Source organism: Manis javanica, chromosome 10, assembly GCF_040802235.1.
Source record: "Manis javanica isolate MJ-LG chromosome 10, MJ_LKY, whole genome shotgun sequence".
Classification (NCBI taxonomy): Eukaryota; Metazoa; Chordata; class Mammalia; order Pholidota; family Manidae; genus Manis; species Manis javanica.
In genome coordinates, this window is record NC_133165.1 from 21,476,077 (window position 1) to 21,537,024 (window position 60,948).

The 60,948-nt window shown below is 42.4% G+C and overlaps 1 protein-coding gene and 1 pseudogene across 1 annotated transcript; both read left to right on the plus strand.

Annotated features, from left to right (window-relative positions):
• The first annotated feature begins 43,511 nt into the window (after positions 1–43,511).
• On the plus strand, positions 43,512–60,113 carry LOC108385064 (nuclear envelope pore membrane protein POM 121-like). Its single transcript, XM_073214248.1, has 10 exons — positions 43,512–45,924; positions 47,315–47,524; positions 47,846–47,986; positions 49,626–49,706; positions 51,270–51,441; positions 54,426–54,511; positions 55,112–55,182; positions 55,667–55,782; positions 55,910–56,012; positions 59,758–60,113. The coding sequence occupies exons 1-10, from the start codon at positions 45,728–45,730 to the stop codon at positions 60,111–60,113; spliced, it is 1,533 nt and encodes a 510-aa protein (XP_073070349.1). The 5' UTR covers positions 43,512–45,727.
• LOC140843680 (putative nuclear envelope pore membrane protein POM 121B) lies at positions 56,447–58,333 on the plus strand (annotated as a pseudogene).
• Positions 60,114–60,948: the final 835 nt, after the last annotated feature.

A 60,948-nucleotide genomic window follows, 5' to 3' on the forward strand; every position in this document is an offset into this window, starting at 1 on the left:
TATCCATAATAACTGAATAGCCTTCATAATCAGTTGAATAAGAATGAAAACAAGAAAAGAAAAAAAAAAGGTTTCCCTGAAGAATAAACACCCCCCTGTGGACTGGAGCATCTCTTCCTGCCTGAGAATTTCCTGCATGTCATCCTGTCCTACAAAATTAAAACTTACCTACTTAGCCTCCACAATGGCATAAACCAATTTCATGACATAAATTCCTATCCCTGTCTGTATGTGTATCTGCTTATGTATACACACACATACATACCACATACACCACATACACATACATATATATATATATGTATAAATTGTTTCTTTCATAGAAACCTGGCACACATTTTCCTTCTAAGAGCATCTCTAAAGGAACAGAATCTTAAGGATGTTTTCTGAATTGGTTCTGGGTTTATTTTTTTATTTTACTTCTATTTTTTATTTTCATATTGTTAATGTACAATTACTTGAACAACATTATGGTCACTATACTCCCCCCATTATCAAGTACCCACCACATACCTAATTACAGTGACTGTCCATCAGCGTAGTAAGATGCAACAGAATCATTATTTGTCTTCTCTGTGTATACTGCCTTTCCCGTTTCCCCCCACCTCTGCATTATGTGTGCTAATCATAATGCCCCGTTTTCTCCCTTATCCCTCCCTTCCCACCCATCCTCCCCAGTCCCTTTCCCTTTGGTAACTTTTAGTCCATTCTTTGGTTCTGTAAGTCTGCTGCTGTTCTGTTCCTTCAGTTTTTTCTTTGTTATTATATGCCACAGATGAGTGAAATCATTTGATACTTGTCTTTCTCCGCCTGGCTTATTTCACTGAGCATAATACCCTCTAGTTCCGTCCATGTTGTTGCAAATGGTAGGATCTGTTATCTTCTTATGGCTGAATAATATTACATTGTGCATATGTAGCACATCTTCTTTATCCTTCTTTAAGTGATGGACACTTAGGTTGCTTCCATTTCTTGGCTCTTGTTAAGTAGGGCTGTGATAAACATAGGGGTGCATATGTCTTTTTCAAACTGGGCTGCTGCATTCTTAGGGTAAATTCCTAGGAGGGGAATTCCTGGGTCAAATGGTATTTCCATTTTGAGTTTTTTGAGGAACTTCCATTCTGCTTTCCACATGGTTGAACTAGTTTACATTCCCACCAGCAGTGTAGGAGGGTTCCCCTTTCTCCACATCCTTGCCAACATTTGTTGTTTGTCTTTTGGATGGTGGCCATCCTAACTGGTGTGAAGTGATATCTCATTGTGCTTTTAATTTGCATTTCTCTGATGATTAGTGATGTGGATCATCTTTTCATATGTCTGTTGGCCATCTGAATTTCTTCTTTGGAGAAATGTCTGTCTGTTCAGCTCCCCTGCCCAGGTTGGCTTATTTGCTTTTTATTTGTGGAGGTGCATGAACTCTTTATATAATTTGGATGTTAACCCCTTTTCAGATATGTCATTTATGAATATATTCTCCCATACTGTAGGGTGTTTTTGTTCTACTGATGGTATCCTTTGCTGTACAGAAGCTTTTTATTTTGATATAGTCCCACTTGTTCATTTTTCTTTTGTTTCTCTTGCCTGGGGAGATATATTCATGAAGAAGTTGCTCAAGTTTATGTCCAAGAGATTTTTGCCTATGTTTTTTTTCTAAGAGTTTTATGTTTCATGACTTACACTCAGGTCTTTGATCCATTTTGAGTTTACTTTTGTGTATGGGGTTAGACAATGATCCAGTTTCATTCTCTTACATGTAGCTGTCCAGTTTTGCCACCAGTTGTTGAAGAGGCTGGCATTTCCCCATTGTGTATCCATGGCTTCTTTATTGTATATTAATGACCATATATGGTTGGGTTTATATCTGGTCTCACTAGTCGGTTCCATTGGTCTGTGGGTCTGTTCTTGTGCCAGTACCAAACTGTCTTGGTTACTGTGGCTTTGTAGTAGAGCGTGAAGTCAGGGAGCATAATTCCCCCTGCTTTATTGTTCCTTCTCAGGATTGCTTTGGCTATTTGGGGTCTTTTGTTGTTCCATATGAATTTTTAGAACTATTTGCTCTCATTCATTAAAGAATGCTGTAGGTATTTTGATAGGGATTGCATTGAATCTGTATATTGCTTTGGGCAGGATGGACATTTTGACAATATTAATTCTTCCTAGCCAAGAGCATGGGATGAATTTCCATTTATTAGTGTCCTCTTTAGTTTTTCTTAAGAGTGTCCCATAGTTTTCAGAGTATCACTCTTTCACTTCCTTAGTTAGGTTTATTCCTAGGTATTTTACTCTTTTTGATGCAATTGTCAATGGAATTGTTTTCCTGATTTCTATTTCTGCTAGCTCATCGTTAGTATGTAGGAATGCTACAGATTTCTGTGTATTAATTTTGTATCCCACAAATTTGCTGAATTCAGATATTAGATCTAGTAGATTTGGAGTGGATTCTTTAGGGATTTTTATGTACAATATCATGTCATCTGCAAACAGGGACAGTTTGACTGCTTTCTTGCCAATCTGGGTGCCTTTTATTTTTTTGTGTTGTCTGTTTGCCATGGCTTGGACCTCCAGAACTATGTTGAATAAAAGTGGGGAGAGTGGGCATCCTTGTCTTGTTCCTGATCTTAAAGGAAAATCTTTCAGTTTCCTGCTGTTAAGTATAATGTTAGCTGTGGGTTTGTCATATATGGCCTTTATTATGTTGAGGTACTTGCCCTCTATACCCATTTGTTGAGTTTTTATCATGAATGAATGTTGAATTTTGTCGAATGCGTTTTCAGCACCTATGTATATGATCATGTAGTTTTTGTCCCTCTTTTTGCCGATGTAGTGGTTGATGGTAATGGATTTTCGAATGTTGTGCCATCCTTGCATCAGTGGGATGAATCCCAATTGATCATGATGGATGATCTTTTTGATGTATTTTTGAATTTGGTTTGCTAATATTTTGTTGAGTATTTTTGTATCTATGTTCATCAGGGATACTGATCTGTAATTTTCTTTTTTTGTGGTATCTTTGCCTGGTTTTGGTATTAGGGTGATGTTGGCCTCATAGAATGAGTTTGGGAGTATTCCCTTCTCTTCTACTTCTTGGAAAACTTTAAGGAGGATGGGTATTAGGTCTTCACTAATTATTTGTTAAAAGCAGCAGTAAAATCATCTGGTCCAGGCGTTTTGTTCTTAGGGAGTTTTTTGATTGCCAAATCAATTTCTTTGCTGGTAATTGGTCTATTCAGATTTTCTTTTTCTTTCTGGGTCACCCTTGGGAGGTTGTATTTTTCTGGAAAGTTGTCCATTTCCTCTAGGTTATCCAAATTACTACGATATAATTTTTCATAGTATTCTCTCATAATTCTTTGTATTTCTGTGGTGTCCATACTGATTTTTCTTTCTCAGTTCTGATTCTTTTCATGTGTGTAGACTGTCTTTTTTTCTTGATAATTCTGGCTAGGGGTTCATCTATTTTGTTTATTTTCTCAAAGAACCAGCTCTTGGTTTCATTGCTCTTTTTCTATAGCTTCATTCTTCTCAATTTTATTTATTTCTTCTCTGCTCTTTATGTCCCTCCTTCTGCTGACTTTGGCCTCATTTGTTCTTCTTTTTCCAGTTTCAATAATTGTGAATTTAGTCTGTTCATTTGGGATTGTTCTTCTTTCCTGAGGTAGGCCTGTACTGCAGTATATTTCCCTCTTAGCATGGCCTTGGATGCATCCCACAGATTTTGCAGTGTTGAATTATTGTTGTCACTTGTCTCCATATATTGCTTGATCTCTGTTTTTATTTGGTCATTGATACATTGATTATTTAGGAGCATGTTAGTTAACCTCGTGTTCATAGGCTTTTCCATTTTCTTTGTGTAATTTACTTCTAGTTTCATTCCTTTGTTATCTGAGAAGCAGGTTGGTACAATTTCAGTCTTTTTGAATTTACTGTGGCTCTTTTTGTGACCTAGTGTATGATCTATTCTTGAAAATGCTCCATGTGCACTTGAGAAGAATGTGTATCCTGTTCCTTTTGGATGGAGTGTTTTGTAGATGTAGATTAGGTCCATCTGTTCTAATAGGATGTTCAGTGCCTGTCTCTCTTCACTTATTTTCTGTTTGGTTGATCTGTCCTTTGGAGAGAGTGGTGTGTTGAAGTCTCCTAAAATGAACTCATTGTATTCTATTTCCCCCTTTAATTCTGTTAGTATTTGTTTCACGTATGTAGTTGATCCTGTGTTGGGTGCACAGGTATTTATAATAGTTATATCCTCTTGTTGGACTAACCCATTTATCATTATGTAATGTCTTTTCTCTCTTGCTACTCTCTTGGTTTTGAAGTCTATTTTGTCTGATACAAGCACTGCAACTCCTGCTTTTTTCTCACTATTAGTTGCATGAAATATTTTTTTTCCATCCCTTTACTTTCAGTCTGTGTATGTCTTTTGTTTTGAAGTGAGTTTCTTGTAGGCAGCATATAGACTGGTCTTGTTTTTTTTATCCATTCAGTGACTCTATGTCTTTTGATTGGTGCATTCAGACCATTCACATTTAGTGTGATTATCAATAGGTATGTACTTGTTGCCATTGCAAGCTTTAGATTCTTGGTTACCAAAGGTTCAAGGGTAATTCCCTTACTATCTAATAGTCTAATTATACTCACTTCATGTGCTATTACAAACAGAACCTATAGGTTTTTTTTCCCTCCTTTCTCTTCCTCCTCCACTCTTTGTGTGTTATGAATCATATTCGTTACTCTGTCTATTCCTTGGGTGACATCTATTTAGCTTTAAGAATACTTCCATCTATAGGAGTCCCTCCAAAGTGCATTGTAGAGGTGGTTTGTGGGGGGTAAATACTCTCAGCTTTTTCTTATCTAAAAATTGTGTAATCCTTCCTTCAAGTGATAACCTTGCCGTGTATAGTATACTTGGTTCAAGGCCCTTCCTTCTGCTTCATTGCTTTAAATATATCATGCCACTGCCTTCTGGCCTGTAAGGTTTCTGTTCAGAAGTCTGATGATAGCCTGATGAGTTTTCCTTTGTATCTGATCTTTTTTCTCTCTCTAGCTGTTTTTAAAAGTCTGTCTTTATCCTTGATCTTTGCCATTTTAATTATTGTATGTCTTGATGTTGTCTTCCTTGGGTCCCTTGTGTTGGGAGATCTCTCCACCTCCATGGCTTGAGAGACTATCTCCTTCCCCACATTGGGGAAGTTTTCAGCAATTACCTCTTCAATGATGCTTGCTATCCCTTTTTCTCTCACTTCTTCTTCTGGTACCCTTATAATATGAATATTATTCTGTTTGGATTGCTCACACAGTTCTCTCAATTCTCAGAGATTCTTTTTTTTCTCTGTGCCTCAGCTTCTTTGTATTCCTCTTCTCTAATTTCTATTCCATTTACCGTCTCTTCTGCTACATCTTGTCTGCTTTTTAAATCCCTCCATTGTATGTTTCATTTCAAATATGGAATTTCTTAATGATTGAATCTCTGACTTAAAGTCATTCCTGAGTTCTTCAATATTTTTCTGTACCTCCATAAGCATGTTTATGATTTTTATTTTGAACTCTCTTTCAGACAGATTGGTGAGTTTAGTTTCATTTGACCCTTTTTCTGGGGTTTGTGAGATTTTGGTCTGAACCATGTTCTTTTGACATTTCATATTTCTGTGTAGTGCCCACTAGTGCCCAGAAGCTCCAGTCTCTGGAGCTGCTCAGCCCCTAGAGTGAGGTTGATGGTCATAGGGGAGTGGAGCTGGTGCCTGGGGGGAGGAGAGATCTGTTTCCTGATTCCTGTCTGCAGTGCCTGTCTCCAGTGTCAGAGCCAGTGGGCCAAGCACACAGGTGTAAGCCTCTGTACTTTGCATCTCTAGCTGTTGTAGGCAGGGCCTCACTGTGGTGGCCTGATGCTAGCACAGTGACTGCAGCTTTGGGAACTGGTGCCTGTAGGCTAGGAGGAAGGTGCAGGAGGCAGCGTGTCACAGTGGGTGGGGGCCTCGGAGCTGAGTAAGCAGCCAGGGGTTGGGGCACCTGAAGCTCCTCAAAGTTCCCAATCTGCTGGGCAGAGGGTGCCCAGATGACCTTGTCCAGCTCTCCCCTCACCTGCGCAGTAAGCTCCATGCAACCCCCACCCATTCAGCAGCCCTCTTGCTGCTAGGAAGCCTCTCAGACCGCCTGCCTTTCCTCTAACACAGAGCGGCTGGCTGTGGATCCCCATCCTCCACAAGCGGCTGGATTCTCAGTCTCTCAAGCACTCCACCTGTCTGAGCTCCCCAACGTCCAGACCACAGGGTGTAGGTTTCTGCTCCCAAAGCAGCCCTCCAGTTCCAGGTTTTCAACAGTTCTAGGCTTCCACCCCCTCCCTGCCTCCGTTTCTCTTCTTCCTGCCAGTGAGCTGGGGTGGGGGAAGGGCTCGGGGCCCGCTGGATTAAGGCTTTCGTTAGTTACCTGGTTTCTGCTCTGTTCATGAGGTCTGTGTGCAGTCTGGTTCAGCCTTTTTTCTTGTTGCTGTTTTAGGGTTAGTTGTATCGACTAACTACATGTTTATACTGTTTGTAGTTTTGGGAGGAGTTCTCCGTCTTACCTCTCGCTGCCATCTTGAATCTCCATTGGTTCTGGGTTTTTTAATTTGGTTATCTAATACAATTAGATTCAAAGGCACTAAAGACTGTTTCCAGTGGTAAAGAAGACACTGGTAATCTAGGATATGATGTGACAATAGGTGAGTAAAATATCATCATTGGGGACTACTAATTAGACACTGTATGGACTGAATATTTGTGTCCTCCAAAAATTCATATGTTGAAACCTAATCCCAGCTGTGATGGTATTTGGAGGGTGGGGACTTTGGGAAGAAATTAGGTCATGAGGGTGGAGCCCTCATGAATGGGATTACTGCCCCTAGAAGAAGGTGCCAGACCATTGGCTTACTCTCCTCATCCCAGACTTTTAGCCTCCAGAACTGTGAGAAATAAAGTTCTGTTGTTTATAAGCCACTTCATCTGTTTCTTTGTTATAACAGCCCAACAAAGAATAATGTGCATAGAAGACAAGTTGGCCATGTGTTCAAAGTTAAAAGCAGCATTTATATATTTAAACTCTTTATGTGAAAGTGATAGCATTTAATACATATAAGGTCAGTGTCTGAGAATAATAGGTCAGTTATGCTAAACATAAAATATTGAAAAGTGGAAGTTAAGTATATTAGTTCATGTTAGTTATATTATTTTCATTATTTCTATTTTATTAATTTACCTTTTCTTGTATTTATTCTTCTTATTTATATTCAGCCTGCTGCTTCTGCTATGTATAATACATTTTTCAAGCTGAATTTGCAATTTCTTCATGGTGTTTAATTACAAGTTTTACCGCAACTTCTCCTCCAGGTTGAAATACCCTCAAGGCATATTCTCAAAACGAGTGACAAATAATGTGTTGATATGTAGCATGTGATGTTTCAGTGTGTATATAATATGTTACCGCAGGTTTTAAAGGTAAAGTTTGGATAAACATGTGCAGAATGATCCAACCATCTTCTCTGGTTCCCATGAGCTCTGTGACATATCTTTTGGTGAAATAATCTCTTAGGACCCTCTCTTCCAATTATAAAATATATTTATTCTAAATTTTCATATTTTAAGAGAAGTCTAAATGGCAAAAATAAATATAGCATGGCTGGTAACTATTCATTGATCTGCTTTATTTACCACAATTCCAGCTTCATGTATAATATGTAGTTTTTATATTGAAGCTTTACACTAAGATTAGTCTCTACATTTTCTGAACAGTGGAAATAGAAGAGGGGTTTAATATGACAGCTGTTGATTTAGTATGCTCTAACGGGGTGTGAATTTTCTTCTTGACTGTGTGCTTCATACTTTGGAAAGCACTGAGCATTTGCCTGAGGCCTGTAAGGATCACACTTTTGGTTCAAAATGCCAGAATATGTATTGTGCAATTCTTTGTGCTTGATTTAAAATAAAAGAAAATCCTGTGGAAGTTTCCCTCATTAATCTACCCACTTTGATTCAACAGATTTCTCAGAGCTATGAAATGATTTGGTGACATAAGTAAGCCTAATGGCCATCAATACTTGAAACCGGAGGGTAATTTATTTTGACTGATCTCGTTATTCTAAAGCATGAATAACCAAGGACAGAACTTCTCAAAATTAAACTTCCTTGTTAGTCCCACTTATAACATTTCTCTGTTTCTTATTCCAGTATTACCATGAAGAATTCACCATTATCTTTATAGTTTTAATAAGGAAGAAATGTTTATTTAGGATTAATGTGACATTTTAAAAATCAGCAAAGCTATCTGCTGTTTCTTTCACAAAGTTTTCACCTAGTAACGATTCACCATCTCTTCTGCAATGTAGGATTTTCATCTCGTGCATGTGAAGCAAATCTGTATCTCTAAATCTCAGATTTTCATCTTTCTTTCATAAATCATATCTAATTTTCCTTTGTCTTCTGGACATAGATTCCTTATTGGGCACACACCTCAAAACTACTTCTTTCTCCTTAATTTGTGTCTATAAGCTCAATATTTTCCCAATCATCAAGACTTTAAAACTGAGTTAATTCTTCCTTCTCACCTTCCTCTTGCTGGTTTCACTGTCCTGTGCATTCTGATTGCTTCTTAAATCTAAGCTGTGACGTTTGATGTCTCCTGCTGACTTTCATTACTTTATACTTGGTCTATTTAAATAATGTATTTTTTCCTTGTGATCCAACTTTAATATTACTGCTTAATTGTTTTCAGCAATGTTCAGTTTGTTACCATGCTCCTGCTTGAAAAGTGTCCATTCCTTCCCACTGCCTCCTAAGGTGCATCAGGTCAGGCAGGATCCTTGGGACTCTTTCTGCTTCCCGGGTTAGTCTTTTGTAGAAGTTTCAGAGAGGGGACGCCTATGCGGCTCCTGTTAGTTAACCTTGTCTTCTCACCACCCAAAGTTATGTCTGGAGACTGTTTGCATAAATCTGGGCTCTGAAGATAACAGGGCTAACACAACACAGAAGAAACAATACAGGGAGTGGCAATGGCTGATTGCCCACATCTCTGAAGTGAGGCGGTCATGCAGATGGCCGAGATGCCTCATTGGAACATGGGATTTTACCCAGAGAGTAATCACAATGATTTTTAAAAACCGAATTAGAGATAAGGAATAACTGCTTAGCTAGTCACTAAAACAAGCATTCTCTTTATGCAAGAGTGATATCAAAAATCTTTTACTGCTGAGGAATCTCATTTATCCCAACTGGGCTCCTTAGGACTTGAGTGTCTGAACACAGGAAGGGAAAGATAACTTGTGGTGGTGGCAGCTCTCTAACCTTTGAACAGAATCATAACTGGTAAGAAAAAGCCAATTTAATGCATTACTATTCTGAAATTATCTTGTGAACTGAGATAAAGATCTAATACAATACAACTTTAAGATTTATATAGGGTTCTCCATAATATAGCCTACTCATTTTCCAGGGTCACTGCCCATAATTTCTTTACAAATGCACTACATTCCAGCTTTGCTTAATCATGTGCCCAAACTCTACTTACTGCCTGGCCAGGTTGTCCTCGGCGGTCGGTAGGCTATTTAATAGGGGAAGGACAACCTCTCCATCAGATACCAGTTTAACAATGCATTTCAAGTTCACAAAATCAACAAAACATGTTTTGGGAAGATAAGATGGGACTATTTGTGTCCGTTCTCAGAAGACACTATGGAACTTAATGCCCTCCTTTCATTGCCCATTGGCTATAATCAGTATCCTTCCAACTCCACTCATCTGGTTCCAATGTAACTTATAAGATTAGGTCCAAATCTAGTTTTTTAATCTTCACCATAATTTAGAGATTTCTAAACTATTTTAATCATGTTCTGTAGCATTTGAATCTATCAGGGCTTTCTTCCAGCTCTTTTCATATGATACAACATAGCTCCTTAAAACAAGAGCTGTTTGATTCTAATTTATATTTCTTCCAGGGCATCTTGCCCATAGTAGGTTTTCAATAAGCATTTACTGAGTTGAATGTTGCACAGATTTGTAACTATATCTAGTACATTACATTTTTAGTAAGCAAAAAAAGGGAAAAATAAGGAGGTTCTTTATAAGATAAAAACATGATAAAATTCAAGATATATGTAATTTGGACTAGGATTTATGAAAATGACTTTGTAAAACTTTTCTCTACATTTTTAAAAAAAGAGATAATAGTCATTATATTAAATATGACAGCTGCAAAAACATATCTTAATGAAAAATTAGGTGTGTTTTCTGTCTAAGGGCAAAAATAGAATACCAGAATATATTTATAAGCAATTTATTGAAAAAAAAATAAGTGATTTATATTCTTATGTAAATATTACGAATCACTATTATATTTTCACTAAGATTTATAGGTGAAATTTTTGAAGAACTTTAGTTTTAAAAATACTAAAGTACAAGTAAGTTTCCCTCTGGAAAATACAATGAATATTTTGTGAAAAAGACAATTACATTGAAAAATTGAAATGTGCAGAATGCAAACATGTTACTTTGGTACCCAAATGATGATATAAGATAAATGTTGAAAATGCTGAAAGTAGTCAATTGATTTGGATAAATGAAACTCACAAAGCATTATAATTATATGTTAATAGTGTTGAAGAAAACTTCAGGAAAATCTGTATAAACTTATGAAATATGTTCATTTCAATACTCATGATATCTGACAAACCAAATTGGCAATCTACCTGTTGCTAAAATCAAGATGATTTTCTTTGCTATAACATTGAAATACAATCAAACTTGATAATTTACTCTGACCCACAGTTTACTGCATAATAGAAATAAAAATTCCAGCTTGTGGAATTGGACAGAAGGGATTTATGCCTCCCTCAGTGCCAACCCAGTTACTCAGAGATGCAGGATCTATGAGATCTACTGAACAATGCCATACAAGATAGGATGTAGCTTTCACTGTCTCCTCACATTCATCCTGTAGGATTATAAAGGCGGAATTTAATAATGTGAACCAAGATGGGGGAAGAAAAAGGTCCCTTTTTCGCATAATAACTAATTGGACATATTTTATTAGAAGCTCATTCTTGCCATCTGTGCGTCTTCTGCTCTCTGCATGACTTCCCCACTCTTCTGCCCACAGCCCACTCCTCCAAGAATGGGTCTTAAAGCAGCTGAGTAACTGAAAACCTGTGCTAGAGTCTAAGATGAAAAAGAGGCAGAAGCAGTAGAAGAAAAACTAGAAACTACCCTTAAGGGAAGTGTGGATTTCCTAGTGACAGGAATTGAAAATGTCCTCTAGCTGACATCAAAGGACATGTTAAAGAAAGGCATGGCAGAAGGGGAATCTAATAGGGTAGAGGAGCCACACATAAAGTCTCATCCTCCTATAGAGTCCATATGATCTACTTCTAAATCTCCAAAAATGCCACCAAATAAACTGTCAGTGACCTATCCTTTGATCTAAGCCAAGCTTATCTTACTGCAATACAGGAGACTTAAACTTGCCACCTTGGTATGTTTCTTGGTAGTGCTTCTGAAGAATATGTGTGTGGATGGTGTTGGATTGTCAAGGCTATAGATTTATAAGGTTTTGGTATCTGGTATTAGACAAGTGCAAGTTCATTCATATAGCAACTTCATTATATTGTGTGAAGTTTACAGCAGAATTGTTTAGGATTGGTGGACACAGTGAAGTAAGTGTTTGATGAGTATTTTGATAGGCAGGAGTTTTGCCCAGTTGAGATATATTGCCCTAGTAAAGGGGGCTGTTTACCCTAAGGAGAAATCTGTCGTTCTGAGGGAGAGCTTTCTGAGCAGTATGTTGTTCAGAAAAATCTTTTTTTAGGAAGTTCCTGAATTAAACAATCAAGTTAATCACAGATTTATCTGCTTGTTTTAGAATGTCTTTGAGTAGTAAGGTCTTATTAATACCAGTTTCTGAAATAGTTCTTGATTCTATTAAGCTGTGTGAGTACAGGCAAGGTATTTTAAACATGAATTTGAAAATTCCTCTCAAACCTTAAGTTAAGGCCTATGTTAGACATTATTTTCTACTCTCTCTGTATGTGTAGACATGTATAAGAATTTTTTAACAATAAATAAATCACGAGATACTAATATAATTTCTCAAAGAAGCATATTTTCAATATATAATTTTACATTTTGTATCTTGAAATGAGAATTTTATATAATGGTATGTATGTATGTGTGTGTGTGCATGTATATATATATACATGTATATAAAAAATGAGAATTAGACAAATTTCAAACTAGAAAAGTATTCTCATCTTCATCTTTAATGCAAATAGGTAAAAAATTTAAATATGTAACTACTTCAGTTATTAGGGAAATACAATGAACTAAATAGAGGAAAAAGTTGACATAAAAAACTAAAAGCAAAAAATTATAAAAGGCATCATAATGAGTAAAATTTAGCCCAATCAGAAAATACAAAAAGTACATATTCAAATTCAGTGAGATGCCTTTGTTTAAAAATTACCAAAGATTCAAACATAAGAGTGTCCAGTGATATTTACAAATTTTGAATTGAGACATTTATCCATTGTTTGTGTGACTGTATTTTGTTGCAACTGTTCTAGAGTGCTATTTGGCTATTTTGACCAAATGCATTAAGCATATATTCCATTTCTAGGAATACTCCCCTACAAAACAATCAGAGATGTATATCAGATTTGTGTTGAACAAAGGTCATTATAGAAGTGTCTGTGTATGAGTAGGGTTCCAGCCATCATAGCACATTCTAAGAAGCAGAATAGAGGAGTGAATGAAGAGGAAGGGTAAGGAATATGCACCAGTTTTCCCTTGCAGTTGCAGGAAGAGTTCTCTTACATCTTACTGTGTAGCCCTTTGTCACGTTACATGAGAGGCTGGGAAATGTTTTCGTTTTAGTCAGCTGTGTGTCCTGCTGAAAATCAGCAATTCTATTGTAATGTGAGAAGGGGAGTCTCTTTTGCATTGTTTTACTGAGCAAATTAACTCCCAATTTGTCTCAGTCTCTCCAATCTACTCTATTCTCTCCTTAGAATAACTAAAAGGCTCATTAAAATTTCTTCCAAACAAAGTTACTATTTTCTTTAAAAATAACAAGCTACTATCCTACAATTTAGATGACTATAGTCAACTTGTTAAAAATAACATTCTTTTTTATTTAAAGATACATGTTAAAAACTTGAATTATACAATATTCTGTTTTATATTAAATTGTAAACACATGTGGATATAATTCAGGAAATAAAACAAAAGGCTAACAATCATTTTTTGTATAGTAGGATAAAATGATTTTTGCATAGTATGTACATATTAATTGTTTATATAGTAGGATAACTGGCCTTATACTTAATACATTTTTTACATGTTTTTAAAATAGACACAGTAAAAAACCAGGAGAGAAATATCAATTTCCACATATAATGCCAAGAAATAAACTTATTAATTTGTCATTTATCTTACAAAATGTATTTAGTTATTTTATATTCCCTGTACCAAACTTTGTATACAAACAACCATGGTCTCTCCCTACAAGGTACTTAAACTCCACTGGGAAATGCAGAAACACCCAGGTAAAATTCCACTAGAATGGCTGGGATACACTGGGTAGACATATGCATAGATTGGTATTAATTACAGTTCTAAGCGGATTCATTCTCCCCAAACTGTGGGGATCAGAAAAATATTTGCTCTGAGTCTAAATGTTGAAAAGAAGGGTAGGAGACAAGAAGGTGCCTGTGTGAAGTTGTAAAGGTATAGTTTAAAAAGTTATCCTATTGCAAGAGCTGCATATATACTTACATAACTATTGGAGTGCATGTGTGGGTGCATGAATGTGTATGTGTGCATACACACAAGAGCAAGCATGTATGTGTGAAATAGAGTAAGACTTGGGAGGCTTTCAGAGGGCCAGGAGAGCATGATAGATCATCTCAAGAAGTCTGAATTTGTTGTGAAAGGTTTGTGTAGAGAGTGAAAGATTCCAAGCAGGTAAGTGCTGCCATAAGATTTGCATTTTAGCAAGTGTCTCATCTGATGCCCCTTTGATATGCAGTCCATCTATGGATAACATTAAAACTATACAGGAAAAAAAGCCACACTCAGAGGGGGGGGCATGCCCAAAACATTCCATTAAATTCACTCTATTATTTAACAGAAAATACTTACATTATTCGTCCTCCAATGGTTGACTTGCCAGCATCTAAAAGTAATCAACAATGTGTAAACCAGGTGTAAAAGACAAAAACCCCAAATAGCAACAATTAAATACACCAAATCATTTAGCTGATATAATTACATCTTGCAACAGCCACTGAAATGATAGGAATTTGGGGCACACGCTCTGGCTAGTTACCTTCTTCTTCGTAAAATGAAGCTGCTAAGATCCCCTGCAGTTCAACAATGACTGAGAACTGCTTTACTGATAAAGAAATGAATTTTTGGACAGATTCCTCCCTGACCGTTAGCTTAGAGCACATCAACCACAGAATATAAATCACCCCAGCAGAGCCTCAGTGGACAGCAAGAGCAGAGCAGGACTGAGAGCTCCATTTAGGTGGCCAGCCTGCCTTTCACTCTTAGCAGATACAGGTGTGCTTTTACAAATTTCAAAAGGGTCCTGGCTACTGAAAAAGAAGAGGGGAAGCCAGAGATCAAGAGAAGAAAAAAGGACACATAATCCTGTATTTTCCTTTCACAATTTTGGGAGTAAGTCAGACAGAGAACACCTGAATAAATAAAGTAGGGTGTTTTGTGCTAAACCAGCAACCTGACTAGCATGCAGAACTCACTCCAATTAATTTCTTACATTACGCAAAATCAAACTACTTAGTAAAGTCAATCCTATAAAGTTAACAGAGTAACTGAAGCTCACACACAAAAAATAGGCACATTTTCTAGAATGTTAATAAATGTCATAATATGCTGAGCCATCATCAGTGGTCTAGAGACCAATTATGCATCATACAAATATACTGTAGCTTATTTTCTTCCAGCTTCTATTCCATTATATAACTGTTAATTGGCCCAACCTTCAAGAACAAAGTGCTGGCAATTTTTTGCCAGCTAAAAAATCAAGTTAAAAGTCAAGACATTTAGATCAATTCCAGTTTCACTAAACATCTCCAAGCAGCCAAGTAAGATGTTCTGTTTGTTGTACACAGTAACTCTGGTCATTTCTTATTGCTGTGAACGCAACTTACCTACATGCCTAATGAATGCTACATTTACAAGTTCCTTCTTAGGAGCACCTGGTGGTGCAACCACAGATTTGGGTTTTGGTATCTCCTCTTCCTCCTCCATCATCTCCTGGGCACTTTCCTCTGGGGCCTGCCACCTCCCAAGCAGCCACCCACTGGCTCTGCTTCACTGATTCCTTCTTTGTGCTCCCATGATTCTTCTGGAGACATTTCTGTCTCCCCATTTTCTACAGAAATAAGGTATTTTAACTCAGTATTCTGGTAAAAAATTTAGAGTCTATACTTTAAAACACAGATGCTTTTAAACAACAAATAGGACTTTGCATATTTAGTTCCAGTTTCCAATGTCTAGTGACACATAGGAAAGTATCTTTCACAACAGAAATGGATAATAGCTTTCAAGCTGGCCTCACTGCTGACACCAGAGCTGACTCAGAGACTACGAGAGATTTCTATTTTTATAAAGCTTCATTTCATAAGGACAAACAAAATGTGAACAGCGGATGTATCGTTTGTAACAACCCAGTAACTCCATCATCAAAATGCCCTGACAGTGGAAAAAAAGGGAAAGTTTAAAACCAGAACACAGGATTTAGGGGCTCTTTTCTTTTCCCTCTACAAGTAATATCTTTGGTATCAAATTTTTGTAAATATAAAACCCTTAAAAATAAGAAAGTTACACAAAGGAAGGATTTCTCACAAAGTAAATGGAACAAGTATAACTATTTAAACTGACTAGCATTCTTCCACCCAATTCCTCTATATTGACAACTACTAAATTTATCATGGCATGGTTAATCCAAACACAAAGATTCAATGTCAGTGTTAAATGTAGGCATTACAATAATCATAACACTTACATGTGCACCTTAAATCTTGAGTGAAAGAGTTTCATAATATTATATTAATATGGTCAGAAATTTTCTTACCAACAGGTTCTGAAACTTCCATGCTAACAACTGAATTTGAACCTAGACAAGAAATTGAGATATAATATATATTTACAAAACAATATTTAGCTTTATACACTACAGGCAACTTAAATGTTTTCTCAATTAGATATTCAAAGAGTCATATTATAGATGCTTACCTTCACATGATTGTTCCTCTTGAGAAGGTTCCACAGGTGCTATTTAATAGAAATAAGTTCTATTAAAAATTGAAGCTATACATCTATTTTATTTATGTTCTAAAATACACTAAAAACCTAAGTTCAATAACCCAACAAAATCTCAATAATCCAGAACTAACTAATGGCAACTAACTCAGGTTTTCAAACTATAAGTCTGTTTAACCTACGTGTAAAAATCTACCAATCACAGCCAACTTTGAATCCTTTTAGTAACTGAAATGTACTTATAAAAGTATGCTTATTCTCATATTTTGCTTCAAAAACTTTTCTGTCATATATTTAAAGAGTATTCAGCAGCATACACAGATTAGATTAATGATTTTGCTCAACAAAGACACATTACTTCTCTAGTTTCTCTTGGTAGCTGTAGTCAAAGAAGGCTATGATTAGCCCTTTTAAAATTCTATAATCATACATGTTTTACCATCAAGATCCTTGAATAAATTCTATTTGATACCAATAAAGTAAAAAGGACATTCGTATAAAGTCCCTGAAATATGAATGGGCCCTTGCAACATCTCAGAAAAGATGATTAAAATGACACTGGCTTTGTCTCTCTACTAGAATTCTAAGATCAAGCAACAATCCAGTTTCCACAATTGTCACACTGAAATCTATTTGATATCACTGAAAGAGATGTATGAGAAATATATACTGACACTTAAAGGTTTAAATTTCTTTTTATATCTGAAAGCCTAATGATACTCTGGTATGAAAGTGCCCTTGCTTTAAAGAATCTCCAAGATGCAGAAAAGACACTGAACAATTTGAAGTCACATAAATCCTGCACGCCAATAAACACTGAATTCATAATCTGCGAAAGTTATATTTAAAATCACTCCCCTGGAGTGTTAAGACCTGTAAGTCAAGAAAAGTTTTCAGCCCAATCTTCTATAACATGCAGTAGTGAAGAAAGGAGTATCTTGCCCCTGAAAGGTAAAGGGCAACCAACATCTCTTGAGAAGTGACATACTTAGTGTCACTGCTGCAGATGATCCCATACAGTGGTATTTGGATGACCTTAAAATGGAAAGACACCTCAGCCAGCAACACCAGCATGGCTCCCACCGCGGCACAGTGCAGCTGGAGAGGCAAAGCACAGAGGTAACAGGGGCAACACCGGACAGGTGCAGGAAGGTAGAGTGAATGGTCTAAGACACCCCAACCTATGCGATTAGCAGGATGTTAACAGAAATGGAAAAAGCATTTGAACTAGGTTTGGAAGGAACAGTAATTCTACTTCACAAAAGATTTTTTTTTCACTTCCTATTTCAAAGAAAAGTTTAAAGGTATAGTAAGGAAAAATTACTCAACTTCCAGAGAAAGTCAGGCAGTGCTCGGAGATCAGGCTGACGTGCCAACCTCAGGATGGAGGAGGCGCAGACACTGGTGCTGAGAGGCCAGCACTGGGCTGACTCCTGGCTTTAAAGCCTAGAGTGCCACGTACAAGTGGTGAGAGGCAATTATTTCACTGAATCATGGAAATGACATGCCAGCTGCCTGACAGGATTGCTCAGAGCACTGAATGAGAGTATGCATTTGTTTAGTTGCAATTAAAGAACTCCTCGCACCTAGGAGATATTCAGCAAGTGACTCCCCACTCCCTAATATGTAATGAGCCGTCAGTTCAATTCTATCAACTAACATATACTGCACATCTATTATGGGCCAGACAGGGATAGAAACACTCACAAATCCACACAGTGCTGGAGGCAGGGTTGGAGGTTGTGGCAAGTTACCCTAAATCCACTTAAATTTTTATTGCGCCCTCCTGTGCTGATTGCTATCTTATTTAACCACCCCTCCAACCCTATGAAGTAAGCGGTAACTTAGCTAACATTCTGACGTATTAGAATGGGCTTCTCCAAGTTACACAAACGCCACCTTGCCCTTCCTCACACAGCCCCTGCTGAAAATCCCTTAGTAAAAGTAAACCAAGTAAGTGATGACACCGGATGGTCAAGCATTGTAAGGCAAGGAAGACTGAGACAATCAGTATGGGGGGCTCTCCATCACTTATAAGACATGCCAAACTGCAAATGGGCTTTATAAGACCCAACAGTACACACACCTCAACACCTGGTTCTACAACCAACTCTTAGATTTACAAATACACAATACATGCCTCAGGCTGTAAGGCACCTCTCAGGACAGTGACATCAGTCATAAGACTATCTCTATGGCTGCATAATGCAGCATAATAAAAATCTATTCATGGTTTTATTTTTCAAAACACCCTACATTTGTAACACATTTGTCTTCAGTTTGTACAGCTTACAGAGGCAGAGACAGGGTCAAGTACAAACAGCAATTAAGTTATTAATATACACATAATGATGACATTAAAGGGCCTCAAAATCAGAAGCTGACAATAGTTACCCCAGGATGGAAGAAAAAAAGCTTATCTTTGCATTCAGACCATGGATCACATTACAATTCAAATAGCAATGGTGGCAACATCTGCGAACTGATGACTTTGGAACAATGAACCAGAAAAATCACAGCTACAGCAACATGTTCTTTACACTGAAACTTGTCAGTGTATTTGTACCCAGTCTCTTCTCTCACACACATACGCATTCACACACATCTCCAACCCTTTCTCATTCTACTCCTATTATTCATAATATACATCACATCCAGATTTACTGGCTACTAATGCGCATAGGCTTGTAATTCTACCAGGTCCAAAGTCACTTTTTCATGGCTGGCAAATATACCCATTGGGGCTTGATTACCAAGTCCTGCACGCTTCGTATCTGCTAGTCAAGGAGAAGTTAGTAAACCTCCCAAGGAGTGAAAGCAGTTTCATACTTTCTAATGGCATCTCCATGTGCAGAAGATACATCCTCATCAGGAGCACACCCTCATCAAGTATTCAAAAAAGAGCAATTCTAATTAGGTGGGAAAGTTTATCAGAAGTGTTCTAGTTAATAAAACTGCCATACCTCAAACTAAAAGAAACTAATGCTATTGTTTATGATAAAGGAAGATTAATGAACTGGCTATGATACAAGGTATATTACCAAAAATTTTAAAACAAGTGAAAGATTTTACCAAAAGACAGTCAGGCAACAGAACTGCCTATGGTTTAACACAAATGATAATGTGAATCCTAAAACTGTTACTTAAAATTTGATAATGGTGCAATAAGCCAGACACAAAAGATCACGTGTACAATTCCATTCACATGAAATATTCACAATAGGTAAATTTATACACTCAGAAAGTAAATAGTTGATTGCCAAAAGCTGGGAAAAGGGGAGTGTTAAATGACTGCTTAAAGAGGATGATTTCCTTTGGAGGCGATGAGAATGTAGTAAGCTGCACAACGCTGTGAATGTACCAAATGCCACTGAACTGTCCACTTTCAAATGGCTAATTTCATGTCATATGGATTTCACCTCAATTTTTAAAAACAATTTTTTTTTAAAGATTTGATTATGGATCAAAGGACTTTAACACAGAGACTCTTACTTGGCCAGTTCATGGGTACAGTGAAGGCCACACTAGTGGTGGGCTGTGAAAGCCAGGTTTCAATTCAAGTTATATTTTAAATATAACGTCTGGCCAACTCTTAAGGTGCTTAATCCACATAGTCCATAAATCAGCAATTTAAGTGTGTACTGCTTTAGATATATAAAACTAATCTTTCATCTCTTTACACACAAAACAACAATATGTAAAAGTCATCCTACTTAAATTTCTTAGTCCTGGCAGCTAAATGGTGTTCACTATTAATAAATAAAAACTTCAGTGCTGTTGCAAACGTCACAGTGTCTTACACTACACTGAAGTAAGAAACTGTGTGACAAAATTCTGTCCAATACAAGCTTCTGCAATCATGGAAAAGTTCTGTTTCTGTGCAGTGATATGACCGTCACTTAGCCACATGTGGCTATTAAGCACTTGAAAGGAGGCTGTGACCAAGGAACTGACTTTTAAATTGAAACATTTAGTTTTAATTTAAAGAGCCGTTATGTGCAAGTTCTAGATCCTCTTAATGATTATACTCAGTTGTACAAAACCTTCCACTTTTATCCCACCCCCCACACACCCCATTACCCAGCTTAGGATAGTTCTTCTGAGATACTCTAGGGTGGGATCCTTCTTGCAGCTGTAAGCACACCTACACACAGATCTCAGTTCTGGTTCCCTAAGACATTAGAAACTTCCAGAATGACTGTGGTTTTCTGAAACACAGAGCCTTTTCCAACCTCCTGTAAAGTCTCCACAGGCTGAAACGGTGTACATACCGAGTAAGTATGTAATTCATTGGGCCTGGACTGCAGCCGTTTCTTTTGGTTTTCATAGGTCACTAGTTCCTTATAGTCTTATCACTTCAGTATTCTCACCATCTGTAGCAGTCCACCTATATATTTACTGCATTTCCATCAGGGTTCAATAGACTAAAAACAACTTTGTATGTGTCAGCTTTCCAAGAAGGGGTTAGAGAAACAATACTGAAGAGATGCTCAAGTACAATTTGCGTAAGGAACTAAAAATTCTCTAGCAGCCAGATGACCATACGCTCCCAAACAAATCCGCCTGCCTGAGGTATTTCTCTCCCACAGACAATACTGAGAACCAGTAAAGGCAGACATCACAGCCAAATGCCCACACAACACATGAAATGTCCATGGTTTTGCCTTAACTACCTATACTCTCAAAATAAAAAGGTACAATGCTATAGCGGTGAACAGAGCTGTTTCAAATTATCTCACATTATTTCCTAAAATGTAGGAAGAAGTAATTTCAAAGTAGAGCATTGCCTACTTATCACAATGTCACCCTGCTACTACTGAGACAGAACAGGGAGGCGGTGCCATAGGCCACAATCTCATGGACTCAGTTTCTGAAAAAGTGTCTCAGCCAAAAAGACCTTTTCATAGCAAATAAGAGGGAGAAGACTACCTGTGTTATTACTACTAGAATAAGCTTTGAAATCAGATGTAGAGTCTATCCCTGGCTCCTCCACTTACTAGGAGATGTCAGCTCATTTATTTAGCTTTTCTGAGCCTTATTTTCTTATCTACAAAAGGACTCAACATAACCTCAAGAGATTGTTGTGAAGATAAAAGCATATGAAGCAGGTAACTGCTCAATAAGTTTATTATTACAAGCTTTTCAAAGCCCCATATTAACAAAACTTTTGAAGAATAAACACAAGAAAGGCAAATTCTAGGGCCTCTCTCAGGAAATCCATGCTGGTTGGTGGTCAAGATGTTAGCCCCAGGGATGCCCTTCTCCCCTGTCAACAGCACAGTGTAATGGAAAGGGCAATAAGCTAGCAGTTGGCAAACAAATTCCAGACTCCACTGTCACTGAATCAGTCACTGAGTAACTGTACGCTTCAGTTTCTTTCTCTGACAAACCTGTACTACACTGCCAGGGTCACTTTCAGCCCTAACATTCTACGAACTATTCATTCACTAAAAGCAATGACACACATCCACCTGAGTGGGCTTTCTGCAGAGTAACTAAGATCCACTATGTTTTTCAAACAGCCCTAAAACATAGGTTTATTTATAATTTATACCCCATTTACTTCAAAAATACTGTAGGTGAACTTAAAATACTTTGCAGACAACCAACCATCCAAAGGAGCTGGACACACCACTGAGTACTACAATGGCCCACTGTGCTTCTATAGAAACGGTCAACCCAGAAGCTGCCCCAACGACATTCTAAGGCATGCACTTTCTGCTTGTTTCAAGGCGAGTGGCTTACAATTACCGGGATGGAATGTGGTTTGGATTGGGTGTAACCACTCTTTGGTTAGGCTGGTGAAAGATGCTCAAGAAATCCTTACTGTTTCTCTCACCTAGAAAGCAGAATTATGATGGGGAACTGGCTCCACCTGGAGTACTGTGACAACTACATTTCCTAAAACAAAGTCACTTAGGAAAAAATACACCTACAGCATAGCCTGCTTTGTTATAAACTACTGAAAACAAGGACACCACTTTTAAGAAGCTTTGGTATGAATCCACAAATGACAGCTTAAAAAGAAGCCTAAGGATGTCAGAATAATCAAGAACTTTCACCTAGTGGCCATATTCTTGCTTCCCAATAATTTAAGAACTGTGAATTTAATGATGAAATTCTTAATTAACATGCCCAATAGACATACCAGTAAAGAAAAGCTGCTCCAAAGAGCGTCTATTCTCAATCAAAATTTCATAATGGCAGTAACTCACTGTTAGGTATGAGCACCAAGCAGTGTAAAAAGGTAACTGATGCTCTACTCCAGCAATTTCCTAGCAAGCTGAAATAAAATACCGAAACACAAGAAACGTAAATTTTATGTGAATTATATCTGAACTTAAAAAACACTTATGGTGCAAGATGGCGGCGTGAGTAGAGCAGTGGAAATCTCCTCCCAAAAACACATAGAGCTATGAAAATATAACAAAGAAAAATCTTCCTAAAATAGAGACCACAGGACACAGGACAACATCCAGACCACATCCACACCTGCAAGAACCCAGCGCCTTGTGAAGGGGGTAAGATACAAGCCCCAGCCTGGCGGGACCCGAGCGCCCCTCCCCCCGGCTCCCGGCGGGTGGAGAGAAACCGGAGCGGTTTTTTTTTTTTTTTTTTTTTTTGGCGAGCGCTTTTTGGAAGCCTTAGAGGGACGGGCCCCCGTTGCTGGGGAGGCAGGGTGGCGGGACCGGTGAGGAGGTGCCTGGGAACGGCGCCGGAGGACAAAGAATATCCCGCGTTTCTCCCTGCGAGACCTGGGGGCGGGTGCCTGAGACCAGTGCCTGAGGACGGAGGAGGTCGCGCGTTTTTCCCCTTTTTTTTTTCTCTTTTTGGCAAGCGCTTTTTGGAAGCCTTGAAGGGACGGGGACCCCAGTGCTAGGGAGGCACGGTGGCGGGACTGGTGAGCGGGTGGCTGGGACCGGCGCCTGAGGAGAAAGAATATCCCCCGTTTTTCCCTGCGGGACCGGTGGGCGGGTGCCTGAGACCGACACTTGAGGACAGAGGAAATCGCGCGTTTTTCCCCTTTTTTTTTTCTCTTTTCTGCGAGTGCTTTTTGGAAGCCTAAAAGGGACAGAGACCCTGGTGCTAGGGAGGCAGGGCGGCGGGACTGGTGAGCGGGTGCCTGGGACTGGCACCTGAGGACAAAGAATATCCCGCATTTTTCCCTGTGGGACCGGTGGGTGGGTGCCTGAGACCAGCACCTGAGGACGGAAGAAATCGCGCATTTTTCCCCTTTTTTTTCTCTCTTTTTGCCGAGTGCTTTTTGGAAGCCTTGAAGGGACAGGGACCCCGGTGCTAGGGAGGCAGGGCGGCGGGACTGGTGAGCGGGTGCGTGGGACCAGTGCCTGAGGACAAAGAATATTCAGCGTTCCTTCCCTGCGGGACCGGTGGTGGGTGCTTTTTGGAAGCCTTGAAAGGACAGGGACCCTGGTGCTAGGGAGACAGGGCAGCAGGACCAGTGAGCGGGTGCCTGGAACCGGCACCTGAGGACAAAAAAAAAAAAAAAAAAAAAATCGCTTGTTTTTTCCTTTTTTTTCCTTTTTTTTTTCTCTTTCTTTCTGTTCCATCTCTCATTGTTGCTGTTGTTGTTTTGGTTTGGAGAGTGCTTTTTGGAAATCTTAAAGGGGCAGGACAGGTCACTTAGACCAGAAGCAGGGAATCTGGGGATCTCTGGGCACTCTAACCCCCTGGGCAGCAGGGAGCACAGAGGCCCCTTACGGAGATAAATAGTCTCCTGGCTGCTCCCCCTCCAATGGGGCTCCACCATTTTGGAGGAACAGCCCCAGCCAGGCCAAGCACACAGCAACAGCGGAGATAAACCCCAAAGCAACTGGGCAGGAAGCAGAAGCCCTGTCTGCGCACAGCTGCCCAGCACAAGCCACTAGAGGTCGCTATTCTCCCAGGAAAAGGCTACAAACCAACAAGAAGGGAAGCTCTTCCAGCGGTCACTTGTACCAGCTCTGCAAACTATCTCTATCACCATGAAAAGGCAAAACTACAGGCAGACAAAGATCACAGAGACAACACCTGAGAAGGAGACAGACCTAACTAGTCCTCCTGAAAAAGAATTCAAAATAAAAATCATGAACATGCTGACAGAGATGCAGAAAAAAATGCAAGAGCAATGGGATGAGATGCAGAGAAAAATGCAAGAGCAGTGGGATGAGATGCAGAGAAAAATGCAAGAGCAGTGGGATGAAGTCCGGAAGGAGATCACAGATGTCAGGAAAGAGATCACAGAAGTGAAACAATCCCTGGAAGGATTTATAAGCAGAATGGATAAGATGCAAGAGGCCATTGAAGGAATAGAAGCCAGAGAACAGGAACGTATAGAAGCTGACATAGAGAGAGATAAAAGGATCTCCAGGAATGAAAAAACACTAAGAGAAATATGTGACCAATACAAAAGGAAAAACATTCGTATTATAGGGATACCAGAAGAGGAAGAAAGAGGAAAAGGGATAGAAAGTGTCTTTGAAGAAATAATTGCTGAAAACTTCCCCAAACTGGGGGAGGAAATAATCGAACAGACCATGGAATTATACAGAACCCCCAACAGAAAGGATCCAAGGAGGACAACACCAAGACACATAGTAATTAAAATGGCAAGGATCAAGGACAAGGAAAGAGTTTTAAAGGCAGCTAGAGAGAAAAAGGTCACCTATAAAGGAAAACCAATCAGGCTAACATCAGACTTCACAACAGAAACCCTACAGGCCAGAAGAGAATGGCATGATATACTTAATGCAATGAAACAGAAGGGCCTTGAACCAAGGATACTGTATCCAGCACGACTATCATTTAAATATGATGGTGGGATCAAACAATTCCCAGACAAGCAAAAGCTGAGGGAATTTGCTTCCCACAAACCACCTCTACAGGGCATCCTACAGGGACTGCTCTAGATGGGAGCACCCCTAAAAAGAGCACAGAACAAAACACACAACATATGAAGAATGGAGGAGGAGGAATAAGAAGGGAGAGAAGAAAAGACTCTCCAGACAGTGTATATAACAGCTCAATAAGCGAGCTAAGTTAGGCAGTAAGATACTAAAGAAGCTAACCTTGAACCTTTGGTAACCACGAATCTAAAGCCTGCAATGGCAATAAGTACATATCTTTCAATAGTCACCCTAAATGTAAATGGACTTAATGCACCAATCAAAAGACATAGAGTAATAGAATGGATAAAAAAGCAAGACCCATCTATATGCTGCTTACAAGAAACTCACCTTAAACCCAAAGATAAGCATAGACTAAAAGTCAAGGGATGGAAAAACATATTTCAGGCAAACAACAGTGAGAAGAAAGCAGGGGTTGCAGTACTAATATCAGACAAAATAGACTTCAAAACAAAGAAAGTAACAAGAGATAAAGAAGGCCACTACATAATGATAAAGGGCTTAGTCCAACAAGAGGATATAACCATTCTAAATATATATGCACCCAATACAGGAGCACCAGCATATGTGAAGCAAATACTAACAGAACTAAAGAGGGAAATAGACTGCAATGCATTCATTGTAGGAGACTTCAACACACCACTCACCCCAAAGGATAGATCCACCGGGCAGAAAATAAGTAAAGACACACAGGCACTGAACAACACACTAGAACAGATGGACCTAATAGACATCTATAGAACTTTACATCCAAAAGCAACAGGATATACATTCTTCTCAAGTGCACATGGAACATTCTCCAGAATAGACCACATACTAGCTCACAAAAAGAGCCTCAGTAAATTCCACAATATTGAAATTCTACCAACCAATTTTTCAGACCACAAAGGTATGAAAGTAGAAATAAATTCTACAAAGAAAACAAAAAGGCTCACAAACACATGGAGGCTTAACAACATGCTACTAAATAATCAATGGATCAATGAACAAATCAAAATAGAGATCAAGGAATATATAGAAACAAATGACAACAACAACACTAAGCCCCAACTTCTGTGGGATGCAGCGAAAGCAGTCTTAAGAGGAAAGTATATAGCAATCCAGGCACACTTGAAGAAGGAAGAACAATCCCAAATGAATAGTCTAACATCACAACTATTAAAACTGGAAAAAGAAGAACAAATGAGGCCTAAAGTCAGCAGAAGGAGGGACATAATAAAGATCAGAGAAGAAATAAACAAAATTGAGAAGAATAAAACAATAGCAAAAATCAACGAAACCAAGAGCTGGTTCTTTGAGAAAATAAACAAAATAGATAAGCCTCTAGCCCAACTTATTAAGAGAAAAAGAGAGTCAACACAATTCAACATAATCAGAAATGAGAATGGAAAAATCACGACAGACTCCACAGAAATACAAAGAATTATTAAAGACTACTATGAAAACCTATATGCCAACAAGCTGGAAAACCTAGAAGAAATGGACAACTTCCTAGAAAAATACAACCTCCCAAGACTGACCAAGGAAGAAACACAAAAGTTAAACAAACCAATTACAAGCAAAGAAATTGAAACAGTAATCAAAAAACTACCCAAGAACAAAACCCCGGGGCCGGACGGATTTACCTCGGAATTTTATCAGACACACAGAGAAGACATAATACCCATTCTCCTTAAAGTGTTCCACAAAATAGAAGAAGAGGGAATACTCCCAAACTCATTCTATGAAGCCAACATCACCCTAATACCAAAACCAGGAAAAGACCCCACCAAAAAAGAAAATTACAGACCAATATCCCTGATGAATGTAGATGCAAAAATACTCAATAAAATATTAGCAAACAGAATTCAACAGTATATCAAAAGGATCATACACCATGACCAAGTGGGGTTCATCCCAGGGATGCAAGGATGGTACAACATTCGAAAATCCATCAACATCATCCACCACATCAACAAAAAGAAAGACAAAAACCACATGATCATCTCCATAGATGCTGAAAAAGCATTTGACAAAATTCAACATCCATTCATGATAAAAACTCTCAGCAAAATGGGAATAGAGGGCAAGTACCTCAACATAATAAAGGCCATATATGATAAACCCACAGCCAGCATTATACTGAACAGCGAGAAGCTGAAAGCATTTCCACTGAGATCGGGAACCAGACAGGGATGCCCACTCTCCCCACTGTTATTTAACATAGTACTGGAGGTCCTAGCCACGGCAATCAGACAAAACAAAGAAATACAAGGAATCCAGATTGGTAAAGAAGAAGTTAAACTGTCACTATTTGCAGATGATATGATACTGTACATAAAAAACCCTAAAGACTCCACTCCAAAACTACTAGAACTGATATCGGAATACAGCAAAGTTGCAGGATACAAAATCAACACACAGAAATCTGTAGCTTTCCTATACACTAACAACGAATCAATAGAAAGAGAAATCAGGAAAACAATTCCATTCACCGTTGCATCAAAAAGAATAAAATACCTAGGAATAAACCTAACCAAAGAAGTGAAAGACTTATACTCTGAAAACTACAAGTCACTCTTAAGAGAAATTAAAGGGGACACTAATAAATGGAAACTCATCCCATGCTCATGGCTAGGAAGAATTAATATCGTCAAAATGGCCATCCTGCCGAAAGCAATATACAAATTTGATGCAATCCCTCTCAAATTACCAGCAACATTCTTCAATGAATTGGAACAAATAATTCAAAAATTCATATGGAAACACCAAAGACCCCGAATAGCCAAAGCAATCCTGAAAAAGAAGAATAAAGTAGGGGGGATCTCACTCCCCAACTTCAAGCTCTACTACAAAGCCATAGTAATCAAGACAATTTGGTACTGGCACAAGAACAGAGCCACAGACCAGTGGAACAGATTAGAGACCCCAGAAATTAACCCAAACATATATGGTCAATTAATATTTGATAAAGGAGCCATGGACATACAATGGCAAAATGACAGTCTCTTCAACAGATGGTGCTGGCAAAACTGGACAGCTACATGTAGGAGAATGAAACTGGACCATTGTCTAACCCCATATACAAAGGTAAACTCAAAATGGATCAAAGACCTGAATGTAAGTCACGAAACCATTAAACTCTTGGAAAAAAACATAGGCAAAAACCTCTTAGACATAAACATGAGTGATCTCTTCTTGAACATATCTCCCCGGGCAAGGAAAACAACAGCAAAAATGAGCAAGTGGGACTACATTAAGCTGAAAAGCTTCTGTACAGCGAAAGACACCATCAATAGAACAAAAAGGAACCCTACAGTATGGGAGAATATATTTGAAAATGACAGATCTGATAAAGGCTTGACGTTCAGAATATATAAAGAGCTCACACGCCTCAACAAACAAAAAACAAATAACCCAATTAAAAAATGGGCAGAGGAACTGAACAGACAGTTCTCCAAAAAAGAAATACAGATGGCCAAGAGACACATGAAAAGATGCTCCACATCGCTAATTATCAGAGAAATGCAAATTAAAACTACAATGAGGTATCACCTCACACCAGTAAGGATAGCTGCCATCCAAAAGACAAACAACAACAAATGTTGGCGAGGCTGTGGAGAAAGGGGAACCCTCCTACACTGCTGGTGGGAATGTAAATTAGTTCAACCATTGTGGAAAGCAGTATGGAGGTGCATCAAAATGCTCAAAACAGACCTACCATTTGACCCAGGAATTCCACTCCTAGGAATTTACCCTAAGAACGCAGCAATCAAGTTTGAGAAAGACAGATGCACTCCTATGTTTATCGCAGCACTATTTACAATAGCCAAGAATTGGAAGCAACCTAAATGTCCATCTGTAGATGAATGGATAAAGAAGATGTGGTACATATACACAATGGAATACTACTCAGCCATAAGAAGTGGAAAAATCCAACCATTTGCAGCAACATGGATGGAGCTGGAGAGTATTATGCTCAGTGAAATAAGCCAGGCGGAGAAAGAGAAATACCAAATGATTTCACTCATCTGAGGAGTATAGGAACAAAGGAAAAACTGAAGGAACAAAACAGCAGCAGAATTACAGAACCCAAAAATGGACTAACAGGTACCAAAGGGAAAGGAACTGGGGAGGATGGGTGGGCAGGGAGGGATAAGGGGGGGGAAGAAGAAGGGGGGTATTAAGATTAGCATGCATGGGGGGGAGGGAGAAAGGGGAGGGTGGGCTGCACAACACAGAGAGGACAAGTAGTGACTCTACCACATTTTGCTAAGCTGATGGACAGTAACCGTAATGTGGTTGTTAGGGGGGACCTGATATAGGGGAGAGCATAGTAAACATAGTATTCTTCAGGTAAGTGTAGATTAAAAATTTAAAAAAAAAAAAGAAAGAAAGAAAGAAAAGGGGGATTACTCCTTAACAGGATAAAACTATTGGTAAATCAAAGATCAACGCATGCTTTAAATATCCTAATGTTGATCACTTAAAGGGTGTCAGATGATCAGCTATGGAGGTACTCTTTTCTGATAATATTCCTTTCTCTTAATTAAAAAAAAAAAAAAAAAAAAAGCAGTTACTGTGTGCTGACCTCCAATGAGTTCTGCACAGTGGTATAGAGGGCATGTCAAAGTGTGGGCAAAGGGTCTGTTTGTTTCTACGCAGAAGATCAAGGCCTAGCTTGGATACCCAGAAAATGAACTAAGATACGATATGAGGAGGAGCTTCCGGCATCAGCACTCTCTGGAGGACTCGTGCCGGGGGATGATCATCAAAAAGCCTCCACAGGGATCCGGACGATGCTGCGGTTGTGGCTGCATCCAGCCCACCGTCTCCTGGACTTGCCATAAGAAGGAGGAGGGAGATGTCTAGGCTGGCATGTGCATACAGTGAGACAACGAATTTGACCGGATCTGTACTGTTGGAACTCAACCAGGAGTTGGGAGGAGTGCAAGTTGTAGCACCCCAAAATCTCATGACTATAGACTATCTATGGTTAAAAGAACATATGGGATGTGAACAGATCCCAGAAATGGGCTGCTTTAATTTGTCTGATGGTTCAAGTACAGTTGGAAAATATCCATCATATCATAGATAAATTTTCACAAATGCCTAGGGTGCCTAAATGGTTTTCTTGGCTTCACTGGAGATGGCTGGTAATTATAGATTTGCTTTGTTTATGTCACCGTATTCCTATTATGTTAATATGTGTGTGCAAATTAGTTAGTAGTTTAAAACCTATACATACTTAAGGTACTATACAAGAAGATATGTCAAAGAAATAATCAATCCTCCCAAGTTTCCTTCATATGCTACATCTATAGCTTTTCTTCTTCCTTCCTAATTACAAACCTTAAATAGAATTCGTGCCTCATATCGAATTTACCGAGTATCATAATTCCTCCAGGTGGTAAAGATACCTCGAGACAAGTGCTGGGCATAGAAGCCACAGGGCATAAATCTGCAAAGAAGTAAAAAGCTAACCTTTGCAAACAATATGGCTTCTCTCTCACTTACCAACTTTACATTTCCCTGTATGGCCCCGGAAGATGACTGGTTAGCCAGAGACGGGTAAGATTCCTCAAGGGAGGAACAACCTAAGACAGGCACAGTCGCAGGGGGGCCATCAGGTGAGAATTTGGGGATCAACAGAGGTGAGGCTCAGAACCTCACCCCCCCTGCTTTGAGAGAAATCTTCTGCATCCGTGGATGTCTTGCTGCCCTTGTCTAGCCTGGATTAATACTTAGTCCATAGGCACACACCTGATCATCTGATCATCTACATTTGCCTTCTTACAGCACTAAACTATGTTTTCTACCTTTATCTTGCATCTACCTACCACTTCAGCATTTTATTAAAAATAAAAATAATAATAATAATAGGAGAAATGTGGGATCAACATATAAATCAAGTACAAAAATCAAATGAATATTCATATTTGACCTGATGGTTTATAGGTCATATTGCATGATCAAAACCGAAAGTTTCTGTGATGAATGCCCTTGTACTGTTCACCATGTAAGAATTTATTCACTCTGTAAGAATTCGTTCACCATGTAAGAACTTGTTCGTTATGCTTCAGAAGATTGGAGACTGACGAGAATTAGGCTTGAGATGGATTAATGATTGTACATTGAGCATTGACCCCCCTATACTGAATTTTATTGTTGTTAACAACCATTTGATCAATAAATATGAGAGATGCCCTCTCAAAAAAAAAAAAAAAAAAAAAAAAAAAAAAAAAAAAACACTTATGGTATTAACAAAGAACAGTACCAGAAAATGTATCTCTAGGTTTATGATTAGGACAAGATTGAAATGAGTTACAAAGGGCAGCTATGAACAACTCCTCTGCTCAGCTTTGAAACCCTCTCAACCATGTTATGTCTTCCAGTAGAGTAAATTGGGGGTCTGACCTCTTTCTAGACTCCAGGACCACGATTAATTCATCTTGTGGTGTCACTTCAAGTGCCCAGCACAGTATCCTGCGTTCTGTAAACACAAAAATGTTTGTTCATTAATTGCTATACATCATTCTGAGCACAAACTAGACTTACATCTCAAAAAATTCCATTCTAATACTGCCAACTCACCACAAAAGACTATCGAATCCTTTTCATTCCTTTCTCTTCGACTAGAAAAACATTAATATTTTAACACTTTAAGACATTTCCTCCCCAGCAAACAAAAACAAAACAAGGCTTAAAATTTGTCATCTTCTCTACTTCCCTAACTCGCCCTCAGAAATTTTAATCACTACCTTTTCTTGCAGTACAATTCCAGAGAAGGTGAAAAACAAGGGACAGAACAAAGCCATGTACAAAACCTGCAGTAAATAAAAGCTGCTCCAAAGAGGGTCTGTTCTCAATCAAAATTTCTTACCAGTTCAAATAGCTGCTCACAAGGAAAGCACTGGTTCATGTAATGCCTTCACTTACTCCCTAAATCCTCACGCTGGAGCCATAGCAAGCATGTAAAGTCAGGAAATAAGAGCCCAAATCTAATAATTGGTTAAGTCAAGGTAAGAAATAACTAGCTAGAAAATGAGGTAGGAAAAGAAATAACACTCCTGGAACAATATTTTCCCCTCACCTTCTCTGCCTACTTTACTTACTGTCCCACTGAAGACTTTGTTACTGCAGGGATTTCAGTCTCATGGGAAAGGGAAAATCCAGTCAAGAACATCATCTATCTTCTGTCTAAACTTATCTCTCAGTCAACAGGTATCACTTAAAATCATAATAAAGCCCAAGAGCCCTTCTGAACAAAACAATTACATAAGATTCTGCACTCTACTCTGGTGACCCTGAAGAAGTCACTTTTGAGACTACTCAGTGATTAGCAAGCATCCACCACGTACTTGTGACGGCTGCATTAACTTTGTGCATATACTAAGAACCACTACAGTGAATTCTGTGATGTGTGAGTTATATCTCTGTCACTAAAAAAGGAACATTCCTTCCCCACTAAAAGACACCCATCAAAAACCAAGTATGTTCTACGAAACAGAACATTTCTCTTTAAAATTCAGGTTCCATAATACAATGTGCTATGTTTTGGAGACAGTTCCACCTCTGAGAACTGCTGGTTTTATTCTATATTCATTTTTACTGGCAGAGTTCTGAGAGATGTTAAGGGTGCGATGGTGGAAAGGACACCACACCATTACTACAGAAGCCTGGATGCTCTACAAGTCCAAGTGCTATGCTCTGAAATGTTTGTGTCCCCCCCAAAATTCATATGTTGAAATTCTAATGTCCCAAGTATTGGACTTAGGTGGGGTTTTTTGGAGGCCATAAGTCATAACAGCAGAGCCCTGACGAATGCATTTCACAAACAGCTCCTTTATAAAAGAGGCCCCCGGGAGCTCCCTTGCCCCTTCTGCCATGTGAGAACAAGAAGCCAGCAATCTGATCTGAGAGAGGGAAGGAGGCCCTCATCAGACCAGGCTGGCACCCTGATCGTGGTCTTCCAGCCTCCTGAGCTGTGAGGGATAAATTTTGTTGTTTACAGGCTACCTAGTCTGTGGTACTACACAGCAGCCCAAATGGACTAAGACACCAAGTAATCCTGAATTAAATCGCTAAACTTACTTCTCATTCAACAATAAAAAAGAATGAACTGTGTGCAAATTGAAACTCAAAATAAGTAAAATAAGTACATTCTAGTGTAGAAAATGTTTGTTCTCTTACGCACAACCCTTGTCTTCCACATTTTCATTCATTTCAGGACTTCTACTTTAAAGAGCATCACGTAGTCAATTTACTTGGATCCGCAGAGAATTGAACTTCAATGAATTACACTTGGTTACATTTAATTTGTATTCTACTGAATCATTCCGTTGGAAACCTGTATTACTTTTTCAGAGAGCTAAGATCAACACTGAATCCCAAGTTTTGACTTGGGATGGCTGGAAACAGGCATAACCACCCAGCAGCCTTCTGACACTGTGCAAAAACATTTACGGCAACTGGCTGCTCAAGGAACCACCTGAAAAACCCAACTAGCCTGTTTTCAGGAGAAATGACAGATATTCACCCTGGACAGGAACAGTTAGGAAGTCATTCAGTGTTCTACCTCTAGACTTCCTCCTTCAAGAGCTCTTCCTCCTATCCAGCTTAAAAACAGGGACCCACAACAAATCTCAACAAGGGCTTAACAACCAAAGAAAACATGCTCCCCTTCTGTTCATTTCCTCACTATAAAAAAACTTGAAACTTTTATGGCTCCCCCTTTGTCAATTTCTAAGGGCAAGTTTCAATTTTTTTCTCTGCTTCTTCCACGCATAGTTGTCTGCTCTGATGGTGGTACTTTATGGACCTATATGGGCTCAAACATGCAATCCAACAGTCCCACATCTCTCTGGACCTCAATTTAGAAACCATTCTTTTCCAATAGACAACCCTAAGGAGGACACTTTTAAAAATATGAACTGGCATTTTGTAGAAGCAGTTGACAAAGTCAGTAACACCAAAACAGTTTGATAAAACTGAAAAAAACTGACCACCAAGTAACAAAGTACTTTTCTTATAATCGCTTTCTTACATATTTTTACATCTCCACTTCTAACAGTGTCACAGAGAGAAGGATTAAGAAGAAACCAGCAAGTTGGCACATGCCAGTAAGAGGAAAGACAGCTCTCCTACCTAAGAGGTAAAGACTCGTCACCCAACAATGCCTACTCCAGATCACTGCTCTGAGGATGGCTGTCCCTTCCTGACTCACTGGCTGATGGGTGGACAAGCTGGAAATGGAGTTCCAAGTCTAGCCAGAGTGGTGCTGGTGGCTCCAGAGTGAGGAGGGACGTCCAAAAAAGAAACAAGAAAATGGCTGGATAAAAGGAATCTGCATGATAAGGTATGGGGAACCGCGCACTTTTAGGGGCTGGTAAGTGAACTTTATTTAAGTAGGCCAAACTGCTTGATCTAAGCAAAGAAATAAAAACTAAGTTTCCTTGCTCAAAGGCAAAACATCAAGAAAATCAAACAACCAAATTCAAAGTGTGCTCATATATGTACTTACTTCACAGAAGTACTTCTCCAAGCTCTCTGCCTCTAATACAGAAACTGTAGCAAGTTTCTGAAGAAGCTAAACTCCCAGAGCACTTTCATGATGTCCACTTATCTAGGAAATACAACATGGAACTTCAAAGAGAAATCAACAGTCTATTCTCACAAATTGCCAAGAACATCTGAGATCTGGTTCTCCAATACCCTGGCTCACCAAGGTACATTCCTTTCTCTCTTGAAGCCAATATTGACAGTTCGTAAAATAAGCACTTTTTTATACAGGGGAGAATAGTTAACTTCACTCACTTGACATTCCCACAACATCAGTACCTGAAAGCATGTCATCCTATCACTTAAGCAGCCCCGAAATACAGAAAGCTTTTCAAAGACCAAACCTGACTTGAAAACACACAAAACAGTCTACTAGCTATGGTCAGAATGGCACGTGACAACTATTAAGCTGTACTACCAAGTATCTGAACAGGCTAATTACTGACACGTGAACATAAAGAGTGACTTACAATACCACGCAGCCTGAATACGCTATCCGATTTTGACGAAATTAAAATTCTAAACGTGTCACTAAGAAGACAAGTCCCACTTAAGAAAAAGAGAACACAAATCAATGTAGTTTCCTATACACATTACGGGAGGAACTCTTACTTTTGACACTGTTAACTTTACAAGCTTACACAATGCTTTACAAAACTAAAAGATCTATGAAGTGATGGCCAACAGTTTCTGCCAGATCACAAGACTGCAAGGCATCTTGGGATTCCTTCAGGGCACTTCGGTGCCAGATACCCAAAACGTTATTACAGTTTCAATCATAGAAACTGGAGCAAGAAACGCTCTCTCTAGGTATAAGGTGAAGGGAAAACTCGGGCGCTCGTCCTCCCAGCTCCTCGGGTCTGGCTCGCTCAACGCCCACCCACCTCCTGGTTCCAGTTGTCCCACGTCTGGGCCTCGTGGCACTGATGGCCGCGGTCCCCTCTCCGTCCCATACGGTTCTCAGTTCTAGTGGGTAGCTGCGGCCCCCGAGGAAGGGACGAGCCCCAGATCCCTCCCCGACACCCGGCTATGGCTCCTCCAGGCCCTCCGCCGCGCCTGGGCCGCCCCACCCAGGGCTGCCCGCGCCCGGCGTCGCTGTTAGCGCCCCACGTGACGCCAGGCCCCGAGGCCGCGCGTCCCCCGCCCTGCGAGGCGAGCCGCAGACCCGTCCCCCCACCCCACTAAGCTGGGCTCCGGCCTCCCGCTCGGCTGCTCCCGCGTCCCGGCCCCTTTACCCGAAGGGCCTCCCGCGCCACTGCCGGCTCCGTGGTGGTTGGCACTGGCGATGGCTGGGCCGGGCCACGCAGGAAGGACGGCACGAACTCGGCGGCGTGGACGTTGGGGACGAAGGGTTTGGCGCTGACGTGGAGCTGACGGCTGAAGGCCGCGCTGTGGTGCTCACGCTGGGCCTCTGCGGCTACCGCCGCCAAAGGCCTCCGGCGCCGCCGCACGGGCCCGACCCGGGGGCTTCCATGTCCGCCTGTTCCCAGCAGTCGGGCACTGAGTCGCTGCTGCTCCCTCGGCTGCTGCCCCCGCCGCCGCCGTCGCCACTGCCCGGATCCATGATCGGGGGGCGGGGGGGCGGGCGTGTGTGTGGTGAAGAGAGGGCGGGAAATGGAGGCGGGGACGACGGGCCGGGGAGGAGCAGGCCGTGCTGACCCGGGGAAGTGGGAGGCAGAAGGGCTGGGGGCTAGCAACAGAGTCCCCGGCGTCACCGCCGCAGCAGCTCCAGTCCCTACTACGCACTCGCGACAACCGCGACGGCGGCGGCGGCGGCTCAACCCTCCTCGTGTGTGCGAGCCGATGTCCTTCCACCCAACCCAGGCACCTCTGACTGCCTCACCGGCCACCCCACGAACGCGCAGATTGACTCCTCGCCGCCTCCCGTACCTTCGCCTCAGTAGTTCTCAGCCCCGTTCGTCCCCGCTTCCGGCTAGGAAGCACGGACGGAACTACGAGTGCCGACAGCGCCCGCGCGTCCCCGATGCGGTTTCCCGGGGGGGCCGATGGGAGTCGGAGTTCCGTGGCCCGGAGCAACGGGAAGAGGCTCCGGTTCCCGGCAGGCAGCGCGAAGACGCGAGACCTGGTCGCCCTGGCGGCCCCACCTGTCACCGGGTGGGGCAGCGGCAGGGGTGAGTCTTGGCGTGACTCCGTGCTGGGCCTCCGATCCAGAGCCTTTCAGCCCTCGGGGGCGGTCCACTCTGTCCTGTGAGGCTCAGGATGAGGGAAAACCGACAGCAGTTCTACGGGGGGATAAAGCTTTCAACCCCTGGACACCTGTTGAAGAGACTGTCATTTCCCCATTGTATGTCCATGGCTCATTCATCATATATTAATTGACCATATATGTTTGGGTTAATGTCTGGAGTCTCTATTCTATTCCACTGGTCTGTGGCTCTGTTTTTGTGCCATTACCAAACTGTCTTGATTACTGTGGCTTTGTAGTAGAGCTTGAAGTTGGGGAACGAGATCCCCCCCGCCCCCCACTTTATTCTTCCTTCTCAGGATTGCTTTGGCTATTCGGGGTCTTTGGTGTTTCCATATGAATTTTTGAACTATTTGTTCCAGTTCGTTGAAAACATCTTAGCCATTTTTAAATGTACAATTGAGTGGTATTCAGTATATTCACGTTGTTGAGCAGCCATCACCACCATCCGCCTCTGAATTCTCCATCTTTCCAGATTGAAACTCTATGCCCATTAAACCCTCACTCCCCAATCTTCCCTCCTGCCAGCCCCTGGCAACCACCATTCTGCTTTCTGACTCTATGAATTTGATTACTTTAGGAATCTCAATACAAGAAAAATCATACAGTATTTATCTTTTTGGGACTGGCTTCTTTCACTTAGCATAATATCCTCAAGATTGATCTACAAGACACACTGAAGCATGTTATCAGAATTTCCTTCCTTCTTAACGTTAAACAGTATTCCATTGTACGGACAGACGGCATTGTGTGTTTACCCATTGCACATATTCTTTTATTTAATTCTCACCACAGCCACAAGAGTCAGGTATCTATACTGGACACATAGTATCTCCTGCTCAGATGACCTCAGTGCCCTTGTCCTGGGCCTTCAGCCACTCCCCCTACCTGGATCTGGGTCTGGCTCCCCTTATAATTTTCAGACCTGGATGAAACCCCACTATCACACATGGTTGCCAAAGCGGCAGCAGGAGGCACACGGATTCAGGGCCGCGGTCTCCTAGAGGGAAACAGTACATAGGAGGAAGCTGGGCAAAGTCCCTATCTTTCTTTCCTCGTGGTCCTATGGGCCGTTCAGAGGCACATCTTCCCCTCTATTGGTTTCCTGTGGGGGCTGTAACAAACTGCCACAGATGGAGTGACTTAAAACAACAGGAACTTACTCTCCCATTGTTCTGGAGGTCTTCAGTCTTAAATCAAGGGGCTGTACCCCCTCTGAAGCCTCTAGGGGAGAAATCTTCCTTGCCTCTTCCAGCTTCTGGTGGTCCCAGACATTCCTCAGCTGTGGCTGCATCGCTCCAATCTCTGCCTCTATCTTGACGTGGCCTCTTCTCTGTGTGTCTGTCCACATTGTCCTCTTCTTTCTCTTAGGAAAACACCAGTCATTAAACTTAAGGCCTGCTCTAAATACAGAATGATTTTTAGACTGAGATCATCCACTATTTACATTTGCAAGGACCCTATTTCCAGGTGGACAAGAATTCTGGGGGACACTGTTCCATCAGTTATACAGCCCACCTGAACAAGTGCTGCATGGGGAACAGGCAGCACCTGCTTTGTCCCTCCCCAGCTCATCCTGCCTCAGTAGCTGCTGAGGTAACTCACTGCATTAGTGTTCTAGGGCTGCCGGAATCAAAGCCATAGACCATGGGGCCGAGACAACTGACATTTGTTTCTCACAGTTCTGTAGGCTGCAAGCCCAAGCCTAAGGGGTTCCAGGTTTGGGTCTCCTGAGGCCTCTCTCCTTGGCTTGCAGATGGCTGCCTTCTCACTGCCTTCTCACTGGCCCTTTCCTCTGGGCATGCCCATCCCTTACATGGGCATCTCTTCTTATATGGACAGCATTCAGGTTGGATTAGGCACACCCTAATGTCCTCATTTTAACTGAACCACCTTTTGAATGACCTCATCTCCAAATACTGTCACAATCTGACCTATGGGGTCTGGGGTTAGGACTTGAATATATGAATTTCAGGTGGGGTGGGAAACAACTCAGCCCACAATACTCATTGTTTGCATTACCTCACATCGTCCTTGCTGAGTGCTTCCTGGAAGACCCCAAACTAACATCAGACTCTCTTCCCCCAAACCCACACGTACCTCTTTCATTCTGTATATTAGCACCATGCCTTTTCCTTAATAGCACTTCCACAATTGTATGTACTTAATTTATTACATTTTTTTTCTGTTTCCCCGACCTGATGGAAAACTGCATTAGGGTAAGAACCACATATAAAATGAATTCACTGTTATGCCTTGATGCCTGGCATAGTGCCGAGTATGGAGTGGGCATGTGACCAATATTTATGGAATGGGAGGATATTTTTTTGCCTCTCAAATCATCTAATAATACAGATACCACTGTCTGCATGCTCTGTGTCTTGCGATTGTTGGTGGCAGTCAATGATTTGAAAGGAAGAAATCAAACTTCCCTGAAAAGACATGGTGAACCTTAAAACTGCAAATAATCAGGACACCCTGGAAATCAGAGTGAAGCCACTTTGAAAAACTCTTAACACCTGACAGACAGTGACACTTCGGACAGTGCTGATGAGACAGGGGCCTTGGGTGTAGTCAGAGTAGGGTGAGATCCTCTGGAAAAAGTAAGGCAGGATATTTACAGTCAAGGAAATGTAACAATATAAAGGATATCAGACTAGGAATATAGACATCTTCAGTGAGATCAGTTAAAGGTCAAAAGGCTAGGAGCAACTTGGCCTGGAATGTCTGAGTGTTCCGCAAGGGTACCTCAGCATAACCCGTGACTTCACTGTAAACAGCCCTAGCAAACAGACAACAACCCAGCCCACCTTGGGGGCAGGGCACATGGTACAAGTCTGCACCCCTAGCCCTTTACCCACATTCCTGAAAATCCTCAATGAACTATAAATCCCCTAGACAACGCACCACCCTGGGCTCTCTTGTCCCCTCCTGGTGTGAGGCAGGAGCTCTTTCCTTTCACTTTATTTCTCAATAAAAGCCTCTCCCTGGCTCTCCTACCTTGGGTGTTTGCTAAGTTCATTCTTCAACTTTGCAAACAAGAACCCTGACTTCACTAAGAGAAAGCAGGAGTTCAGAGGAGCTGATTTTCAAAGGGAATCTTCGTGGGAAACTAGCAGAGGACCCGGAGGGCTGGCTCCAGTCAAATTAGCCTTTTCATGCCTACAAGCAAACAAGGCTTCTGAGGGACATTGAGAAATCTAAGTTAGAGGGAGAGAAGAGAGGGAGAACATCTTTGCCTCGGAATCTGCCATTGCAGGACTCACTCAGCAGGGTTTCCTAGCTTTGTATTTCTTTACATTCTGGCTCTGAGCTGTTTTATCACCTTTAGCCCAAGGCCAACTTCCCCACACTCTGGTTTAAGTGAAAGAAGAAATGAAACTGTCTGCAGCTTATGGGTGAGCTAAAGAGCCAATGTACCTGGCTTGGTGTTTGCTCTTCCTTTGTGTTGTTAATTTTGTGTTCTTTTAGGTTTCTTCCATTTTGGACTGCAATACACAATAAAGGGCTTGTTCAGTAATATTAAGTCTCATAAAGAAGTTTCTGGTGGCAGTGAAGAGGCAGTACTGCACAGTGATTAATCCATGGATTTGGACGCTATATTGGTCAAGATAGATGAGGTCATGGTGCAGTAGCAAACACCACCCAAATTCCATTCATGCAATTTGGTGGTCGTAGGCTGCTCAGGCTGCTAGAACAAAATATCAGAGGCTGAGTGGTTTAAACAACAGAAACTTATTTCTGACAGTTTTGGAGGCTAGGAAGTCCAAGGTCAAGCGGCCAGCAGATTTGGTGGCTGCTGAGAGCTCTCTTCTTAGCTTTCAGTGGCCAACTCTTTAATGTGTCCTTCCCATGGCATGATAGCATTCAGGAGAATAAGTTCTCTGGTGTCTTTTCTTATAAGCCCACAAATCCTTCATGAACGTGTATCAACTTAATCACATCCCAAAGGCCACACCTCCAAATATCATCACAATGCATTTTGAGGGGACACAAACATTCAGCCTGTAACAGTGCTCCTCCTTGGTCACCTGGGGCTATGCTCCGATCATTCTCCCATTGCAACCCAGGCCCACAGAGCCATAACCACCTGGGACACTGCCATTCAGCAGAGCAGAGGGAAAGAGAATGCTTTCAGCTACGCACTGGCCTCTGCCTTCAAGAGGCACATGTCCCTTCTGTTAACATTTCCTTGATCAAAAGCAAGTCACAACAGTGGAATTCAGTCAGAGCAGAAGAATGAAAAAAGGGGTAGATAGCTTCAGGGACATATAGGATAACATCAAACAGACTAATAATATTTGCATTATAGGGCTCCTAGAAGGAGTAAGACAGAGAAAGGGGCAGAAATCTTATTTGATGAAATAATGGTTGAAAGCTTCCCTAACATGGTGAAGGAAACAGACCTGAAGATCCAGGAATCCAAAAGAGTTCCAAAAAAGGTGAACCTAAAGAGATCCACACCAGGACACATTAATTAAAATCTCAAAATTTAAAGACAAGAGGAGAATATTAAAAGCATCAGGAGAAGAGCAACTGGTTATACACAAGGGAACCCTCAAAAGACTATCAAGATTTCTCAGTGCAATTTTGTAGGCCAGGTGGAAGTGACATGATATATTCAAAGTGCTGAAAGAAAAAAAATTTCAAGCAAGGATATTCCACTCAATAAAGTTATCATTCAGAATTGAAGGAGAGAAAGATTTTTTTCCAGACAAGCAAAAACTAACAGAGTTTATCATGCTAAACTGCCTTATAAGAAATACTAAAGGGATCTCTTTAAACTGAACAGAACGGGCAATAATTACTAACAGGGATGCATATGAAAAATACATTTCACTGGAAAAGTAAGTATATAGTAGAGGTAGTCGATTTTAACTACTTATAAAGCTACAATGAAGGTTAAAAGACAAAAGTAATAAAAATAATTATCACAATTATTAAAGGATACACAAGATACAAAGACATAAACAGTGACATGAAAAATATAAAATGTTGGGGGAAGGAGAGTAAAAATGTTTTAGAATGGGACCAAACTCGAGTTGTTATCAACTTAAGATAGGTGGTTATAAAGGCAAGTTGTTACATGTAAGCCTCATGGTAACCACGAAGCAAAAAACTATAGTAAAGACACAAAAGAGAAAGAGAAAGGAATATAAGCATACAACTAAAGAAACTCATCAAACCACAAAAGAAGAGAGCAAGATGGTGTTGGCAAAACTGGACAGCTACATGTAAGGGAATGAAACTGGATCATTGTCTAACCCCACACATAAAAGTAAACTTGAAATGGATCAAAGACCTGAATGTAAGTCATGAAACCATAAAACTCTTAGAAAAAAACACAGGCAAAACCTCTTGGACATAAACATGAACAACTCCTTCAAGAACATATCTCCCTGGGCAGGGGAAAGGAAAGCAAAAAGGAACAAACGGAACTGTATCAAGCTGCAAAGCCTCTCTACAGCAAAGGACACCATCAATAGAACAAAAAGGCATCCTACACTATGGGAGGATATATTTGTAAACAACATATCCAACAAGGGGCTGACATCCAAAATACATAAAGAGCTTATGCACCTCAACAAACAAAAAGCAAATAATCCAATTAAAAAATGAGCAGAGGGTCTGAACAGACACTTCTCCAAAGAAGAAAAACAGATGGCCAACAGGCCCATGAAAAGATGATCCACATCGCTAGCCATTAGAGAAATGCAAATTAAAACCACAATGAGATACCACTTCACACCAGTAAGGATTGCCACCATCCAAAAGACAAACAGCAACACATGCTGGCAAGGATGTGGAGAAAGGGGAACCCTCCTACACTGCTGGTGTGAATGTAAACTAGTTCAACCATTGAGGAAAGCAGTATGGAGGTTCCTCAAAAAACTTAGAACTACCATTTGACCCTGGATTTCCTCAGCTGGGAATTTACCGAAAGAAAACAAGATCAAAGGTTCAAAAAGACATATGCACCCCTATATTTACTGCAGCACTATTCACAACAGCCAATATATGGAAGCAACTTAAGTGTCCATCAGTAGATGAATGGATAGAGAAGAGGTGGCACATATACAAAATGGAACACTATTCAGCCATAAGACGAAACAAATCCTACCATTTGCAACAACATGGATGGAGCTACAGGGTATTGTGTTCAGTGAAATAAGCCAGGTGGAGAAAGAGAAGTACCAAATGACTTCCCTCATTTGTGGAGTATTAACTGAAAGCAAATGTGAAGGAACAAAACAGCAGCGGATTCACAGACTCCAAGAAGCGACTAGCGGTTACCAAAGGGGAGGGGTGTGGCAGGGAGCAGGGAATTCAAGGGAAATCTGAATGGTGCACCTGGTGTGTGTGGGCTCACGGGGAAACAATGTAGCTCAGAGAAGCCAAGTACGGACTCTGTGGCATCCTGCTACGCTGATGGACAGCGGCGGCAATGGGTTATGAGGGGGACTCGATTCTATGGGTGAATATAGCACCCACATTACTTCTCTTAGGAAACCTTCAGAAAGAAAAAAGAAAAAAAGAAACAGAAACTTCACATTATACCAATTGAATTTTATAAAAGACTTCAATGCTTTCCTTTCCTGTTCCTTTTTCTTTTTCGCTGTCTCGCCAACGGGTGTCCTGCTGATTACCTGGTGCCCGCGGCGGCCGCGTTGGCCGAGCTGGCTGAGAGGGGGGGCCACCGCTGCCTGGGGGAGCCTGAGCCGCGAGCCCCGAGCTGCCTGCCATTCGCGCGCCGTCTCCTGGCAACTAGGGAGCGCGCGCCGCCAGCGCACAATGCTCGCCCGCCTCTAGCCCAGGCGCGCAAGCGAAGGCAGGCAGTCTAGCGGTGAGAGCCGCGGAAGCCGCTCCGCCGCCGTAAAGAGCTCGCTGATCTTCCCAAATGGGAGGGGTTTTGAGCAAGCTCTGCCCCCCGCAGCCCGCCCCCGTTCCGGAGGCCAGGAGCCGGCGCCCGGCCTTCCTCGGAAGCCCCGCCCGCCCCGCAAGCCCCGCCCCGCCGGCTCCCTCAGCCCGCCGGGATCGCATTCCCCCGTCAGTATCCACTCGTTTCCTCGGGTCCCCTCGGAGGCCTCATCGCCGGTAAGACACGCTGACCCTCCCCAGACCCAGGAGGACTTGACTTTGAAAGTTTTTTTCTCAAGTCCTAAGTGGGTTCTGTGCCCTTTTCACCTCTTCAAACACCTTGGTGCGCGTCCACCTGCCTCCCTTTAGCCTTTGCTGTGAGATGTGCTGCCAGAACTGTTTCCTTCTTTCAGTTCCTTTTTTTGGGTCATTTTTCTATTCCTTTTATTTTTAATTTTTAACTTTTTTTGGTATCATTAGGGTACAGTTACATGAGCAACACGGTGGTTACTAGACTCCCCCCATTATCAAGTGCCCCCCGTTATACCCCGTTACAGTCACTGTCCATCAGCGTGGGGAGATGCTGTAGACTCACTACTTGTCTCCTCTGTGTGCTATACTGCCCTCCCCGTGCTCCCCGCCTACATCATGTATGCTGACCCTAATGCCCCTTATTCCCCTCTCCCTCCCTTCCCACCCACCCTTCCCAGTCCCTTTCCCTTTGGTATTTGTTAGTCCAATCGGGTTCTGTGAGTCGGCTGCTGTTTTGTGCCTTCAGTTTTTTCTGTTCTTATGCTCCACAGATGAGTGAAATCATTTGATACTGTCTTTCTCTGCCTATCATATTTCACTGAGCATAATACCCTCTAGCCTCATCCACGTTGTTGCAAATCTTTCTTTCAGTTCTTAAAGCTCTGAACTTTAATACAGTATGAGTTTAGCAGAATACCTGGTAAATCATTTAAAATATCCCTGCTTCAGGTGAGAATACCATCTGTCTGTTTATTGCAGCACTATTTACAACAACCAAGGTATGGAAGCAACCTAAGTGGCCCTCAGTAGATGAATGGATAGAGAAGAGGTTGCACATATACAAAATGTTACACTATTCAGCCATAAGAAGGAAACATCCTACCATGTGCAACAACATGGGTGGAGCTAGAGGGTATTATCCTCAGGGAAATAAGCCAGGTGGAGAAAGACAAGTACCAAATGATTTCCCTCATTTGTGGAGTTTTAAATCAAAGCAAATCTAAATCTGAAGGAACAAAACAGCAGCAGACACAGACTCCAAGAAGCGACTAGCGGTTACCAAAGGGGAGGGGTATGGCAGGGAGAAGAGGATTCAGGGGTATTATGATTGGTGCACCTGGTGTGTGTGGGCTCACAGGGAAACAATGTAGCTCAGAGAGGCCAAGTACGGACTCCGTGGCATCCTGCTATGCTGATGGACAGCGGCGGCAATGGGTTATGGGGGGAACTCGATTCTATGGGTGAATATAGCACCCACATTGTTTCTCTTGGGAAGCCTTCAGAAAGAAAAAAGAAAAAAAGAAACAGAAACTTCACATTATACCAATTGAATTTTATAAAAGACTTCAATGCTTTCCTTTCCTGTTCCTTTTTCTTTTTCGCTGTCTCGCCAACGGGTGTCCTGCTGATTACCTGGTGCCCGCGGCGGCCGCGTTGGCCGAGCTGGCTGAGAGGGGGGGCCACCGCTGCCTGGGGGAGCCTGAGCCGCGAGCCCCGAGCTGCCTGCCATTCGCGCGCCGTCTCCTGGCAACTAGGGAGCGCGCGCCGCCAGCGCACAATGCTCGCCCGCCTCTAGCCCAGGCGCGCAAGCGAAGGCAGGCAGTCTAGCGGTGAGAGCCGCGGAAGCCGCTCCGCCGCCGTAAAGAGCTCGCTGATCTTCCCAAATGGGAGGGGTTTTGAGCAAGCTCTGCCCCCCGCAGCCCGCCCCCGTTCCGGAGGCCAGGAGCCGGCGCCCGGCCTTCCTCGGAAGCCCCGCCCGCCCCGCAAGCCCCGCCCCGCCGGCTCCCTCAGCCCGCCGGGATCGCATTCCCCCGTCAGTATCCACTCGTTTCCTCGGGTCCCCTCGGAGGCCTCATCGCCGGTAAGACACGCTGACCCTCCCCAGACCCAGGAGGACTTGACTTTGAAAGTTTTTTTTCTCAAGTCCTAAGTGGGTTCTGTGCCCTTTTCACCTCTTCAAACACCTTGGTGCGCGTCCACCTGCCTCCCTTTAGCCTTTGCTATGAGATGTGCTGCCAGAACTGTTCCCTTCTTTCAGTTCCTTTTTTTGGGTCATTTTTCTATTCCTTTTATTTTTAATTTTTAACTTTTTTTGGTATCATTAGGGTACAGTTACATGAGCAACACGGTGGTTTCTAGATTCCCCCCATTTTCAAGTGCCCCCCTCCTTATACCCCGTTACAGTCACTGTCCATCAGCGTAGGGAGATGCTGTAGACTCACAATTTGTCTCCTCTGTGTGCTATACTGCCCTCCCCGTGCTCCCCGCCTACATCATGTATGCTGACCCTAATGCCCCTTATTCCCCTTCTCCCTCCCTTCCCACCCACCCTTCCCAGTCCCTTTCCCTTTGGTATTTGTTAGTCCAATCGGGTTCTGTGAGTCGGCTGCTGTTTTGTGCCTTCAGTTTTTTCTGTTCTTATGCTCCACAGATGAGTGAAATCATTTGATACTTGCCTTTCTCTGCCTATCATATTTCACTGAGCATAATACCCTCTAGCCCCATCCACGTTGTTGCAAATCTTTCTTTCAGTTCTTAAAGATCTGAACGTTAATGCAGAATGGGTTTAGCAGAATAATTGGTAAATCACTTAAAATATCCCTGCTTCAGGTAAGAATATCTTCTGTCTGTAAAGTATAGGAATCTGATAGGTTTTGTTACTTTTCTGTCTTTGGACCAATAAATTGTATCAGCTGACCTCAAAGAGGTGTACCCAGGAAACTCCTGAATGGATATAACTTGGCTGATAAAGATGATTAGATTAAAAAGACTTTTATTTTCATTTAGTCCCAGTTGAGTTATAACAACAAAATTGAAAACTTCAGTGACAACACTAGATTCTTGATAAGTACATTTATTAGAAAAGGTGAACATTCAGGTTTTTAAAATGTTTGACTTTGGGTGTACATTTCTGATGACTTAGCATAAGAGATTGAAGGATTCCTGTAAAATTTGTCCCTGCACGTCCTTATGCACACTTTTCTTCCACTGTAGTTTGACTTGTGTGGGCTGTTTTTCAATTTCCCCCTGAAAGTTGTTGAATCCATTGCAGGGACAGCTGTTAAGTACCTGCCACTTTCTGCCCTTAGGTGGAATGGGGAAAGTTGCCATAAAAATGCTGTGTTTTGTATCGCTTAGAGGCTTAAGCTCTCTGGAAAATAACTGAACCCACATGGTTCTTAAGGAATTTAAACTTTCTGTCATTCTTCTAAGCTGCCTTGATTCCATAATGTGTCTCCCATTCTCCACAGGGTCTGTGGGACTTCACCACACCACTTTGGCATAACACGTCCAAGACGATACCCAATCCATCAGGGCTGGTATTCCTGTGAGCTTCCCACGCTGTGCTGGAATGGCCGTCACAGGAAGCGTGTGCTGTCTCGTGGTAGTTCCAGAGTGGTGTGCAGGCCTTCGACAGTGAGGATCGCTCCTCCCGGGAGCAACCTGACTCGTCTTCCAATGTAAGCATTGCTGGAGGAAAAGACTCCCAGTGTGTCCACTTTATTCTCCTGCAGTTGTTCATCTGAGAGAATAACTGTAACCCAAAGGAAAGGAAGAAGCTCCTTATGTGAGGGAGAAATCTGAAGTTCCAGTTATTGAGCAGTTTTTTATTTTCTAGGTTTTTCCCAAGACTGTAGCTTAACAGCTAAGGGCCATTTGTGTGAGTGTATAAATTACCCTTTCGCTTGTTGGATAGCTTCTGATTTCCAGCGCCTGAAGTTCATGCTATGGAGCATCATGATCAGAATATCTTAATGCAAGAATCCTGTTTTCTGTTACAGAGCAGCGCAGATCCCTAAGGCCCCAGACCCGTGGTCAAAGGAGGCTGTTCTGCTTGCCCTCGAACGTTGGAAGAGGAAGAAAAGGACAGTGGAGGAGGAGGAAGACCAAACATCTGCTGCTGGTCAGGAGGACAAAAGAAGGTAACATGCCCTGCAGAGTACTCAACGTGCCTCTCACGGGGGCTCCTGGGATTTGTTGAAAGAGAGATCACTCCCCAAAAGAATCAGAGGCCACTTCCTGTATGTGAACAGCAGGTCCTCTTCTTTGGCTTTCATGGAAGAGCTTGGTAACAAGCGCTTTAATACTATGCCTTTCGTTAGGCACAGGTTACATACATTTTGTAATATACCTTTTCCGTAAGTACTAGAGAAAAGCCGACAGTTACTGGCCACATCAGCTTCATACTTTTGATATAAATGTGTTAAATTTTATTTTGAGAGAATGCTGAAAGTCTTCCCCTTGTGGTGGTCAGTTATTTGGGTGATCATCAGCTTAGGTGTCATGTTTGTGCTGAAGGAAATACTTAGCAAAGAACAATGAAGACTGGAGTATGGTAGCTTTATGAGTAATGAGAATAAAACCAGTTTCATTATTTGATTTTTGAAAATGTAATGAAAATAGAGGAAGCAGTCTGTTTCCTCGATGGAAAGAGAGGAAGTTGAAGGCCCTGAGTAAGCTGCAGAACTGCTTGTGGCTTTCCAAGGAGTCAGTTAAGAATTTTCTTGTAACTCAACAAATTCCAAGACCCATCATGTGCCGGAGCCTACTCCAGGTACTGTGGATAGAGCAGTGAGCAAGACAAAGGTCTCCTGGGACTTGGGCAATCAATGAAACAGGGTAATTATAGATTGTAAGTATATAAAGATTTTTAAAAAGCAGTGCTATAAGAGGGTCATGAGAAAGGGGGAGCTCTCTATATAAGGTGGTCAAGGAAACATGCTCTGAGGAGACAGTGGGCCCTACATTTGAGAAATAGAACCATTGTCCTCATCAGTTACACCAGGTTAGCCATAACCTGCAGGTTCACAGCTGGCCATCTTTGATAGAGTAGATGGCGACATTAGGTAAGGAAATACTAATAAATGCAAGTGTGTTCATTGGAAGATTGATTGGAAGTAACGTTGGAAGATCAGGTAATGAATACTAGGGATATGCTTTACAAGTGAGCAGTCTGAGCTCATGTCAGCCAACTAAGCAGGAGTGGCAGAGAGAGATGGTGTGGTGGAGGTCAGAGAGAAAATAACTATTCTTATGGTCAAAACAAGTTTCTCATGTTCTCTGGGTTGGTAATTTGTCTAGACCCCAGTGAGCCTATAACTGAGGGCTCTGTGTTGTCTTTCCCATAATTGGAATGAGCAGTGATTATGTGCACCATGCGCAGGCCCTTATCTGTGACCTGTGAAGTTCTTCTCTTACAGACTCAACTAAGTGAGAGCACTGGGGGATGTGTGTAGGTGGGTCGCTAAAGTGTTTTTTTGTCTTTAGTTTACAGATGGTAGGATATTAAATTTGTGATTGCAGTGCTCTGGTGAGAAGTTAGCAAATAATCAGTATACCTGAATAGTTCAAAAGGTCTTGATGCATTTTTATACTTTTCTGATTAGATTAGAACAGTCCTAGAATAAATTGACCTTCCTGAATCTTTGAGATCTGAGGCAACCTTTTCTTGTCTAGCATGAACCTATGTTCTGTAGAAAGAGTAAAAGATCCCAGGAATATGAGAGTATGCTTTAAAGGAGAGGTCTTATCATCTAACTGAGGGTTTGTGATTTGTCACAGGTGCCATGACAGCAGTGGGAGTGGCCATTCAGCTTTTAAGCCCGAGGTGGCCAACGGAGTCCCTGCTGCTTTTGTGCCTGAGTAAGTGAGAATCCATCTGGGTGAGGTTTCCTGTTTGGGAAAGGGTCATTATCAGACTTACTGACCTGTAAGTTTTCCTCTTTGAAGTCAGAGAGGAACATTTTGAGTAACTTGCCACAATAACTATTTTGTCTAATTCCTTTTACTATTTTTTCTTTAATATGCATAAAATATGCTAAGGCTAAGAGGGTTTGTAGATACACTGAATAACCAAGTATGTAACAAAAAAATCACAAGGTTTGTGCAATGGATAGAATGCAGCAGTACAAAATTTAAGAAAAATGTGAGATTTCTGCCTTTTAGCTTAATTATATTTGAGGAAGAACTGGCTGGGAGGGAAAGAGGCTGGAAATGTGCGTGAAAAGGCTTGGGTAAGTTATGTTATTAAATTCAGTCAGCGCTATGATACGGCTGCCAAAAAAGCTTAACATGCTCCTCCCCTGGGGTGATAGCAGAACAAAGACTAGGAGGAGGCCGGTCAGTGGTGGTCCTAATGCCTTAGTCCTGCTGTCCGCGGAGGGCTGCTGGTTGGCTGTGCTGCCCTGCAAGGGGCCGCAGACACAAACCGAAATTCACTGCGAGAGAGTGAAGCAACTCAAGATGTCACGGGGTGGTGGTGGGTGAGGGGGTTCTAAAGGTACATAAGCACTAGCTCAGAGGAGAAAAACCTCAGGGGTGTAAAGAAATACACCCCTGGTGGGAGTGTATTTCTGGAGGGAGGGAAGGATAATGGCCTGCAAAAATCTGAAGGACTATCACATGAAAGGAGGACAATTGGCTTGGCTCCAGATGGGATCCATAGGCGAAGTAAGTGAAAGAGAAAGTATGTTTGCATCTAGTGCAGGGATAAACTGCTCTGTGGTTGACATTCATCAGCCAGGAGACAGTGAGCTGTCTGTGCTGTCACAATGGTTGGATGACTATTTCACAGGAAAGATGTTTAGGGAATTTCTGTTTCAGTTTGAATCTTAGAAAAAGTGGTTGGTTCCTCCTAAACTTTTTTTTAACACCTTTATTGAGGTATAATTGACATAAATAAACTGTGCCTCTTTGAAGTGTACCATTTGATCAATTTTGACATGTATCCTTATCAGAATTATTATCCTATAAATTTTCCTCTTTGAAATCAGAGAGGAACATTTTGAGTAACTTGCCACAATAACTATTTTGTCTAAATTTCACTCCCACGGAACCATCACCACAGTCAAGATAATGAACATCACCATCACTGCCAGAAGTTTCCCCGTGCCCCTTGGTGAAGCCTTAAAATCTCCCTCTCATCCTGTCCCTGTTGCCAGGCATCCATTGGTTCCCATTCTGTCACTATAGATTTGTGTGCGTTTCCTAGAGTATATATAAATAGAATCATACTTTTAATTTTTTAAATACTGAGCTTTCCCTTTCCGACTTTGTGAGACATGTTTAGCTGAATTAACAGTAAAATTAACAACATTATCCTTTTCCATTGCGTTAGAACAGTTTTGTGACCGTGGATGAAGCCTTAAAAAATGTTGGTGCCTTTCAGTAGCACATCTGTGTTTTCCCCTTTTATTTCCCTGTTAGGCCTGGGCCTCTGAAGAGAGGCCTCAGTTCACAGAGCTCAGATGGCGAGCTGTGTAAGAAAACCTGCACCTCTGCTGTGAGCTGCTCGAAGGGCACGTGCGCATGTGGCATCCGTATGTCCAGCCGCAATGCCATTACCAGTTCCTACACTTCTACTGGAGGCATCTCTCAGGTACACACACCTGGTGGTGTGGCAGAAGTGGGTTCTTTGCATTTATTAGTTGATTATGCAGTGTTTACTAGCCACCTTCTGTCAGATGCTGAGATCACCTCTAAGCTAACAGCAGTTACCAACCCTTGAATGATCGCTATGGACCAGTGGAACAAACTAGAAAGCCCAGAATGCCTATGTGGAAACCTGACACAAGACAGAGCCATTATTATAGATAAATAGACAGAGGATGAATAATTCAAAATATGGTACTAATTTGATTAAAAAGGTAGAATGAGTCTGAATTGCACTGGGTCATAAATTCATCCTCTAGGCACTGGGAATTTAATGAAAGTTTTAAAAATAAGTGGTTATAATTATTTTTAGAAAGGATGTAGTGTAGACTGGAGAACAGATCAACTTTTGCTACCAGAATGACTTGGGTTCAAATCTTGGCTTTGGCACTTAGTAGCTATAGACTCTTGGGCAGGTAAATGACTTAAACTCTCTTTTTCTCATCTCTAAACGATTGTTATAAAGATTGAAGGTAATGTTTGAAAAGCACCCATTACAGTGCTTGTCAGTAAGCAGGCACCCAATATATAGGAGCTGGAAAAAAAGTAACACATGCATGAAGGAGGTTTTTGAGAGGAGAAAGAATTTGACATAAGTTTTCATCCATACAGAAGGCTCTTAGAGTAATATAAATGACACATTAATGATAAATGACAAATAGAAGAGATGAAGGCCCTGGCTAAGCAGTTATGACAATGTGGAGCATAAGAGTACGAAGCTGTACCTGGATCTATTCTGCACTAGGCCCTCTGCTGAGCACTGTACACACATTTCCTCAATCAGTGATCCCAACAGACCTGACATACATAGTCATTGCCCCTTCTTACAATTTTATATCAAATGTCATACATACACAAAGGAAGGAAAAATATCATAATGAACCTCCATGTGGCTCCAGCAGTTAACAGTGTTTGGTCAGTCCTGATCCATCAACACCCCCACCCCAAATTGGTTTTCCTCTTGTGTTTTTAAGTACAAACACGTTGTTTCCCCTATTGGTACTTCAGTGTACTTTTAAAACTTTTTGAACATTAATAACCACAATGCCTCTATTCCTCTGAATTATAATGACTTAATGTTAGTTATCATCGCTCCAATTTGCCCTTCTTACCCTCCCTCTCTTATTACAGTTACTTTGAATCAGGGACCAAAAATCAACTCATTGTGTTTGGTTCACATGTCTCTTAGACCCTTTTTTTAAAGTATTAAAGCATTAAAGGTATTTAATTAATATATGTAACAAAAAAATCTGAAGGTAAGGTTGTACACTTATGGAAATAATGATTTTGACCTACTTCATAAGATAGTTGTGAGGCAGTACATGTAAAGTGTTCATGCGTCTACACTGTCCATAGTAAGCGTTCAAGAAGTGCCACCAAAACAAGTACTGAAATTTACATTTCAGGGGACTTAATTCACACTCAGAGCTTCAGACTTAGCATTATACAAGGTTGTATCTTACGGCCTAACAAGCAGACAGGGTAAAAATAATCAACTTTTTAACAGGCCTGGGCGGAGCGATGATGCTCGGAGCTCCGCACCAGGGGCAGGGCGCCGGGACGCCGGGGGTGGGCGGGGCGAGGGACGCACCCACCGCCTGTGGGTCCCCTGGGGACGGGGTCCGCGTTCCCAGGGCCCGCTACACAGCCGCGCCGGAAACCACCGCCGCGTCACGGGCAACTGCGGGGTCGACCGCGGGAGGCGCGCGTGCACTGGGGCCTCTGCCTCCCCGGGCACGCTGCTGAGGCCGGGCAGCCGGCCTGGCAAACTCCTGCGGTGGCAGAACCCCTCCGCGGTCCTGGGGCGCGCCAGACACACCCCCGGGGTTCGCGGGCCCCGCCAGGATGCCGGCTATCCCGGCTGCCGTGCCCCGGCTCCCAGCGCCTCAGCCCGTCCGAGGAGCCGCAGGCGGCAGGTCGCCGGCCTCACAGCGCGGCCTCCCCGGGCGCTCCGAGCCCGCGCGGCCGGCGCCCCCTGGCGGCTTCCAGCTGTCAGGCTTCCCACGCGGGTATCCCCGCCGCTGCTGCCACCGCCGCCGCCGCAGGCGCGGAGCACACGGGCTGGGGCGGTGTCCGCGCGCGCCCTCCCCCGCAGCAGGGACGTCAGGCCTCTCTTAGACTCGATCAACGGTACTACTACTACGCTTTTTCTTAACTTTTGAAAAGTCTGAGTCATTATGTTCTATAGAATTTACTACATTCTGGATTTTGTTTTCGTCATGGTGCCATTTTGACAATTACTCTATCCCTATTTTCCCTGTAAATGGGCAGTTGGCTCCTGAGGCTTGATGAGTTTCGAGGTCAGTGATTTGGGCAGAGGTGCTGCTGTGCACTTCTGATCGCATCACATTGGGAGCACGTGCTGTGTGGTTGCCTCCCACTGGGCTCAGGTGTCAGTCTGATCGTTCACTTTATTGTTCCTATGAGCTTTTCACCTGATGATTTTAGTGGCGATTTTTTGCCTTTGTCTATGTCCATTGTGGCAAAATGGTGATGTTCTAATTCTGTCCTTCCCTCTGCATTTGTTAACTGAAGGTCTGTGTAATTCTAGATAGAAGAACAAACCCTATCTATAGGAGTGGCAGGATAATAAGCAGGCACTGTTGTCATAGTTAACTCCAAAGGTGACCAGTATGATTCTTGCTGTGTTATCTTTATGAACTGATGATATTTTATAAACATTTCATGACACTCAGTATAGTGTAGCTGCTCTTTCTGATGCAACTTTTCCAACTTTGGCCAATGACAACCCTTTCAAAAAGTCGCAATTGACTCACTTTTCAGAAGCCCCACTTCAGAAAGAAATGTTTTTTTAGTCACTTGAAAAGGAGACATTATATACAGTGATGGATTAGAGCCACCGAATTATGTTGAAGGTCAGATCCTATGTTATTCCCAAGGTCAGTCACGTGACTTGTGTTTGGCTTTTAGCTCTGGAAGAGGCGTCCCAGTGCCTCACCCATCTCCAGCCCAGCCTCCCGTTCACAGACACCAGAGAGTCCAGAAAAGAAAATGAGGTAATCGGTGATTTGCTGTGTGGATTAATGAGAGGGTGGGAAAGGAGGGAAATTTACTTGGCTCTTAGGCTTTCTGAGACTCCGATTTGGAGCATCAAAATAGTTCACATCTAAAGGGCAGAGATGGTGCCGCCCTGAATCGCTTTTGTCTCTTGCAGTCGTCACATAGTGTGACCACACCGGCCTCTGCTTCCCCTCATGCTGCAGTGTGAGGGGCTGGGGCGTAAGAGGAAGGGCTTGCATGGGACAGAGTGAACAGAGTGACTGATGGGGGTGGGCAGCAGGCTTCACATTCTAGACCCCAGCTGACCCCCTAGGTGCCCAACTAGAATGCCACTTTCTTAGAGATAGAGGTGTGACTAGGACTCTCAGAAACTTGGCAGGTTGTATGTAAGGTTCTGAAGATTGTTTTCTGCTTGTTTTAAGACAAAGGTGTCTCTATGGCTTCTGTGAACTGCCTCTCTTCATTTCTTTAGGAATTTTCTTTGCTTCTTTTTGTTGTCTTCTTTTTGTTCTAGACTTTGGTCAGTTGGTAGTTAGGAGGGTGTAAAAAGTTATCCAGTGCTTTTCTAAACTTAACTGTGCCTCTTCCTCCTACAGAGAAGAGGACGGTCCTCAGGGATCTGACTCTTCTGCTCCGCCAGTAAACAAGGAGTCCCAGGGAGAACAGGGTAAGTTGATGAACGCGTGGCATGTGTTGGCAGTAGTGTATGGAGGGCGCATGGACCACAACCCACTGGCAACATGTACTGAGCCTTGATTTGTGTGGGGCTTGGTAGTTACAGAGAGAGAGATGTTCCTGTCCTTCGGGGTTTTTGGTCTGGTAAGGGAGAAAGGTTGCCCAGACTTGTATAGCATAACCCAGGCCAGCTGGGGGGTTTGGGGTAAGGTAAGCCTAGGTGGGGGAATCTGAGCAGACCAGGCAATTTCTGTCCAGTAAACAACAATGTGCACATATTTGGCGCAATGACCACTTCACGTTGTCTTGACTGTTAGAAATAATCTTGCCAACACCATCCAAGTGCCCAAACCATAGAAGATAGAATCTCAGAGACACCTAGTGAAAGTTCAGTATTAAAAACTAGGCTGGATAGACATACCTCTCCATTTCAGGAAGAGAGCAGGAAGAAAGTAAGTCTGATACTTTATTTGCAGATACAACCACATGTAGGGAGCAGAACTGGGATTCTCCACCTACACCCAGCAGCTCCCAGACACGCAGACGCGAGTTTCCCCTGGTGCCCTCCAGGCGAGGGATCCCACTGATCTTGGTATGATCTGTCCACCCACCCCTGCCCACCCCAGTCTGGCTCCCCTGCATCTCAGGAATGGAAGGGTCGGTACAAGTTTCTTTCACTTCCTTCTGACTGGGTTGGCTTCTCCTTTTTCTCTTGGTAGCCTCCAGCTCCCTCGATCAGCGGCTCGATCATGGTCAAAGAGTATTACCAGGAGAAGCAAGCTCAGTCACAGTGGCTGAAGAGGATCTTCGAGGATAAGACTGGTAAGGAATATGGGTTAATTTCACACTCCAGAGACAGTTCGCAGAGTCATATTTGTTGACTCCTGAATCCCTGGCCCAGCAAGGCTTCTAGAGCACCAAATACCATCACGTTTGAGATACCATAGTTGACATTTTCTGTTCTTCTTCCTAGAATCTGCTGCAGTGGCAATGTTTGTGGGGGAGGCATTGTGTATTTTCCTCTGTTCTTGTCCCCGCCATGACAAAGAATTGAAGGGCAGAGACACAGTAGTGCAACAGAGTAAAAGTTTTATTTAAAGTTACTTAGCCAGAAAGAAGTGCAGGTGACCTCAGAGAGGGAGGAGTGCCCTGAAAGGGTGGAGAGCAAGACTTTAAGATTAAAAGGTCACACACTTAGAAAGTGTGGGTGACTTCAGAGAGGGAAGTGCCCTGAAAGGTTGGGAAGAGTTGAAGTTATGCACTTAGGAAGTGCAGGTGACCTCAGAGAGAGGAGTGCAGCAGCCTGAAAGACGGAGTTTAAAGTTAAAAGATTACGCACTTAGAAAGTGCGGGTGACCTCACATAGGAGCACAGTGAAAGGTTGAGGGTTCCCCCTTTTAAGGATTTTTCAGGAATGTGACAGAGGGCTAGTGTGTGGGCTTAAGTGGTCTCCAGTATCTTTGATGAGACATTAAGTTACTCATCAGTCCTCTAGGTAATTCTGCAGAATTAGCTAATCAAGACTGTCTGCATTTCCTCCAAGGTGGGCAGAGTTATTTGTTTGCTAAAGAGTATGTTAAGAATCTTTCTTCTGAAACTTCCTAGTTTTTTTTTTAAATACAATTTTGGCTTTAAAGTGGGATCTCCCTGTCTTTACTTTGCTGTTTATAGGTGGGCCTTTTAGCAGGCTAGAGTGAATCATACAATGATCTAATGGATACAATGAAGACATGGGCTGTGCTCAGATACTTTTATCTGGGAAATATTCAAACCTTCAAGGCCAAGTTTCTCTTGACCTTTTGAGCTTTAACTGATTAACTCACTAACTCTGAATCTTTTCTGGATTTCTAAATTTAACTGGTTAACCGAGTCCTTTCTAGGGGGCTTTGCTGGCCCTGTACTCTTTCCACCCCACTCATATGTATTTCCCTGCCTAACAGCCACACCCATGGCCCTTTCACCCCTGCAGACACCTGGGCTTCTGGGCCCTCTTGGCTCTTCACAGCCAGGGTCCCTCCCCGGCCCTCCTCTCAGATTCCAGGTTCACAGCCCCTTTCTCGGGGCTGACCCCTGCCTCTCTCACAATACCAGCCAGTGATGCCACCAACTCACCTCCAGCCTCTCAGGCTGAGACATCTGCCAAACCCCAGGCCCCGCCTGCCCCAGGCCCCACCCTGAAGCCCAGTGTTCTCTTTGGAATGCTGAGCAGCCCACCTGCTAACCCTTCTGCCTTGGCAGCTCCTGCTGTGTCTTCAGCACGTCCCATGTTCAAGCCCATCTTTGTGGCTCCACCTAAAAGTGGGAAGGAGGGTCCTGTGCCATGCAGCCATTCCCAAGTCACAACGGAGGCATCTTCCAGCTCTGCCCACACCCCGGCTACCAGCAGCCTCCCCTCACTTTCAGTCCTGTTTTTAGCAGCACAGGGCTACCTACATCTTTGCCCTTGTCAACTCCTTCCTCCTTCAGTCAGACAACTACTTCAGGCACTAGCACGAATACCCCTCTGTTCCCTGGCCCGGCCAGTGTCAGTGTCCCCTCAGCAGCGGCTTGGGGGACCACCACCAGCACAGCCGCAGACTCTGCCCGGAAGCCTGTCTTTGGCTTTGGTGTGAGCAGTGTGACCAGCACTGCGAGCAGCATGACCAGCCCCACTGCTTCCACTGCCCAGCCTGTCCTCCTTGGGTCCCCCCTTGCCTCTGCTGCCAGCTCTGCCCAGCCATGGGCTCCATACTCCAGTTTGGCAGGCGCTGGCCACGCCTGCTCCAACAACAGCCATCACCTTCAGCCACTCCCTGCCTGGCGCCATCCAGACAGCTGCTGGCAGCAGCACCGCCAGTTTCGGTGGCTTCAGTGGCACCCTCACGACCTCCGCCCCCATCGCCCCGAGCCAGCCTGCACTGACATTAAGCAGCACCCCAGCCTTCAACATTCCCTTTGGTTCTGGCACCAGGCCCCCCATCCCATCCTATCCCGGAGTCACCCCACAGCACACGTTCGGAGCCACTGAGAGACAGCAAATGTGGACTGCCAGCCAGCACTGGCCCCCAGCTTCAGCAGCTCCTTTCCTTTTGGAAGCTCAGCATCCCTGGCCCCACCCCAGCCAGCCTTTGGCAGCACCATGTGGTCAGGTTTTCGTGGATTGAAACCCGCAGCCTCTCTTTTTGGCACCATCTCCAGCACCCAGTCAGCCTTTGGCAGCACCACAGCTGTTTCCTCCAATTTTTTTTATTTTGTGGCATTATTAATCTACAATTATTTGAGGAACATTATGTTTACTAGACTCCCCCCTTCACCAAGTCCCCCCCACATACCCCATTAGTCACTGTTCATCAGCGTACTAAGATGCTGCAAAATCACTACTTGTCTACTATGTGTTGCACAGCACTCCCCATGCCCTCCCCAAATTATACATGTTAATCATAAGGCTCCCTTTCTTCTTCCACCCCTTCTCCCTCCCTTTCCACCTATCTTCCCCAGTCCCTTTCTATTTGGTAATTGTGAGTCCTTTCTTGGGTTCTGTGATTCTGCTGCTGTTTTATTCCTTCTGTTTTTCCTTTGTTCTTATATTCCAGAGATGAGTGAAATCATCTGGTACTTGTCTTTCTCCATCTGGCTTATTTCACTGACCATAATACCCTCTAGCTCCATCCATGTTGATGAAAATGGTAGGATTTGTTTTCTTCTTATGGCTGATTAATATTCCATTGTGTATATGTATCACATCATCTTTATCCATTCATTTACTGATGGACACTTAGGTTCCTTCCATTTCTTGGCTATTGTAAATAGTGCGATAAACATAGGGGTGCATCTGTCTTTTTAAAATTGGGCTGCTGCATTCTTAGGGTAAATTCCTAGAGGTGGTATTCCTGGGTCAAATGGTATTTCTATTTTGAATTTTTTGAGGAACCTCCATACTGCTTTCCATAGTGATTGAACTAAATTACATTCCCACCAGCAGGGGAGGAGGGTTCCCCTTTCTCCACATCCTTGCCAGCATTTGTTGTTGTTTGTCTTTTCGATGGTGGCAATCTTTACTTGTGTGAGGTGATATCTCATTGCAGTTTTAATCTGCAATTCTCTGATGACTAGCGATGTGGAGCATCTTTTCATGTGTCTGTTGGCCATCTGAATTTCTTCTTTGGAGAACTCTCTGTTCAGCTCCTCTGCCCATTTTTTAATTGGATTATTTGCATTTTGTTTCTTGAGGTGTGTGAGCTCTTTATGCATTGTTGATGTCAACCCTTTATTGGATCTGTCATTTATGAATATATTCATTATGAATATATTCTGCAGGATGCCTTTTTGTTCTATTGATGGTGTCCTTCCCTGTACAGAAGCTTTTCAGCTTGACATAGTCCTATATGTTCATTTTTGCTGTTGTTTCCCTTGCTGGGGGAGATATGTTCATGAAGAAGTCACTCATGTTTATGTCCAAGAGATTTTTGCTTATGTTTGTTCTAAGAGTTTTATGGTTTTGTGGCTTACATTCAGGTCTTTGATCCATTTCGAATATACTTTTGTGTATAGGGTTAGACAGTGATCCTCATTTCCTTCTCTTTTGCAGCCACCACCTCGGAGTTTGAAGCTACGACCCAGACCACCAGCAGCGGTGGCAGCACAACCTCATCCCATGTCACATCTGGGGTGTCAGCAGGCCCTGCTGTCAGCGGGGACTTTGGGATGAGCGTGTCAGACCCCCACAGCAGCTCCACCACTGGGGTATTCAACTTTGTGGCAGGATGGAGTGGGAGAACTGGTGGCACGGCCCCTTTCTGGGGATGCCTGAGTCAGAACTCCCTTGGTGCAGCTGGCCAGAGCACACTGTTTGCCATCTACGTGGCCAGGACACCTCAGGACACATCTGTGCTTGCAGGTGAGATTTGGAATGGGCTCGGTCTGCTGAGCCAGGTGCTGTTTTAAGTACCAACATAGTCTGCACTCTTGGAGGTCTACGCTGTAGTGAAGAGACAGATGTTATCTGTAAACAGTGTCAGGTAGCAGTGTAACTCATGACCGGAGGAGCTATGTAGGTAGGCAGTGGGAGCCTTTCTGAGACAATAGTAAACTGAGGCCATGGCCACAGTTCCAGAGTTGGGAGCAGGGACAGGGGCTGGGGGTGAGGGCCTTCCAGGCACAGGATCAAAGGCCCAAACTCAGAGACGAGCTTATGTTTTAATGAGCAGAGAAGAGCCAGGTGTGGCTATAGCTTTAGAAAGGAAAGTGGTATAAAATGACGTTAAGAGACAGGCAGTAAGGAAGATCATTCACGGCCTTTTAAAATGTTTTTTATTTTTTGGTATAAATCTACAATTACATGAAGAACATTATGTTTACTAGGCTTCCCCCTTCAACAAGTCCCCCCCACGGACCCTATTATATTCAATGCCCATTAGTGTAGTAAGATGCTGTACAATTACCATGTGTCTTCTCTGTATTGCCCAGCCCTCCATCTGCCCCCGCCCACATTATATATGCAATTTGTAGTGCCCCCTTTCTTTTTCCTGCCTTTATCCCTCCCTTCTCACCCTCCCTGCTCAGTTCCTTTCCCTTTAGACTATTTCAATAGGTAGTCCAATCTTGGGTTCTGTGATTCTGCTGCTGTTTTGTTCCTTCAGTTTTTCTTTGCTCTTATACTCCACATATGAGTGAAATCATTTGGTACTTACCTTTCTCCGCCTGGCTTATTTCACTGAGCATAATACCCTCCAGCTTCATCCCTGTTGTTGCAAATGGTAGGATTTGTTTTCTTCTTTTG

Bases quoted from the DNA above. Each gene is read 5' to 3' on its own strand.
- LOC108385064 (XM_073214248.1), top strand. From the start codon at position 45,728: ATGGGAGGGGTTTTGAGCAAGCTCTGCCCCCCGCAGCCCGCCCCCGTT. The intron at 47,525-47,845 runs GTAAGCATTGCT...TTTCTGTTACAG, and splicing joins AACCTGACTCGTCTTCCAAT to AGCAGCGCAGATCCCTAAGG. The intron at 56,013-59,757 runs GTAAGGAATATG...TCTCTTTTGCAG, and splicing joins GATCTTCGAGGATAAGACTG to CCACCACCTCGGAGTTTGAA.